Source organism: Hyaena hyaena, unplaced genomic scaffold (assembly GCF_003009895.1).
Source record: "Hyaena hyaena isolate Hyena2069 unplaced genomic scaffold, ASM300989v1 scaffold_373, whole genome shotgun sequence".
Classification (NCBI taxonomy): Eukaryota; Metazoa; Chordata; class Mammalia; order Carnivora; family Hyaenidae; genus Hyaena; species Hyaena hyaena.
The window spans coordinates 1,001,678-1,073,766 of record NW_024081005.1 but is presented as its reverse complement, the minus strand read 5'-3'; positions in this window follow the sequence as shown (position 1 = coordinate 1,073,766).

The following is a 72,089-nucleotide window of genomic DNA, read 5'->3' as shown; positions in this document are numbered from 1 at the left end:
TGTTGCAAAAATGAAAAGACAAGCCACAGACTAGGAGAGAGAAAATATATATTTTAGGGAAGGGCAGAGAGAGAGGGAGAAAGAGGGAATCCCAAGCAGGCTCTGCACTGTCAGCCCAGACCTTGAAGTGGGGGCTTATCTCAGACCACAAGATCATGACCTGAGCTGAAACCAGTGATTCTATATATGAATTAAATGCTCTTATATTTGCAATTAAAAAGGCATTGTCCAATATAAAGATGAATGGTGAAATTTGGGTTAAATAAATGTTAAATTTCCTTTCCTTAGAAAAATATTAAACAGCATATAAGAAAAGCACCATGACCAAAAAAAAAAAAAAAGAAAAAAAAAGAAAGAAAGAAAAAAGAAAAAACCATCACGACAAGTCAACAAGTAAAAAAGAGAGACTGAGGAAGGGAAAAAAAAAAAACACTTTCTATTCTAGTTTTTTATTTTTTAGTAGGCTTTATGCCAGCATGAAGCCTAACATGGGACTTGAACTCATGACTCTGAGATCACAGACCTGAGCTGAGATCACTGAGCCACCCTGGCACTTCCCTATTTTAGTATTTTAATTACATTTTTCCTGCTTTTTGAACAAGAGGCCTGACACATTAGAAGCTGACCTTGTATAAATTAATTATACACTTAAATTGTAATTTACCATGTGACCAAGACATCAGTTGTTGAGCTCTAATGTAGCGTTACGAGGAGATATCCACCAGATATGCCAGAATGCTCTGGAGCCTTCTGGGAGCTAAGTTGGAGAACAGGTTAATTCTCATCATTTAGGAGATAGATTTTTAATTTAATTCACTTGTTTTTAGTTTGGCACTCTAGCGCTTATCTTGCTTAGTGACCTCAAGTCTAGAGTCCCTGCGTTTTAAAATCTTTGGAAAGTAAACCTCCAGTCTTCCTTTGAGTCCACCTTGATTCCTGTGGTTGTCAAGAGCTGGGGGATTGAGTAGTCTGTGTCTCATTCAGACTTGTAACCAGGCTTCCTGTCAGTAGCTCTGCTGACACTCACCTTTTAGAGGTACTAGGTGCCTCCAGTTCCTGAGGTTTTCCAAGGTTTTATGTAATGAATCCATTTGCCTCTTGACTTTCTAAGCTACAAGCATGTACCTTTCAGCCTCTCCTCTGCTAAGAAGTTAGTGACTATTTACTTGATCATATGTTTTGCAGCTGTCAATTTACTTTTGACAGTTCTCTCTGCAGTTTTCTCCCCAGTTTTCCTTTTTCATCAGTGTTTTATATCTTTAAAAAACCCTTTTCTGTCATCATTTTTGTGATGTTTTATGAGGCAGGAGACATAAGCATATAGATGTGTTCTACTCATTATCTGTTACTGGAAATATATATTTAGAATTTGGATGTTGCTGCAAAGACTTTTACTGTTTTTTAAAATTTATCTTATTTTCTATGGATTTCTTTCACTAAAAAATTAAATATTTTACTCTTTTATATAAAACAATGCAACTTGAAGAAATGAACAGTGAGTATGCCAAAGGCAGGTCAGGCTCACAGTGATATATAACAAGGATCCATGTCCATAGGAGGGATAGAGATTATGGTGTCTTCGCAGTAGGATTTCCTACACGTGCTCACATAGCTCTTCCAGATCTTGCTAAAACACCATCGGGCAACTGGTTATAATTGGAATTGAGTCTATGGTTTGGGTACAGAATGAAAAGTCATCAACACCTGGAACTAATCATATCTAATCCCATCTGGATATTTGCTTATCTGAGGACCTGAACCGCCCATGGATGTCTAAAGTTTTCCCACCATCACCCTTGGTGACCCCTCTGCCCATCCCTCTTGTTTTGTTTATTCCTACTTAGCTTTCCAGACTCAGTCCAATGCCATCTACTCCCAGAAGTCTATTGAAATCATTATGCAACGATGATTTAGGTGCTCCTCCCCAATATTTTCATCATTACTTGAATTCTTAGGTTATATTTTCTATCATTGTATTTACCACATTATAGTATAATTATGTTTAATTATTTCAGGGGTTAGCGCACTTTTTCTGTAAAGTTTACAGTTAGTAAATATTTTAGATTTTGCAGGCCAAGAGACAAAATCAAGGATATTATGTAGGTACTTATATAATTAGAGAAAATAAATTTTAATGATTTTTATTGACAAAATTAAAAGTAAAATAAGTACAAATTTCTTTGTAATACTGATACATTTATTGAAGAATGGAATTCTTTTGGAGAGGATATCATTTCTCTTACTTGTAGTTTAAATTTAGTGTTTCCATTCATCAAACTGATTGCAAATGCTTATCTGTAAAAATCATTCTTAGCTCACAAGCCTTACAAAAACAGGCAGTGAATTCTCCTGACCTCTGTTCTATTTGTTTAATTCTTTGTCTTTACTATATTTTGAGATCTGGGGCCTGTCCTTGGCCTTATTTATTTTTGATTTCCCAGGCGACACACTACTTAGCACATTATAAGTGCTTAGTAACTTAGAAAAACATTTTTTTTTTCAAGCAATGAAGAGATGTGAGTCTTGGTTCTCTTACACTTTTACTTAATGAGTAATACCTTGACTTGATTTATTACCTTTCCTATAAGGATTTTCAGATCTATTATGTCATATCTATTATCTAATATGCAGTAAGAATAGATATTGTTATTCCCATTTAACTGATAGGAAAGTGATACAGTTGTAGAGCCAAGATTAGAATTAAGAAATTATGATTCTTAGCTATAGAGAGTTTTCAAAGAATCATGGCACATATTCTTGGGTATGTATGTTCTTGTCCATTTCAAGAATTATGAGTTATCAGGAAACTCAGAGGTATAAGCAAACCAGCATGGACTAGCATAAATAAGGAAATTACTATACACCTAGGGAGAAAAACACTAACAATTAGACTGCAACTTTTAAAAAATTCCTGGAAATAATTTTCTGTGTTAAGTTTTCAAATGTGAGACACCATACTTTTACATACTATTTAAATATATAATGTGGAATATAAGTAATTTAAAAATGCAGTCTTAAGGAGCACCTTGGTGGCTCAGTCAGTTAAGCATCCGACTTCAGCTCAGGTTATGATCTCGTGGTTTGTGAGTTTCAGCCCTGCATCGGGCTCTGTGCTGACAGCTCAGAGCCTGGATCCTGGTTCAGATTCTGTGTCTCCCTCTCTCCCTGCCCTCCACCACTCAAGCTCTGTCTCTGTCTCTGTCAAAAATAAATAAAACATTATTTTTTTTTAAAATGCAGTCTTAAAATATGTACATCAAAATGAATGCAGTTACCATAAAGAAACAAAGAAATTGCTGATTGTCATTGAAAACATGGTATAAGTTACTTTTATATCTATCTGGCAAACTTAGGAAAGGAATAGGGTGTTTTCAGTGAGATAAACTTGTGTTTTTTGTAGCTAGTTATTTCCTAAGAGATTCTACCCTAGTCTTTGTTTTTTATGGGTCCATTGGCATCACATCAACATTACTGTCAGCAACAGTATTTATTGAGTACTTTTTAGTTCTGGTTTCTGGGGATAAAAATAGACAGTAGACCTGATCCTTGACCTTGGGAAGAGGAATAAATATATGTAGTATAATAATGGATGGTATAACATGAAGTAAAGACCATCTAGTAGTTCAGACAATACTTGCTAGATGAGCACAGGGAAGCGGGTGTTCTATAAAGTATGACTATGTGTGGATCTGTTGGTGGATAAGAGGTAGCACTTAAACTTTAAAAAAGGTAAGGGAGGGGTGCCTGGGTGGCTCAGTTGGTTAAGTGTCCAACTTTGGCTCCAGTCATGATCTCACAGTTCGTGGGTTTGAGCCCCGCATTGGGCTCTCTGCTGACAGCATAGAGCTTTGGTTCCTCTGTCTCCCCCTCTCTCTACCCCTACCCCACTAGCACTCACTCTCAAAAATAAACATTAAAAAAAATAGTTAAAAAAAAAGAAAGAAAGGTAATGGAGAAGTGATAAAAACAGTTGGGAAGAGTTTGAGCAAAACCATGAAGGTAGAAAGAATGTGAATGATGAATTCAGGAAATAATACATAGACCAGTTTATCTTGAGCAGGAGTTTCACGTATGTAAAGAAGTAGTTAGAGACACATTTGAAGTGTTGGAGAGTAATGTGAGGAGAAAGGCCAAGTAAAGGAACTTGGAAGTTGAATGTAGGAAATGGTGAGCTGTCAAAGAAATTTAAACAGGAAGGTAGGGATGGAATAGTCAGCAAGCATTGTAAAAAAAAAAAAAAAAAAGCTGAACTTATCTATTCCTAGGCTAAAGGTTTGAACACTGGATTATATTTGCTACATAAATATGTGCTACATAAGAAAATGCTACATCCATCTACTTGTTTTTTCATTGTGGTTTATGTCTCTTAGAGTTGGTTTACAAAATAAATACAATTTCACTTCTAATGATTCAGAAAGAGCTTGAAGATCTTTCAGTGCCTCAGTTGTGTGTCTTACTTTTTGATCAATTATAATATTGTACATGAGCTGAATCGCTTGCTGTCTTTCAGAGAAAATTTGTGTGTTTGAGAGCATCTTTATAGTCGACTGTAGTATTAGGAAATATTTATGTAATGTCTTCTACATTTAATATTTGTATTCTGTCTAGTCTTTAAATATCACTACAAAGTAATAAAAATTCTGGGAATTAAAACTTTTAGTTCATTTTAATATGGATTTATTCTTCTGAGCAAAGTAGGAAATGGGTATATGTGTAATTTAAAAATATACTCTGAAAAACCAAACAAATAAAAATAAATAAAAATACACTCTGTAATTCATCAATAAAAATGTATTGCTTTGAGCTAGTGAAAAAACAAAGTTGTCCATAGGTGAGTTTGATTTGACTAATGTGTTGTCAGTGTACAGTAGGAGGCTGACACATCTTCTCTTCTGCCCCCACCTTCTCATATTCTGATTGAATTGGGGAGCCATCTGGCCACCACATGTGCAACCAGCTGTGTTCTCAAGTGGGAGTAGGAAATGTAAGAAGAATTCTCACAGAAGCACATTTGTGGCATTAGACTTCCTCCTGCTAGTCTGGATAAGTTCTCAGGATGCCAAACCATTAAGCACACTTTCCAGTGTGGGAGGCCCTTGAACCTCCCCCACCATCTCTGGCTTGAATACATGTAGATTGTTCCGCAAGCCTAGGCAAATACTCTATTGTGTTATTCTCTAGAGTAGTTTGACCTTGTATACTTGAAGAATTCCTCCCCAAGACTATCTTGCCCTACCGGAAATTTACCCCTTTCAAGAGCTTTGAGGCCTAAATACAGCCTAAAGAACATTTGCTCATTCCATCCATCTCCTTAAAGTGTGGAGGAAGAGGGAAAAGGATCTCTCCCCATGGCCCCATACCCGAGTAGGATCACACAGACTTCTCTGCATTGCCAAACGGGGAGTGGGAGAACAGGATTCATTTGGTGATATCTCTGCATCTCTTCATCCATGGGCAAATAAATGCCTTACACAACTGTTTCTTATCTTCTTTCTGTGGTCAGCTAGGATTCCTTTTGAATCAAGTACTAAATCTTAACGGAGGGAGGAAAGAAAGACTGTGCTGGAGAAACAGGCAAGAGTCTCTGAGACCAGCTGCTTTGTAGGGAGGCAGCTCCTGTACTACTTCTGACAATTGCAGTCTCTTTACTCTACTCTCCTTGTGTTTCTTTTTCAAAGCACCACACATCCAGTATTTTTTAGTGGTCAGGAGATAGTTCACCTCAAAGCTACATAAACCAGAAAGAAATAGGTTATGTGTATTAAGTAATCAGAAAAGTTATTCCAATCCCAGATGGGCCTACCTACTGACGATACCATAAACATAGAAGACAAAAGTTAAATAGATATTTCAGCACTTAAAATCTGGACATTTACTTGTCGGGGTGCAAATAATGCCACTGTTTTGAATAAATTCTCTTTTAGATATTCTGAATTTTTTCTGTCTCCTGGAATTTTCAAAATGGCCTCAACATTTTGGGCCTCAACACCTTTTTGTACCTCCTTCATATTTTATAAATGAATGAAATGTCTGTATGAGAAATTAGAAGTTTCTTGTAAGGAAACTATAAATCAAGATACAATTATGAATAAAATTCCTTTCTTCAATATTAAATTTAAGTTCCACTTCTTTTACAAACCTTTACATGACATTTTCCTCTACCTCTGAATTTGCCCTCATCTCAGCACACTTGCTTGTTCCTCTCAATGTTTTCATTCAGCATCCCACAAATATTTACTGAGTGCTCACTATATATGACACATGCTAAGAGTTATGTGGGGTAGGGGGGGCGGTTATAGGCTTGTAAGGAAGAAAGAAAGAAATCTAACAATACAAGGTAGTATTTGACTGGTGCCATAAGACTGAAACCAAGAAAGAATTTGGAGCATTTAAATGAGACACACAAGGACAGAGACAGAGACACACATAGAGATCTGTCAGTTTCGGCTGGAGGAATTGTGGGTAGTCTTTACAGAAGAAGTAGCATATGAGCTTGACCTTAAATGGGTAGGATTCCAACAGAGGGAACTCTAAACACAGGGAACAGTGTAATCCATGGTAGAAAAATGGGAAAGTGTGTGCCATATATAGGGAATGATTTGCCAGAGTTTCACTTATATGGGGGATATTGTAGCAGAGAAAGTTGATGAGTAGATGGGCATCTGATTTTTTATAAGCATTGAGGCTGAGGCTAGGCCAAGAAATTAACTTTATTCCAAAGGTATTAGTTCTTGAACTTTTGGAACAGAATTATACAATCTTGTGTGAATACAATCTAAATGAAAGTTAGAATGAATAGTTAATCCAGGAAGGATCAAGTGGGAGGGTTTACCAGAGGCTAATGATTTTAGCCTCTTTTTAGAGGATACCACTGTAGTAATCTAAGCAGGAAGTGGTAAATGCCCAAACTAGGGTGCTAAAAATTAGAATGGGAGGAAAGTGAATGATTTGTCATAAATTGCAAAGGAAGAAACAGTTTTTATTTCTTCTAACTAAATTGTCAGTTTTCTGAGAACAAGGGTTCTGTCTGTGTCTTGTTTCCTTCTTTGGGTTATCTTTATCTACTTTATCTGTTTTCATATTGTATGCTTTTAAATAATTATGCCTTGGTTAGCTGCTAATTAATATTGTATGTCACTCTGTCTCTATCTACCTATCTATCTATCTATCTATCTATCTATCTATCTATCTATCTATCTTTTATAACATCTCCAGCACAACTAGTTTTACATAAAAAGCAGACCTCAATAATGTCAGAGCAGTTTTTTATTCACTGTAAGTCAACAAGATAAGCAACAATGAAGAGTTGATTCTGGAAAAGAGAGGGGAATTTTGTGAATTGCTCTCAGTGAAAAATGAAAAAAGCTTTTGAAACTGAGCTGAAATATGCCTGGAGCACATGAGAGTCTGGTTTATTAAGGCATGACTGAATGATTATTAGAAATACTACCATTACTACTACTACTATTACTATGCAGTATATTATTCACACATCTCATAAAAAGTCCTGATACACAGCAACTGACAGAGTCATTGAGGATATTGAGCAGGCTCCTACCACGTTGTGAGAAGAATTCAATATGAACTCTTTAAGAGCAAAAGGTTTTATTTATTCTTTGCACAGGTCATTAAATATAATCCATTGTGTCCTAGTGCCCAGCAGGAAAGAATCCATTGACTGACTGTGTGAAAATGATTTCAAGGCTCCTTATTTTGAATGTAAATAGTTTACCAAGCTTTCTGCCCCCAAATCAGTAAGGATTTATGTACAGTTTTTTTTTTCTTTCTGTTTTGCAATGCTAAGTTTATAGCTTGCTATATCAGTTAAAAAGGGGAATGCCAACATATTACTACTTAACTACTTCAGATTAGCTATTAGAGAGATAAGGGTGATGAATGGTGTTTAGCTCCAAATGGTGAAATTGACCTAGTTCTAAGCTACCAGATAGAGCAGGCAGGTTTATCAACTACTTTCTAAAATAAATATTTGCGAGTGTAAGACAAACAAACATAACTGATTCTATCCAAACCTTAGAATAAGAATTCCATTATAAGTTGCAATAAATATTGAAAGATGCGTCCTTATTTTGAAAGCTGTCATTTAATGAAAATGCAACGTATTTATATTTTAAGAAGAAAAGATTATTTTGTAACATGCTCATGTCCAAGCTATATGGGCACACATTCTCCAAGCTGTATGGCACACTATATGGACTTAGGAAAATAGTTAAAATATCCAGCAATTGAGATTTACTCAATCTGTCCCTGAGACGTAGACTAAATTATCCTTTCATATTGAAAAGTCTTGCTATTTTCCCTATTATATCGGAACATATATACACACACACATATAATGAACTTTAAATTTACTATGATTTAATTGAGTATAGAAGAATTTTTAAACAAATTGTTTAATCTTGAGATCATATGACTAGTAATATCCTAAATTTAAAAAGTGATGATTTTATATTAAGGAGGATGAGTGGGCATGAGGGTCCAGTACAGCATAAAATATTCGGATAGTATAATTCCAAAAGTTTCAAAATTAAAATGGTGTGTTTTTGCCCTTCCTCTCTCCACCTTTTCCTCAAAGGTGATCATTGTATTGTATTTTATAAAAATTATCCAAAATAGAGCAGGGGAAGGAAGACTTTATTGTGAAAAGAGAGGCCATTTTCTGGTAGTGTGATCTGATAGAATTTAATGGGCTAGTAGGACTCTTGTTTTTTTTATTTTTTTATTTTTTGAGTAGTAAGACATTAAAAAAAGACTCAGAAAGCATAAGTAAACCAAACATGAACTAAATCTAATAATGGAGATATCTCCTAACAAGCATTTCCATCTAAACAAGGTAATTTTAAACATAGTTTTTCAAATCCTGTGATTTTTATTTACTTTTTAAAAGTATTGAAGTACAGTTGGCATACAATGTTACATTTTATATGTTTATTTTATAACTGGAAGTTCATACCTTTTAATCCCTTTTGCCTATTTCACCCATAAGATAAAGAAAAATCCTGTGATTTTTAATATTCTTTTGAAAGATGGGCATTATCTCTTTTAATAAGAGTCGTTAGTTGTGTGAAGGACAGAAAAAACAAAGCCACTGGATTTCGTTAAGTCTGAAGGTGAACTTTTTGGGATGTCTCAATAAAAAAATAAGTGATGAGAAAGTATCAGTTTTCTTTTCTCATTTCAGTTGCAAACATTTGCTGTTGAATTCTAAATGAAAAATAGATATGCAGATTTACTTTCAGAGTGAATGTGAGGCATAATGCAATAGCAGAGAAACTAGTTGTAACTGGGTTTATGCAGATTCCTCAGTTCACAAAGAGCACAAGCCTGAACAAGCCAGCATGAGTCACTGTGTGAGGTTATATCATAATAATATTACCATAAAGATTTTTAGGCAAATGGCCTCTGTGGGCTCTAAAATGTCCTTACAAGTGATCTGATACTGTATGCTAGAATTTCCTGAATGTTTTATATCTAATTGTAAGTAATGCATACTCTAATTTCTCCAAAGTACCAAGTTGTGCATTTAGTTGCAAGATGTCAAAAATCTATTCTGTAGCAAAGGGAAAGCCATGAAATAAATCTTCCAAGAAGCAATGTAAATTTTACAGAGTGAGAAAGTAATTCAACTTAGCTATGTTGCTAAATGAGAAACTTTTTCTGCTGATGGGAAGGAGAAATGAAGAGGCCAACGGCATGGTTATGTATGAGGAGTATTGTAGCTTACACTGAATGAGTCCCTGATAGTCTATGTCACTGGGCAAATCTCATACTAATCTCTTTTTGTCTTCATTTTCTCAACTATAAAATGGGGATGATAATACCAACCTGTTTCAGAGAGGTGTGGTAAAGCTCATAAAGGGTTTTAAACACCAAACTAAGTTCAAGGACTCATCATTACCCCTGAAGTAAATAGAATATAAAAAACTGTTTATTGGTAGAGAAATTCTGAAACATCAAATAAGCATACACTTTCCTGTATTTATGTGACTTAAATTTATGAATTGGTTCATAAATGTGTTTTGTTTAGGTGTTCTATATTTAAATTTTCAATCTGGGCTAATCAGAGATTGAAGACAATACTAGTTTGAAAGTAGAAATTATAACCAGTTGGGGGGCGCCTGGGTGGCTTAGTCGGTTAAGCGTCCGACTTTCGCTTAGGTCATGATCTCGCGGTTTGTGGGTTCGAACCCCGCCTCGGGCTCTGTGCTGACTGCCAGCTCAGAGCCTGGAGCCTGTTTCAGTCTGTGACTCCCTCTCTCTCTGACCCTCCCCTGCTCACGCTGTCTCTCTCTCTCTCTCCTAGAAATAAATAAAATATTAAAAAAAAATTATAACCAGTTGGAATTAAAAATATGTACTTCAGTTATTTTTGTTTTACCTCTTTGTGTTATCAATAAACTAATCAGGTTTTTATTTTTATTTTTTAAAATGTTTACTTATTTTGAGAGAGAGAGTGTGTATGAGTGTGGGAGGGACAGAAAGAGAGGGAGAGAGAATCCGAAGCAGGCTCCATCCACACTGTCAGTGCAGAGCCCAATGTGGGTCTTGATCCCACAAACTATGAGATCATGACCTGAGACTAAATCAAGAGTTGGATGTTTAACTGACTGAACCACCAGGTGCTCTCAGGTATTTACTTTTAAAAAATTACTGATTCTAGAATTGCTTCTTAGGGAGTAGATGAAAGAATGAAACATTAAACTTGTTGCCACTATTTAGCATCAAGGTAACAATGATTCTGCTTAGGATAAAGATGTTATTAGATACTACCTGAGTCAGGACATTTAATCAAGAGAAATGTGTTTCTCTAAATACCTGAATTTAAGAGCCAATAGAAAGAGTATAGGAAAATAACAATTTTATTTCCAGAAATATGATTCCTATTGCATCCTCCTCTCCACTGCCTATGACTAATGACTTCCTTGAATGCCAAATAACTAATATGAAAACAAAACAAAACAAAACAAAACATTGTGATGAATCAGTCATCTCTATGTTCTTTAAGAAGAAAAAATATTTGTCACCTACTTTTGGATGAAACTAAACAGCATTTTTTAATTTCATTAAATTTCAATAGCTAGTATTGAGTAAATGAGCAATTTTACCCTTTGAAATATCACTCAGTTTATCAGAAGTTTGCAAATGATTACAACTAGAGCCAACAAGATTCTTGAGATATTATTTCCTAATTAAATAAATGCTCAGTTGGATGCAGTCTTGGGTGGCATAAATAAGCACTGAAACTGTCATACTTCAGAGTTCTACCTTCCTTAGGCTTCTAAAATGTCCTAGTTTTTTTTTTTTTGTCTGTTTGGTTTTTTTTTTTTTAGTGACAATCTTTCCTTAGATTGGTTCATGGGAGCAATTCATTACTGGTGTTTATTTTGCTTTGGGTTGGGCTGTAAAACTACTCTACAATAACATAACTTAGGAGGTTGTTATTTTAGAATTATTATATCTTATACTGGTTGTGGTCAAGAAAGACTGGAAAACAAGAAGTAATAACATCTTTAAAACATTTACTATTGCCATTAAAAAAAAGATTTGGTTACAGTCCAGTTAGAATTTCATTAATGGAACACTTCATATTTCTTTTGTTAAAAACTCATTTATCCTTTACCCCAAATTTTGAATGTAAACATTTGCTGTCAGGGTTGATAGCCTTGCAGTTAACCAGCTTAATTTTGGTTAGAAGATGAATGATTCACTGCTTTTTTTGTATCTGATGAGTAGGCAGAGCACTGTATTTAAAATGGCTCTGACCCAGAGGGCGAACCTTACTAGTTTCACTGCCCATCCCACTGAGAAAAAAATAAAAGACCTAGACGTTACAGCTCAGCACAGACTGAGCATGCAATTGTAAGAGCATCTTACAACTTGACTCTCTCGACAATGTTATAAAAATGTTCTTCATTTTTTACATTGTTAAATTTTTAAAAAATTAAGGATTTTCAGATTTTAGAAGAGATTTCACAACTTATCTTGTGGTTTAGTTTTTCTTTTTGTACCTCAGACTTTAAAAGTTTCCATATTAAATAAACATCGTATTTTTGCTTTGCTCAGTATCTAATTCTTTTTGCAATCACAATTCTGTTTTCTGAAATGAAAATATTTCTCCTTTCCCTAGGGTTTGTTTTATGTACTATTCTTTTAGTTAACAGAAGTAGATTATTTTCACCTCCAGTGACAACATCAGCAATTACTTTGCAGGTTCCTCTGGCCCAGGATTGTCTAAAAATACTTCTCTATTTCTGCTAAATGTTACATGAGAGTTAAAGCAAGTCTTTTTTTTTTTTTATGTAGATGTGTTATATTTTATTATATCAGATAATAGATTAATATACTTTATTAGAATATCATCTAGAACTTTGTAAAAAAATAGTAAGGCATTCCATTCAAGATAATTCAGTAATGATGTATTTAGAATGTTTTAAGTATAGAGGAGGAGAGATGAATAAAAGCTCTTTATACTCTGCAGCAAAAGCAGTTTCTTAAGAGGGAAATTTATGGCACTCCAGGCCTACTTCAAGAAACAAGAAAAATCTCGTATAAACAATCTAACCTTACATCTAAAGGAACTAGCAAAAGAGAAAAAAGAAGCTAAAGTTAGTAGAAAGAAGGAAATAATAAAGATTAAAGCAGAAATACATGAGAGACTTAAAATATATTTAAAAAATCAATGAAACCAAGAGCTGATTCTTTGAAAAGATCAACAAAATTGATAAACTTTTACCTGACTCATCAAGAAAAGGGGGAGAGAACCCAAATAAATAAATTCAGAAATGAAAGAGAAGTAACAGCCAATACCACAGAAATGCAAAGGATTATAAGAGACTACGATGAAGTTACATGGTAACAAATTGGACAACCTAGAAGAAATGGATAAATTCTTGGAAACATATCATCTTCCAAAACTGAATCAGGAAGAAATAGAAAATCTGAAAGACCAATTACTAGTAACAAAATTAAATTGGTAATAAAAAAAAAACTCCCAACTAATAAATGTCCAGTACCAGATGGCTTCACAGCTGAATTCTACCAAAAGAAGAGTGAATACCTATTCTCCTCAAACAGTTCCAAAAAATAGATGAGGAAGGAAACTTCCAAATACATTCTATGAGGTCAAGCATGAGCCTGATACTAAAACCAGACAGACACTACAAAAGAAGAAAACTACAGGCTAATATTCCTGATGAACACAAGTGCAAAAATCGTCAACAAAAATTAGCAAACCACATTCAACAACACGTTAGAAAGAGCATTCACCACAATCAAGTGGGATTTATTTTGGGGATGCAAAGATGGTTCAATATTTGCAAATCAATCAATGTAACATACCATATTAACGAAATGACGGATGAAAATTATATAATTGCCTCAGTAGATGCAGAAAAAAATACTTGACAAAATTCAACGTCTGTTCATGATAGAAACTCTCAACAAAATTGGTTTAGAGGAAATATACCTCAACATAATAAAGGCCATGTATGAAAAGCCCACAGTTAAAATCATACTCAATGGTGAGAGACTAAGAGCTTTTTCTCTAAGATCAGGAACATGACAAGGATATCCACTGTTATCATTTTTATTTCAAAACAGTACTGGAAGTCCTAGCCACAGCAGTCAGACAAGAAAAAGAAATAAAAGGCATCCAACTTGGTAAGGAAGAAATTAAATAATCACTATTTGCAGATGACAAAATACTATACATTAAAAACCCTACAGACTTCACCAAAAAACCATTATAGTAATAAACGAATTCACTAAAGTTACAGGATACAAAACTAGTATCCAGAAACTGATTGCATTTCTATACACTAATAGTCAATTACCAGAAAAAGAAATTAAGATGGCAATTAAATTACTATTGTACCAAAATAATAAAATATCTAGGAATAAACTTAGCCAAGGAGGTGAAAGACCTGCACTCTGAAAACTATAAAACATTGAAGAAAGAAATTAAAGATGACACAAGTGAAAAGATATTCCATGCTCATGGATCAGAAAGGTTAATATTGCTAAAATGTTTATACTTCCCAAAGAAACCTACAGATTCAATGCAATCTCTATTAAAATACCAATAGCATTTTTTTTTTATAGAACTAGAAATAATAATGTTAAAATTTGTTGCGACCACAATAGCCAAAGCAATCTTGAGAAAACAAAGCTGGACGTATTGCAATCCCAGATTTCAAGATACACTATAAAGCTGTAGTAATCAGAATAGTATGGTAGTGGCACAAAAATAGATACATAGCTTAATGGACAGCATACAGAGCCTAGAAATATACTCATACTTATATGATGAATTAATTAGTGTATCTAGGTGGAGGGTATAAATTCCTGTATGCTTTAACATTTTTCAAAAAAAAAAAAAAGTTGAAAATAAAAAGGAAACAAAACAAAACAACTCTTTGTCCTTAAGAAACTTGTAATTTTCCAAGGTCTTGGATGTAGAGAACTCAGAGTTCTTCAATTTTCATCATCCTATGGACACAGACCAGGGTACATTAAATATAGAAACATATGTTGCCTTAACTTTCCCATTCCTCTTCATGAATTGTGTCTTGCCCCTCATCTCCTCATCTGTTACTAACATAGGAGGTGTTAGATCAGTTTGATAAAACAACTAGATAAAAAGCAGTGGACTGTGAATGCTATGACTCAAACCAATGAAATCCACACTCTGAACAAAATATAATCTTAGTAACCAGACTAATCTTTTATTATCTTTGAATTAATCTCTTTTATTTTATAAATGGATTTTTTGATATTATAAGGCATGATGTAATTAGTAATATATTCATATCTAGTCAAATAGTCACAGTCTTGATTTTTTATGACCCAAAGAGAGGCAAGGATAATTCAAAAGTGCTCCTCACCCTTAATTTAGCTAATAGTTTCTGTATTTTCCCTTACAAAACCTCTTAAACTTTTAATAAGGAGCAAAATGTAAATGTTTTTTCCCCTCATGTGATGTTCATTTTGTTCATTTAAATAACCAAATGGAGATAGTCAAGGAACAAAAGATTCACAGATTAAAATTTATATAATATAGAATATGGAAATTTGTTAAATACCAGCATTTGGTTGCTCAAGAAGTGATTCCAGGCTAAGGCTTTCATTGGATTCTGATTTGACATAAGGAATTAAGTCATTAAACCAATTAAACATTTGTTTAGCCATATTAAGACATTCTGCTTAGGCATCCAGGACTCAAAAAATGCAAAACCTTGAGATAATCTTTACTCTTTCAGAAGTCAGTTTAGTGGAAGAAGGAAAACACATGAAGAAATAAATTGAATAAACAAATAAATGCTGTGGTAGATGCTAGGAATGTCAGGGATCACTTGACTAAGGAGGTGAACTCTGGACAGTTTTGAGGACAGAATGGGAATTTGCTATGGAAAGAAGAGGAGAAAAAGGGCATTTCAGGCAAAGAGAACAAAATGTGCAAAGCCATAGAGTTTTGAAAAGATATGTGAGACGCTCATTGCGGTTTGGAGCTTAGGGTTGTGGTGGGGAGTGGAAGGAAATGAAATTGGAACAGTGTATTGGGGTTACATCAGGAAGGGCATTGTACCCAGACAAAAGAGCTTGGCTTTTATAGGGTAACTAGTGGGAAATCAGGAGAAATTGTTAAAGGGAAGGATGTAATCATATTTGTTTGCTAAGAATATAATTATGGCAGAAGTGTAAAAATGGATTGCAAGAGAAACTGATGGGGGAGAGACCAGATAGAGCACTATGTCATTAGTCTAGGATAGAGATTGTAAGTCTAAACTGAAATAGTGGCAGTAGAAATGGGGAAAATGGCCATATTTTGGATATATTTCTGAAAGAAAATGGGTAGGATTTGGGTATAAGTAAAAGTAAAGAAGGAATGGCCACTAAGGATGAAACTGTGGAAAACATCAACACTTAAGATGCATAAGAAAGTGCCCCTCATTCATTTTCAACTCATGCCTCCTTTTGAAAATACAAAATCTCAGCTTACCTCTACTCATGGCAATTTAGATATTTCCCCTCAAAGTCCTTTTGTAGCACCTAATTTCTTCACTCTCCTGCCCTCTATTTCTTTAAGAATTTCTAATTGAAGGGGTGCTTGGGTAGCTCAGGTGGTTTAACATCTGACTCTTGATTTCAGCTCAGGTCATTATCTCCCAGTTTGTGAGTTCAAGCCCCATGTTGCACTCTGCATTGACAGCACAGAGCCTGCTTAGGATTCTCTGTCCCCCTCTTTCTCTGTCCCTCCCCCACTCGTGGTATCTCCCTCTCTCTCAAAATAAATAAATAAATTTAAAAAATAAACAATAGCAACCAAAAAAAAGCTAAAAAAAAAAAGAATTTCTAATTGAAGAAGTGATCTGGGGTGAAGGAACCATTGCAGAAAACTGAAGGGCTCTTAGAGAAGTAGAAGGATAATAGGGGTGGATGACATTATAGAAGACAAAATCATAATAACGTTACATCCCTACTGCAAACCCTTGCCCAACCCAAGTATTGCACACCCTGAAAACCCAAATATAAATAGAATCTGAGCACTGCCTTTAATCATAGAATTAGGTAGTTGACTTGGGTGTCTGTGTCCAACAGAGCCATAGAGGTTTGAGTCCTTCTCTTCCCTTAAGCTCCTCAGCATAAAGACCTCAACCCCACCTCCAATTATTATTCTTTTGAAAGCACCTGAGGTAAGAGTAGAAGGGATGAAAGGAGGAATCTAGGGGTGTGTATGAAGAGAGTGAGTGGCTCCATGCCACTAAGCAAAGCACATTTGCTTTCCATTTTTTTTTTAATCTTTTTATTTATTTCTAGGAGAGAGAGAGACAGCGTGAGCAGGGGAGGGTTAGAGAGAGAGGGAGACACAGACTCCGAAGCAGGCTCCAGGCTCTGAGCTGGCAGTCAGCACAGAGCCCGACGCGGGGCTCGAACCCACGAACCACGAGATCATGACCTAAGCAAAAGTCGGACGCTCAACCGACTAAGCCACCCAGGCACCCCACATTTGCTTTCCATTTTGATTGACCAGGTGGCTACTCATGACTCAACCAAAACTAGTTTTGATGTTTCCAGACCACCCAAAGTCCTTTATCAGCTTTGGGGATTCCTTGACCCTTTCTTTTCCCTCTCAGAAATGAGTGAGCAACAGTTAAACCACCATTTAGGTAATTTGTTTCAATACTGCTTCTTGCCACTTAGACTCTAAACAGGAATAGGTAGGGCAGTAGGAATTTCCTCCCTCACCTCCCATCACCCCTTATCTACTGTTTGGGTAAGGACATCACTACTCACTGGGTCCTGGGGAGTCTTCTCATAAGCCTTAACTCAGTCCTTAGGATCTCTTGTCTTTTGTCTTCCAGTAAGCCAAGTCTGTCACTATCTCATTCTTGTCACCAAAAGTTTTTAAGTTAGAACTTGCCACAGTTTTGTGTATGCTGGCAAAAGACATGACACCCTAGGTCAGAAAAAAAGGACTTATTACTCATAGCACATCAGGCAGCATGAGCTTCATGTTCACGTCATTTGTGTCCCTGAAAATGTTATGGAGGTGATATGTAGTGGCCTAGGTGAGTGCTGCACGAGCAGTGAGTTTGTATCACAGTTGAGGGACCCTGAGTTTAGGAAACTCCAATCAATTATAAGGGGGCTGCAAGATAAACTGCCCAACCTTTGGCCTTGAGGGAAACATTATCTTAATTATACTGTGCAGCAAACAACCCTGCCCTCTGCTTTAAAGAGATATGCTCTTTCTATCTTCAAGGTTGTTCTATTCACAAACATCCCTGAAAAAGTAATCCAGGGGAATAAAAAGAGTCAGTTCCTCTGCTTGCATGTTGCGTAGAGATGTGAGACCCATGGAGAATGGTTTCCCAGCTAGTAGGTTCTGAGTATTCTTTTCTTTCTCCCTCTCTTAAACTCTTCCTGTGTTTCTTATTTAAATTAAAAAAAAAATGTTTATTTTTGAGAGAGAGAGACAGTGAGATAGACAGAAAGACAGACAGAAAGAGAGAATGGGAGAGAGGCAGATACAGAATTCAAAGCAGGCTCCAGGCTCTGAGCTGTCAGCACAGAGCCCAGTGCAGGATTCAGACACATGAACCATGAGATCATGACTTGAGCTGAAGACGGATACTGAACCAACTGGACACTCAGGTGCCCCTGTGTTTCTTATTCTTTTTTCCCCTTGTTTTTAAGATACAATTTAATCCACTAAAATTATCTTTTGATAATAGATACCTCTAATGTCAAAACCCAGCAGAAATAAAAATCTGTCTTTAAACTTTTGAAAATAAAATTCAGGCCCAAACTGTTATGGCAGCAAAGAGTTGCAAGAAAATATATCCGAAAAAGAAAACTCATGCTGTTTTGGAAGTAGATACCTTACCTAATCTTTAATGAAAATTCAAAATCAGGAATGAACTTTTTGACAAAATTTCACTCACTGTTTATGTTTCACTCACAAGCTTAATTACAGCTACTCATTGAATAAAGACAATTCCTAAAATTATAAATAAATTCTTTTATCTGGTTTTGCTTAGTTAGAAAATTCATAGGCAAAAACAAAACAAAATAAAAAAATCGACATTACTGCATTTAGCATATAAATTTCCTTAAATTTCTTTTTTTTTTTAATTCTTTTTTAATGTTTTATTTATTTCTAGGAGAGAGACAGAGAGAGAGAGAGACAGTGTGAGCAGGGGAGGGTCAGAGAGAGAGGGAGTCACAGACTGAAACAGGCTCCAGGCTCTGAGCCGGCAGTCAGCACAGAGCCCGACGCGGGGCTCGAACCCACGAACCGCGAGATCATGACCTAAGCAAAAGTCGGATGCTTAACCGACTAAGCCACCCAGGCGCCCCTAAATTTCCTTAAATTTCTATAACAATGAAGTATGTTTATTTGATGGACTAACACATATACATATGCCATTTTTACTCTAAACATTATAAGATGGAGGTCAGACTAACTATACAAACTGCCACAAATCTGGATGACCATAATGTGCTATGGATAGTATTGTTGCTGCTCACTTAGTTCTTCTTTTTCTCTATGTTAAAGAAACAAGAGAATTGTACTTAACTGCCTCCCTGACGCGAGGTGTAGCCATTGGCTAGCTTTGACCTATGAAATGTGTGTAGAAGTGATATACATCAGTTTCAGGAGGAAAATGTATTACCAATGTTTTGGAAACATGAGCTGATAGGCAAGTGACATTATACGAAAGCAGCATAGAAAGTGGACTGACACACAAAGAAAAGCACGCTTCAGAGGACTTCATGTGATCAAGAATTAAACACTAATTCTGTTAAACCTCTGACATTTGGAAGTTTCCTTTTTTTTAATTCATTAACTGAAGGTCTTCTCTGTAGTGATGCTACTGCATTTTTTCTTTTTTCAATTCTGATACATATTGAATGCCATATCAGCCTTGTAGATCTAACACAACAAAATACAACACAAACCTGTCTATTTTTATACTTCAATTAACATTAGATCTTTTTGTGAGATCCTGACTCAGTGGGTATGGGTGTGTATATACTTTTGAGCCCTAAATGTACTCGTTCACATTGGGTAAATCTCAGAATGTTTGTGAGAAAGATGTCTCTTAGGAAACATTCACATGAAGAAGGTTTTTTTGTTTTTTTTTTTTTTTTTTTTTGCCCTTGAAGCAGATGGTAAATCTACACAGTAGGCAGTTATAGTGACTTGAAAGCTGTTCTTGAATGGTACTGATTATAATACATAATAAATTATAGATCGCTTGTGAGATGAATTTGTTTATTCTCTGCCCTGAAAAGTTCTGAGAGGCCTGACTTTTAGGATATAATATGTCTTATATCTTTTTAAGTGTATTCTTCTTTGATGGGAGTATAGTTTTTGAGGATAGTATTTTATTTAGATAAACTTAAATGAACTTTGATTGCCATGTTTAATGCTACTCATCATTTTTGTATCCCAAATACTTAAAATAGGATTCTTATAAATGGAATTAATAGGTAAAATTTATTAATTCTTTCAACCAATATTTACTGAGCACCTATTTTCACCAAAAACTGTGCTAAGCACTAGAAGGGGATACAATTGAGGGGCACCTGGGTGGCTCAGTCTGTTAAGTGTCCGACTTCAGCTCAGGTCATGATCTCACGGTTCGTGGGTTCAAGTCCCACGTCCGGCTCTGTGCTGATAGCCAGCTCAGAGTCTGGAGCCTGTTTCAGATTCTGTATCTCCCTCTCTCTCTGACTCTCCCCTGCTCATGCTGTCTCTCGCTCTCTCTCAGAAATAAATAAAACATTAAAACAAAAGGTTTAAAAAAAAAGGGGATACAATTGAGAACACACACATTTCCAATTTTCATGGATTGTAACATAAATACAAATAAATAAATAAATAAATAAATAAATAAAATGAATATATAATTATAAATTGAGATTATTGTTTAGGAGAGAGAAATAAAATTCTGTGTTGGGGGCAGAAGCCTTGGCTTTATAAATCTTGGGAAACTATCAGATTCTCTCCTTTGATTGCAGGCTGTAGGCAGAGTAGGTCTCTCTCAGCAGAGCTGAAGTCCTTCCCACCTTTGCTTGATGTCTGGCTACCTCTAGCTCAAGCTTATAAAAATTTCATGCAGCCAACAAGTACCAGTATTCTGATTTTTTCCTAATCATTTACCAAGTACTATATTCTTAATTAGCAAGTTGTCTGCCTCCCAGATTATTATAGGTGACAGTTTTATTGAATGTTTTGCTAAGACATAGGAGGGGCTGGTACCATTCCAGCTCTTAGGAAGGTATTTATTCCCAAATACTCTCATGGAGCTGGTGCCACATTATTTCAGGATCGGTTTTGGAAGCAGCCTATTTTGTACACCAAATTTCACATTAGTTAGTATTAGATTTGACTCTGAGTGGCAGAACATACCAAATAATAGTGGCCTAAAATAGTTTTTCCTCTTTTGTAAATGTCACGAAGGAGTTAATATAAGAGCAGTTTGGCACTCCACTGTGTCAGGGGTCCAGGGTCCTCTGTCTTATTCCATTGTGGGTGAACCTTCATTTCCAAGGTACCTCATAGCCTGAGCTGGTTGCTGTCGAAGAATGAAAAATGAGTCGATGGATGAAGAGTTGTTTACACTATGCTCTTTGGAATACTGTGTCTATCTTAAAATTTATTATTTTCTCCTTGATCTGAATTTCATCACAATAATTGCAACCTCAGGCTTTTGATACTGTAGCACATCTCCACTTTTCTCAAGGATAACGTTGAAAGACTCAAAAGAAACCTAACTCTTGTGTATATGTGAGGGGTTAGACTACAAAAGTAAATGAAGCCAATGATGACAAAGCTGACATTTGGTAACCTGCTACTTTCCTATACAGTGATATTTGTGATCTCTTACATATTGGTATTTTTGTTCATGTATTGTCATTGCATATTGTAATATCATTTACTTTATCTGAATCATTTGTGACAAGATCGATGACCCCAAAATTCAATTTATGCAGAAATATAACTCTACTGCAGACAGGTTTATATGTATGTGGGTCTCAATAGGTAATCATATTGTGGTGGTGGAAAGATTCTATTGAAAAATTAATTTTCACTCTAGTTCAAAGATTTTCTGTACAGGTGGAATATAAAATAATACTTAAAATTTTTTTAAATGTTTTATTTATTTCTGAGAGAGAGAGAGAGACAGAATGAGCAGGAGAGGGTCAGAGAGAGAGGGAGACAGAATCTGAAGCAGACTCCAGGCTCTGAGCTAGCTGTCAGCACAGAGCCCAACACGGGGCTCGAACCCACGAACCATGAGATCATGACCTGAGCCGAAGTCAGACGCTTAACCGACTGAGCCACCCAGGTGCCCCTAAAATAATATTTTTGAAAGTGATATGATTAACTCTGGGAATCTTCATTTATTCATGATAAAATTAAAGAAAATGAAAATGAGCTTAAAAAACCAGTGAACCTATATAATCATAATCAATCAAAACTTTGTAGTCCCTGAAAAAAAAACTGTCCTAAAGTTTATCTCAAAGTTATCAAATAATAAATATAATTATTTGAAAGTGAAGGGCCAGAGGAAATTCTTTGGCGTTGGCGCATGTTATTATTTTTCACCATTTTCCAACTAATATTTAGTCAGAATATTTTTCACAGAAGATGGAAAAAATTGTACAAAATTTTGCTCAAGAATCAATCACAACATAATGAGTGTCTTTATTTTTATACTGCCTTTAATTAAAAGTGGATTACTTCACTTCTGATTTTTCATGGTTCATTCAGTTATCTTAACTTGAACATGGTGTTCAATATACTTAAAATATTTTTAATAATTTCCCTTATGAAGGATTTTTATCACACCCATAATAAATGAATAATATATATATATATACATTTTTATTATTTGGTGCTTTGTAATATCTTTACACAATTTTATATTTTAAATCTGTTGAATATTTAGTTTGACTGATATTTAAACTTTAGAATAAAATACTAGCATTTATACTGATATTTTATTTTTTATTTTGGAGAGAGAACATGCAAGTGTGGGGGAGGGGCAGGGAGAGAGAGAAACAGAGAGAGAGAGAGAGAGAGAGAGAGAGAGAGAGAGAGAGAGAGAATCTTAAGCAGTCTTCACCCTCAACCTGGAGCCCCATGTGGGGTTCATTCTCATGATTGTGAGATCATGACCCCAGCTGAAATCAAGAGTCAGACACTTAACTGATTGAGCCACCCAGGTGCCCTGCTAGAATTTATACTGGTGTTTTAGCATTATATGAAATAAATAGTGAACTACCAGTAGTATTTTCACTTTGCTCTAGAACTGAAATCACTAAACAGTAAAAACATCAATTTAGTTGGGCCTCATGGTATTATAAGACTATAAAAGTATTTTAAAAGAACCAAAACTATCCAGGATATGTTTTTAGCCATTTCCATTTCTGAGAGCTTGTTGTTCACAGTGAGCAGATTGTGGTCTAGTGGAAGAGTAAAAATACAGGTAGGATAGGAAGTACCATTGAAAATGTCTAGACCTACTACTGCTCATAGAAAATCCAAGATAAGGGGCGCCTGGGTGGCTTAGTCGGTTAAGCGTCCGACTTTCGCTTAGGTCATGATCTCACGGTTCGTGGGTTCAAGCCCCGCATCGGGCTCTGTGCTGACTGCCAGCTCAGAGCCTGGAGCCTGTTTCGGAGTCTGTGTCTCCCTCTCTCTCTGACCCTCCCCTGCTCACGCTGTCTCTCTCTCTCTCCTAGAAATAAATAAAAAATATTAAAAAAAAAAAAAAAAAGAAAATCCAAGATAAGTGATCTTTTTTTTTTTTTTGGTAATGTTTATTTATTTTTGAGAGACAGAGAGAAGAGCAGAGAGAGGATCAGAAGTGGGCTTTCTGCTGACAGGAGACAGCCCTATGTGGGGCTCGAACTCCCAAACCTTAAGATCATGACCTGAGTGGAAGTTGGCTGCTTAACTTACTGAGCCACCCAACTATTCCGATAAGTGGTCTTCTGACTTCCATTATCAAGTTCTCCCTCTTGAACTTTTAGAGTGGGAATTTACATCTCGGATTTTTTTTTTTTCTCAGAATGCTTTATTGAACCCATCCAAATCTGCTTTTAATTGTGGGGCTGGGCTGACTTCATGGGTGTATATCCAGTGCAGTCACATAGAACCTGCACTTAGCAGCACCCCTTGACAATGCTCTGTTGTTGCCCTTTTGAAATTCTTAGTAAGTTTTGAGTACCACATTTTCATTTTGCAGTGGACCTTGCAAATTATGTAACCAGTTCTGTTGCAGTGGTTTGCTTTTATTTTCGAAGGTAGAATGATACAGATACTCCCTAATGTATGTCTGACTAATTTTTTAAAATGTGAAATTAGTCCTTATTCTATTTGGATGTATTCAGGATTAAGGCAAGCTGTCCCTGGTCAGAGTGTGTGTGGAACAAGTGTTTGAAGTGCTAACCTGTATTCCTTCTTCCCATCAACACATCTCTTCTTCTTCCTGTACATCAGGGCCTTTATGCTCCCCCTAGACTTTCCTGCAGGCCTTCTCCTTGATGTCCGGACATGGAAAATGCAACAGCCATACATGTATTTCATTTAGAGGCATTCCAATCAAGACATATTTGATTTCTCTTCCATTACCATGGAGACCTACACTGTACCATAGGAAAGCAACCTCAGGTGATATTTTAGTAATTCTTCTGAGGTCTTTTCATCATGACCTTAACCACCATGGGAAAAGTGTCTGTTTTGGAGACGTTGCTCTGGGGACAGCACACCTGCCTTTTTTCTGTCTTATCATGATCCCCTCAACACTGAGGACGAGGGGAGAGAAATTAAGGACATGAGGGAGAGAGTATCTTATTTCTTCATGCACTTATTCATGAGATTCAACCTTTTAACCTGCTACATCCATCCTATTCCTTAAAAAGTTTTCAGGTGAACAAATGCTTGCACACATTTCAAAACCCTGTATCTTTGTTTGTGTATGCTCTGCCCTATTTTCTTAGCCTTATGATGATATTTACATGGACCTTGTGATATTTTTTGCCTCCTTTATTGTCCCAACATCTTAAGATTTTGTAATAGAAAACAAAAAACAACACTCAAAAATATGGCCATGACACTTTTTTCTTCCTTGTGTGCCTCCTTTCTTCTTCCTTTCTTCCCCTCACTCATTTCTCCCTTCTTTTCTTCTTTTTAAAACTCTTCCTTAGGAAGCAATTTGGAAGATTTTGTTTCTTCTTGAAATAGTGAAATTTTAAAAAAAGGAGAAAATGAATAATTTTCAATGTTGAAAGACAAAATTTGTGGACTTGTGTCTGTAACCATGAAGTTGCTATGTCAGCAAAAGCCCTTTGTTCACCACAGGAAGCAATCTGGTCATAGTGACTTCCTTTGTAGCAGTTCAATAGATCTATTGTTTCTGAAGCTTGCCAGATAGACCACTACCAGAAATCCCCAATGTCAACAAAATAGAAGTGATCTTTTTTTTTTAATAATCACCGAACTGTACTTAAAGTGGCTACATCTTATTTTATTTATATTTTCTCTATTAAATTAGTTTGCGTTTCTCGCTAATTTCAGTGGTAGATTTAGAATTGGTGAATGTAAGCAGGTGATGCTTTGATTCACTAAATTAAAACTACACTGTGACTTGAAGCAGCTTAGGAGAGTGACAAGGGCCTATTGAGATGTTTGCTACTTCCTACCCTGCTGTATTTTCAGTAAGAATGGTTGGTAGGTAGTTAACTATGATGCAGTCTATTAGGTCAGCCTTGTCTGCAGAATCAGCAGTTTTTCAGGGGGCGGCATTTAAACCTTAGGTCATTTAAATGCCTTCTTGTTTTTAATTTGAGGGATCTTTATCCTTACTATGTTACCTTCTGCTCCTGGACTTCATATTAGAAAATGATTTTTTTGCTCAGGGATTAAACTAGTAAGCACCAGAGAGGCAATGCATGACCTCTTGGGTTATTTCAGAATAATGACTTAATCTCTTATGGAAAAAACCCTTCTCAGGCATTCTTTGGGGGAGATAACCTTCTTATTGGAATTCCTCAATTCCTCCCACATTCTCCATTCTCTTTCCTCCCCATCAGCATCACTGACTTTGGCAAAGAGACAAATCACCATTTCTCCCTGCTTGCTCTTCTTCAGTCTGAGTTTAATGACATTTCTACCATTTTTTTCTTCATTTCTACCCTTTAAAGTTCCTTACTGCTAGTTTGGGGGTTCCTTTCACTGGAATGACTGTCTTCTGGTGTTTTCTGTTCTCCTTTCCTTCTTAGTGACTCACTCCATCTCTTTAGATCTCATCTTGAAACATTCCTGGGCCTGTTTTCTTTGGACTGAGCCTGACTCCCACGCAGCCCTATTCCCTTTACACTCCCCTTCATGTACTTGCCAAGGTGCTTAATTGTATCTTTTCTGCATTCAAATTTTAGTTCTTCTTTTAGTACTTTAAAAATTTCAAGTTTTTCTTGGAAAAGATTACCTAGTCCATTTACATTTTATTTTTTCCCCTTAGGTTAGAAATTAAGACGAACAGGAAAAAAAAGGCAGTAGATTTTTACTATACAGAATTAAAGGGTTTGGGACTTATATGTTGCTTAGAGCCCTGCAAGTTAGAGGTCTCCTGAGACATGATGGAGAGAATCTCAGGTCATGCATTACTCTGGTGCAGGGGTAGTTTGTCCTCAGCAAGCCAAAGAGGACTTTTAGACATTATACATAAAAAGGGGAAGAAAATTCCCAGAGGAAGTTGCAAGACATGGATATAATGGAAGAAGGGAAAAAAAAAAAATAGCTGAGAGATTAGTTTGATGAGGTCATGGTTAGTTTACAATAGATATAAAAGTTGCAAGTATGTTCTTTGTTATTTCTACAGCTCTACTCAAACCGTACCCTTTTTTGTGTACCTACTTCATCTGGACTTCATCTATGTCCCCTCCTGAAGACAGACCCCCACTAATGGGCGATGTCGTATGAAATATTGTACCACACCCCTTTGAGCTTCCTTGGCTTTGTGATTTCCTGGATTGAAACAGCAGTGGTAGCAAATGTGCCTTTCACTAGATCCTTCTGTAACCCCTTCCCTGCTTCCTGTGGCTCTGATGACCAACTGCATGATGAGGCAACGTGCTATGGGTAGGAAGAGATATGGCACAACCCTGTATGGTGGTGTTTGGGGTTTTAGGCTGATCTGGGACTGACATCGGGGTCAAGCACTAACTGCACTCTCATTCTGGTAACAGGCAATCCTGGGTTGTAAAGTGTCCCTTCTGACAGAGATAGCTTGAAAACAAGATGGAAAACATCAAAGTGATATTGTTAGGTTTCTAGCTCACAAGAAAACAAAAAGAGTTCCCTTGAGAGTGTTCTGAAAGTTAAAACTTTGACTGGCATAACCAGGACATTTTATCCTGTCACACATATATCCCAGAAATGTTGAGAGTTGGAACCTGAGCTCAGGTCTGGTTGACAGGTCTGTGACCTCTGTGATCTTATAGGGAGTTTAACCCTTCATTTCACAGATGAAGAAAGTTGTGGCCCAGGGGGTTGTGAGATTAATGAAGCTAACAGATGACAGAGTTAGAGCTATACTCAGGTCTCTAGAGCCATCATCTCTTGCTCTTCTCACTGCACCACCCTGCCAACTGTTCTTATGCTTGCTGCTTCTGCCTGGTCCTGGATGCCAAGAGACAAAGACTATGACACGTCTTGTTAATGTAACTGGGCTTCCTAATGTTATTTCCCTGGACACTATGGATAATACTTCTATCTTTCCATATTCTGAATAAAAATACAGTGCATACTCATTATGGAGAATAAAAAATTTAGAAATGAAGCGAGAAGAAAAGAACCTTGTTTGTAATCCTATTACCCAGAGTGATCACTATTAACATTTTGTTTATTTCCTTTTAATCTTTTCCACATGTAGATGTGTGTGTGTGCCAGCATGCTCTTGTGCATTTACAAAATTAGGATTATGTATTTCATATCAGCTGGCATTCTTTAGTTGCAAATAATAGAAACTGACCTAGTTTCAAATTTAAGGAAGGAAAGGAATTTTTTGGCTGGCTGCAGAAATCAGAGAAACTCCCAGGCCTTGAAAAAAATAGGACCCAGGAAACGAAACAGCTTTTATCAGAAGAGAGAACGAGTACTGAATAGGTCAAAATAGCTTTGTATATAGATGTCCTAGTTTTGTAGTAAAGAATTTTGAGTAAAAAATAACTTTAAATTTCTCTTGAACTAAAGTCAATTTGTTGCCAGTTCAGACTCCTCCCTCTCAGGAATTCTCCTTCTCACTCCACCATCCTTCCCTCCTCCCAGCGATGGCCTCTAAGAACAGAGGAAGTTCATGCCAGCAGGATGGGTCTTTGTGTTACCATCCAGTCCTTTCTGACTCTGGCCTTGCCTTGTTTGGATTTGCCTGTGGATGCCTAGCCCCACTGATCTGCTGCTAATGTAGCACATCCTCTGTGTTCTGGCCATGGGCGCTGCAGTGTGGTGCAATTGCTGCCAGGAGTATTGTCATCTTTTCCTGCTGTTGCTGAGAGCCCATCTTCCCTGGCTTTAGTGTGGGGCCTCCTTATCCTCTGCTGTGGTCATCCCCCACCCCCACCCACCCACAAGCTGGCTGTCTCATTGTTCTTAGCTCCCTTCCATTTCCCTCTGCAGGAACCATGGGGATTGTGGAGGCGGGTGGCTCTCACAGACCCCTTCTGTCTCTAGGCCTGACCTGCTGCCATTCATAGTCTTCTGTAGCCACCCTATGTTGTCAGTGGGCATTCCAAAAGTGGCTCTTCTCTGATTTCATGAAGGAAGTGGAACAAAAGTACTTTCTTTTCTCAGATGCTGGAACCTCCTTGGGAGCACAAGTATCCATCGTGAATTTTTTTTAAATGTTTATTTATTTTTGAGAGAGAAAGAGTGTAAGCTGAGGAGGGGCACAGAGAGAGGGAGACACAGAATCTGAAGGTGGCTCCAGGCTCTGAGCTGTTAGCACAGAGCCTGACATGGGGCTTAAATCCACCAACTGTGAGATCATGACCTGAGCCAAAGTCGGATGCTTAACCGACTGAGCCATCCAGGCGCCCCTCCATCTTGAATTTCATTCCAGGAAGGGGACAGTCCTCTCAGGGATTCTTTTTACATTTGACTTTCTTCTCTACTTTCCCTCTTTTCTAGTCTTTTCTCTGCTGCCTAGGAGGGGGTTTTTCTTCTTCCTTCCACCAGGCAGGAAATTTACTTTATGTTAAATACTGCATTATTTTTATTCTGTGACTAATTTTTATCATCTTTATATGCAAGTCTTCTAGATTCTGCCTCAGTATTACAATCATGACCTTTTTGTTAATTCCAAAAAAACCTGATTCTCTCACAGTGACTTAGCTCTTATGTATCAATATTTTGTCTCAGAGTGGTGAGCATGCTTTGAGTTAAAAATGCATTCAAGCTGGCCAATGGATTTTTCTTCTCCTAAGGCATTGGTTGATCCAGTAGGTGGAGATCCACAAGGCAAAAGAAGTAATTTGACAAAAGGAAAATCCCTCAGTTAAAAATTTCCAACATAGGTTTATGTTTCTACATTCAATTTGACACCTCATGTTTTACTATCAACAGTTTTTTCTAATACAGGGTTGCATAGTATTTAATCATCTACCCATTTATTTAGTTGTCCCATTACTCATTTAACCTTCCTCCTGTGAAAATATTATAGGGAAACTTCAATAAAATGGAGCCATGAGGTTTGTCAGGGGGAGTTTTCATTTCCTACCACTCATCTTCAATTGCAGACATAGTAGGAATTGAGGAACCTTGCACATGAATTCTACCTTACCATCAGAGCAAGAGGAAGAAAGGCTTACCTCCTCCCCCTGGCAACAGTCCAGCCAATGATGGACAGTCACAACTCAGCCAATGAGAAGCCACTATACTTCCAGCTCCTACTTTACTCCTTTCCAAAGGAGCCTTTCCAAATTCCCCTTTTCCTCAATAAAAGAGTGGTTCTCTCCTTTGTTCTCCTAACTTGCCTATGTTTTTTACTGTAGCTTGTTTGTCCTGGGTTGCAATTCTCTGCTTTTTTCAAATACACTCATTTTTGCTGATAAAATAACCAGAATTTTATTTTTTAAGGTTAATACTCCTATGATTCATTATTTAATAGATCATTTTGGGATTTTATTATTGTAACTGTACTACAATAATTGTCCTAGGACACATATTTATTTATGTCTCTTTACTTATGTTACTGGACGAGATTTTTAGTGGGACAATTTTAGGATCAACATTTAAAATTTTAAAAATAATCTTGATATATTTTACAAAATGGTCTCCCCAAAAATTTGTCTCAATTCTACTCTTACCAGCATTATTTGAAGGCATGTGGTTTGTACATTTACTGATAGCGAATAATAATTTAACCTTAGCTTTTTCCAGCTCTCACTAGTTTATTAACTTACAGAAACAGAAGGAGGCCATATTAAAAACTAAAAAGTTCAATATTGTTTTTTTTTTCCTCCTTGCTGGCCGATGTGGGGCCTCTAGTGCTTTTGGAAATTCTCCCTAAGCCCTGCGATCAAGCTTTTCTAAAAGTGCCTAGGGCTTCACTTTTGTGCTCACACACCAGCCTCCTTTCGATTGGCTTTGCCTCAGCCCAGTAGCTGAGGTTTGGAGCTTTAGAAAGTTCTGTGCAAAGTGCAGGAGGGTGCCTTCTCTCCCAGTGTGTTACTCTAAAAGGCCCCAAACTGTGCTGGTATGCTCCAGTGCTTCAAAAATAATGAAATTGCTCTTTTAGATTTGTTTTCTTTTCTTTTTTTTCCCTTTCTTTTAGTCTTTCCTTTTCTTTTCCTTTTCCTGCCCCCTCCCTGTATGGCCTCTCTCCTTTCCTCTGTAGGGGTTCAATCGGGGAACTGAACTAGAAGACATATCTGAAAGACAGATCAGATTATACCAAGGAAAATTGCTGTTTTACTGGCTGAAACTCATTATTTCTAATTTCTTCCTTCCAAAGTGTTCTTTTCCAAGAGGCTCTTCAGTTTGCAGACAAAGTGGTTTTTAGCAAGCCCACCCCATGACTTTAATCCTGATGAGAACTGATTTTCATTTAGACTAAAGCTGATGTGACCATTAATAACATCTTAAAACATAATTTTAATTTGATAGGTGAAATAGCATCTTGTGGGTATTTAAATTTGTATTTCTTTACTATTAATTAGGCCAGGCATTTTCCCATATACTTATTTCTAATTTGTGTTTCTTCTTTATGAATTATATGGTCAAGTCTTTTCTCATTATTCCATGGTATTTTGGTTTGAAATTTAAAAATATTATACATATAAACCTTTGAACTATCATGTTGGTTAGAACTAGTTCCCTCTTTTTTTTGTCTTTCGTTATTATTTTTATATGTACAAAAGTTTAATACTTTTATGAAGTACCATATTCATGGGTAGGAAAAATGAATATGGTAAAGACATATCTTGTTAATTTGGTTTATGGGTGCAATGCAGTTCCAACTAAAATCTTAAAAGGTTGGAGTAAAACCTTACAACTTTAAAGTTTATATAGAGTACAAAAGGGTTAAAATCATCCAAAACATACTTAAAGACCCAAAACAAGGATATTTGCCTTACTAGGTATTAAGATTTATTATAAGGTTTTAGCAGTATGGTGTGATGTTGGGATAGAGTATTCAGGTGGGAAAAGGAGTGACTCTTCCTTTATATAGTAAATAGTGCTGGGATAATTGGTTAGCCATATGCAAAAAAAAATCAAAAAACAAAAAAAAAATTGCATCTCTACATTCCTCCATGTGTAAACAAAGACTCCTTGTGGATTTAATACCGAATTGTGAAAGGTAAAACTTTTAAATTTTTAGAAAACAGTTTAGGACACTATCTTTAAGAATGCGGTGTTGGAAAAACTTATAAAACAAAGCCCACAGGGATGTCCAACTCTGGTCTTGGTTCAGGGCATGATTTCACAATTCATGAATTTGAGCCCCAAGTCAGGCTCTGTGCTGACAGCACAGGGCCTACTTGGAATCCCCTCTCTCCCTCTCTTCTGCCCCTCCTGTGCTTGGATTCTCTGTCTCTCAAAATAAATTTAAAAATTTAAAAATAAAACAAGGCTCACAAATCACAAACCATAAAGAAAAAAAATTGGTAAGTTCAACTACAGTTAAATTAATAATGGTGGTTTATCAAAAGATGGTGACCAGATAAACCATGAATGAGAAGACATCTTCTACACATATAACCTAGAAAAGATTGGTACAGGATAGGTAAAGAATCTTGAAAAGCAGTATGATGAAGACACAAATAACCTGATAGAAAATTAGGCAAAAGATAGGCACTTTAAATATTTCTTAGAGAAGCTTTGAGTCTTGAGTCCCAGTAAGCTGGCTTCTCAGTCCTTTTGGCATGCCACCCATCATTTTTTGAACACTGCCTTATTAATGCCACAATAAGGTGTTCCAAGCTGATTTGCACTTTCTTTTTCTCAGCCTTTGAATGAGTAATTTCTTTATAAAAACAGCTTTTAATGTTTGTTTATTTTTGAGAGAGAGACAGAGTGTGAGCAGAGAAGGGGCTTATTTAATCAATTCCTTTACACGCACCAATCTCCTTTTGCCATTGCCATCACCTCCCTTACAACAACTTCTTTACCACATTTGGCCTGTAGGATTGCTACTGCAGACATAACCGTGTGGGTTCCTTCTTCCTCTTACCCAGTCTCACATACTATAAGTTGGGCCACCTTCATGCATGAGTAACCTCCTCACTCTGCACAGTGTCAGTACCCCTGCTTAGCCCTTCCTTCTATACAGATGCTCTTCTGACCTCTCTCTGGGCTACCATGACTTTCCCTATCCTGTTGAAAATGCTTCTCCTGCTTGTCTTTTACCTAATGGCTTTATGAGTGAGTTGTTCTGGAAAAGAAAGGAAGAAGAGGAAAAAAAGAGCTATCTTTAGATCTTTACAGTTTCATTTTTTATAATTACCTCTTTATGGGAATATGGGATGTCTTAAAGATAGTTTTACTTGTATCGAACCATTGTTTACTAAATAATTCTTTATATTTTTATAGAAATATCTTTTTGGTTAATATAGTATAAATATTGAAATACTGAAAATTTTTATTTTTGAAGAAAGTGATAGAAAGGCAACCCTAGGAGCAAGAAAGCTAATTTTTTTTGAGATTTTTTCCTACAACTGAAAGAAGAAAAATGAAGTTGAAGTTTAACAAGGCTGAAAATTTCTTTTAAGAAGACAATATGTAAAGTCCAACTCTGGAAAGTTTTAAAGTTAAAATTAAATAGAGAAAGCTATTCACTAGAATGTGAAACCTCAGGATGAATAAATGCAAGAGTGTCTGGGCTTTGTGATGGCAGCACATTAGTTGCTCATGGGGGATTGTTCTCTAATACACATCTGTTTCCATCTAGAAAAATAAACAAAAAAGCCCTTTCTTAGCCCTGGCTCCACTTCTTTGAATTATGTCAAGTAAAATTAAACATGAAAAACCAAAAACTGTCCAAAAAAAGCACGGATTTATGTAAGCATATTTACTATTTTAAGTATTATGTAAACGGACTGCCTGCTGAGTGTTGGAGAGATTTTTAGTGAGGCTTATGCTCTCCCTCTATATCACTAAATTCTTTAGTAGATACTCTTATTGCCTCGATCTTGCCTTGAGGCAGACTATCTCCTCTAGTTTTCCTGTATCAATCTTCAATGACTAGAACCTCATAGTTATCAGTCTCTGGGGACATGGGAAATAAAATGTCCCCATTACACATTTCTCTCTTATTACACTGCAATAAATTCACTGTGAATTTTGAGGATACATCTTCTAATTTTCTTGGGGCTACTCTGTTCCCCTAAAACACAATGGCCTTAGATTTGATAGAAATTTTCTGGTATTATTTGTATTACATTTTGTAAAACATTTTGAAGTATCCTGTACTATATCATAACAACAGCAAATATTTCGACGTTTCAGCTCTGGGAATTTGCTGGATCAAATTTTTTTAGTTTAGCTTGTTTTGCATTTTTCCTTTTGAGAATTGTTTACTACCATAGTAGTCTAAAGAGTTTATCTCATAAGATAAAATATACACACATTTAAATGTGTTATTGGATTAATTAAGTATATTGTTGATAGAAAGGAATATAATTAACCTAGGTTGTATGTTCGTGTGATTCTTGGGTTTTTCATTTTGAGGAAATTGTTACAACTATTTAGGCAATAATAGTTAGAATTATTTTCTAGCACAATTTTCAGAATTTTATAAACCTATTCTGGAATTTTCTGGCTTTGGCAGAAAAATCTCAGATACTCACTTCACAGATATGAAGTTTAAGGGAAACGTTTCTTTATTGTCATCAAGAAAACTCAGAATGAAAACAAGGATGCAAAAAGCCAGTTATGAGAAAATAGAGAAAAAGTATTAAGCCATGTACACAAATGGACATGAATCCATTGTATTGTTTTTTTATTTCCCAGGATAGAACAGGGACCTTCCCCATGAGCAAGATCAGGTACATTTCCATTTGCTTTTAAAGATGACTGGAGAAAGCGTTAATGGATTTTTTTAAAATTAGCTTTTTCTATTGGAATAATTTAGATTCACCAGAATTTGCAAAGATAGTATAGAGCTTCTGTATACTCGTCGTCAGTTTCCCTTAATAATATCTTACAATATCATCATATATTTGTCACAACTAAGAAGCCAGCATTGGTACATTGCTATTTATTAAACTTCATACTTTGTTTGGATTTCACTAGTTTTTCCACTAATGTCCTTTTTCTGTTCCAGGATCCAATCCGGGATGCCACATTACATTTAGACATCATATGTCCTTAATCTCCTTTAGTCTGTGACAGTTTCTCAGTCTTTCCTTGTTTCTCATGGCCTGTATAGTTTCATGGTACACTGGTCAGGTATTTTGTAGAATATACTTTAGTTTTGATTTGTCTGATATTTTTCTCATGATTATGATTGAGATTACAAGTTTTTGGAAAGAATAGCACAGGAGTGAAGCACCCTTCACATCACATCATATCAGAACCACATGCCATCAACATGACTAATCCTAGTGATGTTAACCACATCAGTTGATGCCAGGTTTCTCCATTTAAGTTACTATTTTTCTATTTCTAAACTCTATTCTTTGGATGCAAGTCACTAAATCTCACTTACACTTACAGAGTATGTGTGGAAATAATCACTACTTCCAAGAATCAGGAGTTTCTACATATGTTATTTGGAAGTCATCTGTAGAGAAAAATACCTCTCTTCCCCCTCCCCCCATTTATTTATTTATTTATTCATTCATTCCTTTATATCAGTATGGACTTTTTGTATTTATTTTATACTTTGGATTGTAACCCAGTGCCATGTTATTTTGTTGCTTCAGTTGTTCCAGCTTTGGCCATGGGGAACTCTTTCAGGTCGGCTGTTCTGTACCTATGATACACCCCCATCCTTTTGTGTTTTGAGCTTTCTGGCACTACAGATGCTCTGGGCTCATCTTGTTTTTGTCCTACCCAAGCCCTAGAATCAACATTTCTCTGAGAAGCCCGGTTCCTTCATTGGAGAATGATATTTGGATGAAATTTCATGAATGGATGATAGCATAGGTATACTTAGACACATAGAGGTTAAGACAGTTTTCACAACAGTTATCAATGGCATGATCCAAAGTCCAGGAATTTTATTAGAAACCACCCTACTGAAGAATTTTATGACAATTCCACCAAAGACATTTAAGTGAATTATAGGATTGAGGAAGAGTATTAATACCACATTGTCATGGAAATTTTTATTCAGATGAGCAGGACTTGTCAAACTGACAGCATATTAAGTTCTCTGTGATTCATACCTGAGGAGTGTTGCAGTGGAATTTAGTGAATTCTGAGAACAGCTTGCATGGACTTTGTTGGAATTTAGGTAAACAGGAGTAAAATCTAAAAGTAATAAATAGGTTCACACTTAAAAAATTGGCTAATTTAAAAACTATTTTTATATATTGTTCATTATTTCATGATTCTTGAAAACGTCTAAGCGGCATTCTGTTATATTTCAAAAAAAAATGTGGCATGCATAATCAAAGGCACTGAGGAGGGCAGAAAGATGTATCAGACACTGCCTCTTCCTTCCAGAGGGTGGGTGATATAAGGAAACATTATGTGGTGGGAAAGACAAGTATTAATGAAGAGCTTTGGGAGTATAAGGTAAATAAATTTAGTGGCTGTGGCAACAGGATCCCTGAAGAGGCAGTAGAGGGCTGTATCTTTAAAGGAACCCAGGGCCCAGGATTCTAAGTAGAAGTGGTAGTGCCTCTGTGAAATGGGGAGGGAAACTGAGACAGTAAAGGAGATTGCTTCTTCTCTCTATCATGGGAGAAGCATACTCACTAGTCAGGGAGTAAATGAGATTGGACCCATGCGACGTGAAATCCACAGAGGGTGGGAAAATCAAGCAGTAGAACCAAGAGCAGGAAGCAATACCTTGGTGAAATTTATTTGTTCAGTAACCCTTGGCTCTGAACTGCTTATACGCTTTATTTTAAAGCTCATTATTCAGAGTCAGGCCACGAAGTGGCCTAGAAGAAACCGGAGCCCAAAACTGGAAAGAACAAAGGTACATCCAGAGCAAATATTCAGTCTTGTGAAATCTTAGCAGGGGATATATTTAGCCAGCTAGTTAAGAATCTTGAAAGAATGGGACTCCTGGGTGGCTCAGTTGGCTTAGCCACCCACTCTTGGTTTTCTGCTCAGGTCATGATCTCAGAGTTTGTGAGTTTGAGCCCCACATGGGGCTCTGCACTGACAGAATGGAGCCTGATTGGGATTCTCTCTCCCCCTTTCTCTGCCCCTACCCTGCTCTCTTTCTCTCTTGAAAAATAAATGAACGAGCTTTAAAAAAAAATCTTCAAAGAATGAGTTTAATGGAGATCTCTATTTTGATTTTCTATCAAACTCTTTGGTGCTGTTCTTTTTTCCCTCATGTTGTGAATGGTTCTTTTAAAAAATTACTTATTTATTTTATTGTGGTAAAATACACGTAACAAAATTTACCATTTTAATCATTTTTCAGTCTACAGTTTGGTTGCATTAAGTACATTCCTGTTATTGTGCAACCATCACCACTGTTCATATGTAGAACTCATTCTTCATTCCATACTGAAACTCTGTACCCATTAAACAATTACTTTCCATTCCCCTTTTCCTCTACTCCTGGGTAACCACTCTTCTGCTTTCTGTGTCTGTGTATCTGACTACTTTACGTACCTCATATAAGCAGAATCATATAATATCTCCCCTTTAGTTTATGGCTTATTTCACTTAGCATGATTTCTTTCACGTTTCATCCTCTGTTGTACTAAGTACTCACAGTCAAATTATGCTAAATTGTTGCTTTTCTTGTGAGTCCATTTCATAGGCTGAAGTAAATAGGAGGATACATGAAGCACACATTAGAGGACAAGAATGTGCAGCATCAATAGGAGGGGTAGAATATTAAGGTCCCAGACCCCTTAGCTACTGGAGGCAGAGCTGGAGATTGAGGACTGAACATAGTACCAAGGATATGGGCAATGAAGGGCCAGGTAACAGGCTGAAGCTAATGGTGTGAGGGTAGAATGGTGGACTAGGGTAGAGATATCAGGCAGGAAGGACCTGGAATTCTGTGAGTTCCAGAGTCATAGTGTATATAGAGCTAACTGCAGATTCAGAAAGGTGGAGGGAAAGTTTCTAGGGAGTGAGTCAGATGTGAGGAAGAGAGGGTATCCTGACTGGTTTCTGCCAGAAGGTTTTTATAGAAAAGGCGGTGTATAAAGTGGGTAGAATTAGGACAGGAAGGGAAGACTGGAGGGATGATTTTCTCAGGGCAAGTGGCATTAGGAGAGAGAGGGAGATGAAAACTGCAAGATGCTTTTGGAGCTGAATAGACCAACTGGCTGAGTCTACAGAGGGTTTGTGGAATGCAGAAGGAGATAGGAGTAGGTTGATGATGCCAGTTTATAAAGCACGCTTATTGTGAAATGATTGTGATTATTTTGTAAATAATGAACATTATCAGAAAAATGAACCAGCTTTATCTTTTCCTTTGCCTCAACTCCTATAGCTTTAATTTAGACCTTAATTAGAATAGCTAGCATACTTTACCTTTTGGTAGGTTAGGAAATATCTGTGTCTCCTCTGGGAATATAAACTGCCTGAAGGCAGAGCTGTTTTATTCAAGTTCATGTTTCTCAGAGTGTTAACCACAATTGCCTTGACTTCTTAGTTCCTCACTGAGCATTCTTTGAATGGAATGGTGTTAGATTCAGGAATTTGATGGCAGAATGGGGTACATGGTCAAGGCTATAATTTAGGAAGATTAATATGATAAGAATGTGTAGCAAAAATGGAGGCAGTTTGACTGTCATGAAGCGGTGAGGAAACTGAAGGTATTTCTCCATCAGTCCTGATCAAGAAGGAAAGGATTTGAAAAGAAATCTGATACCATGTACCCACTCCTTATATGCCAGTAGCTTTTTATTGGCAGCTGAAAACAAAAGTTAGGAATGAAGAAAGAAAAACCGAGAAATGAATCATCTGTCTGCATTTTTTTCTCCTGTGGAATCCTGAACAAGTTACATAACACAGGCCAACAAATATAATTTCTTTTTCTCAGAAATCACAGAAGGTGGTGCTTCTATAGAAAATGTTGTCTATATAAGTGAGAAAGTAAAAATGATGTAGCTGTTTTCATTTTCTGTTTGGACTTGTCCAAACTAGTTGGGCTAGTTGGTGGTCTTGTGGGTTTTTGTATATAAGTGTTTCCTACTCTCTGTGAACAGTAGAAAATAACATTATATTTGAACAGATTTTTGTTGGCACATGGAAGCGCAGTGAAGTTTTTCCTAGTTATATAGGAATATATAATCGCTAAGCCTATAAAATTTACCCACAAGCTGTGGATTAGCCACCTGTATAACTAAACCATGAGAGATTGCCTGTAAGTCTGGGTCTAAAGAGTTTGGACAGACTTTAGGGGATACAGATTTCTCTGCAATGCTTTGGCATGAGAAAAATCACAGTACTTCATTTTCTAAATCAAATGAAATCTGGCTCTAAGCTCCTATTCCTGGTGGGGCTGGTGGTGAGATGCCAAATGTCAATCATTATTGAGGGCTCATTCTTTTTCCTAAGGGCTTATCTTTGGTAGCTGCTCAGAAGCTTGTTGTCTAAGCCCCTGGTATTTACAAGGAGGATGAGTGGCTCTTTTCCCTCTTTCCTGGTAGTTGGTGGGATCTTTTGCTGTGGCTTCCTGGTGTGGTGTCTGGCTTCCTTCTCCTGTCATGCAGTTCCAGCCTGGGTGCTTTGTGCCAGAAGAGACCATGACTTGCTGACTTGCCATCTCTTACAACTCCAAATCCTGTCCCATTCTATGTTGAAGAATCTCCCTTTTCTTCCTCTAGTGGCAGCTTCTACCTTCTTACCACATACCACCTCTGCTGGGGAATTAGCTGAATCTCCTCTAGTCTACCTCAAACACAAAAGCTGATTACCTTTATTTTGGTGAGGGAAGTGATGAGCTCAACCTTTACAAACCAGTGCTTCCTCTTTCCTGTTGTGGGGTGGGGAAAAGAGAGTCTTTATACTTCTTTGGTGAGTCTGTAGCAATAATAATAATATCAATGAAATAGTAAAATAACCCATAACAACAACAACCACCAGCTCAAATCAATCCCAAGGTATCAGGTTTTTTTCTTTATTAACTCATCTAATTGTACACTATATACTCTAATCAAGGGGATCTGAGTGTATTGTCTGAGTGAGGGGTCTTAAACATGATTTTAATGTAATAGGTTCAAACAGAATCAATTATTTTATTACTTGCTTAGGCAAAGACTGGTTAACCTTAGAGTTTGATAAACAGAAGGAAATCTGGAGAAAAGGTAACCAGGGAGGGAGAATTTTTTAGCAAATCTCTAGTACTCTTTAAATGGTTTGGTCATGTTGGTAGGTATATTGCGGTGGAAAAGCATGCATCAAGTGATCATTGGCTTGGCAATCTTGGCGATCATCCAACTTTGTTCTAATTTCTTCCCTCCTGATCAGTTCTAGATTCTGCATGGTCAGGATCTCATCATGGTGGTGAGGCAGGCCTGAGAAGTCTTACTCAAGTGGCCAGTCATCCTAAGTAGTATTTCTCATCTAATCTAATTAATTTTGTTCAAATTCAAAAAAGATCTATTTGTTTATATTATGATGACTATAGAAAAAGTACAACTACTTTAGTAGATTCTTGTTTTCCTACTATTTGCTGTGGCATAGGTTGGTGAGATGGTATGTTGTTTTGCCCACGAAATGTAAATGTTCAACTGATCCACTTATTTAAGCAGGTAATATATATGTTATATGTATTCTATATGCTGTGTATATATATGCATAAATATATATACAATATGTAACATTTATGGAATACATTATATAAAAAATATATAGTATGCTAGGTCCTGTTCTAAGTATTGGAACTACAAAAATAGATTTGTCCATGAAGCATTTATATTAACCCAAGATTCCTGACTTTTCATTGAAAAATCTTATTTTTCCTTCTTTTTTGGAATTCTCATACAGAGGGTCCTAAATGTCAGGCCATTTGTATTTGAAACAATTGCAGATACCCTGGACCTAACCCTGGATATTCTGATCAAGCAAATCTGGGATAGAGTTAGAAACTCTGTTCTTTAAAAAAATAAAACAAAACAAAAACTTCCCCTGACAATCCTCCTAGATAGTTTTTTTAAAATTTTACAATTGTATTTTAATAGATGATAGAATTTTTTTGTTTTATTTGTGTTTTTTTTTAATAGTTTATTGTCAAGTTGGTTTCTATATAACACCCAGTGCTCATTCCCACAAGTGCCCTCCTCCACGCCCATCACCCCCTTCCCCTCCTCTCAACCCCCATCAGCCCTCAGTTTGTTCTCAGCATTCAAGAATCTCTCATGGTTTGCCTCCCTCCCTCTCCCCAACTATTTTTCCCCTTCTTCTCCCCCACGGTCCTCCGTTAAGTTCCTCCTAATTCTCATATACGTACAAACATAGAGTATCTGTCCTTCTCTGCCTGACTTATTTCACTCAGCATAACACCCTCAAGTTCCATCCACGTTGCTACACATGGCTAGATTTCATTCTTTCTCATTGCCATGTAGTATTCCATTGTATAGATAAACCACATCTTCTTGATCCATCGTCCGTTGATGGACACTTAGACTCTTTCCATGTTTTAGCTATTGTTGAGAGTGCTGCTATGAACATTGGGGTCCGTGTGCCCCTATGCATCAGCACTCCTGTATCCCTTGGGTAAATTCCTAGGAGTACTATTGCTGGGTCCTAGGGGAGTTCTATTGTATATATTTTGAGGAACCTCCACACTGTTTTCCAGAGGGGCTGCACCAGTTTGCATTCCCGCCAACAGTGTAAGAGGGTGCCCGTTTCTTCACATCCTCGCCAGCATCTAGAGTCCTCTGATTTGCTCATTTTGGCCACTCTGACTGGCGTGAGGTGGTATCTCAGTGTGGTTTTGATTTGTATTTCCCTGATGAGGAGGGGTGCTGAGCATCGTTTCATGTGTCTGGTGGCCATCTGGATGTCCTCTTTGGAGAAGTGTCTGTTCATATCTTCTGCCCATTTCTTCACTGGATTGTTTGTTTTCCAGATGTGGAGTTTGGGGAGTTCTTTATAGATTTTGGATACTAGCCCTTTATCTGATATGTCATTTGCAACTATCTTTTCCCATTCATCAGTTGCCTATTAGTTTTATGGATTGTTTCCTTTGCCGTGCAGAAGCTTTTTATCTTCATAAGGTCCCAGTCGTTTATTTTTGCTCTTGATTCCCTTGCCTTTGGGGCTGTGTCAAGTAAGAAACTGCTGCGGTTGAGGTCAAGGACAAACCTCCTAGATAGTTTGACGTGCAGCTTGGTTTGAGAATCATTACCAGGAGCACCTGGCTGGCTTATTTGGAAGAACATGCGACTCTTGATCTCAGGATCATGAGTTCCTTTTTTTTTTTTTTTTAATGTTTTATTTATTTCTGAGAGAGAGAGAGAGAGACAATGTCAGCAGGGGAGGGTCAGACAGAGAGGGAGACACAGAATCTGAAGCAAGCTCCAGTCTCTGAGCTAGCTGTCAGCACAGAGCCTGACGCGGGGCTTGAACCCACAAATCATGAGATCATGACCTGAACTGAAGTCGGTCGCCCAACCGACTGAGCCACCTAGGTACCCCAGTATCATGAGTTCCAACCCCACATTGGGTGTAGAGATTACTAAAATAAATAATAATAATAAATAGTACTTGAAAAAAAGAGAGGGAGAATTATTATTACCAAAAACATTCTAATCATCAAGAACTGAAATTATAATGGTGTCTGAACTCTATATGGATGATGGGAACCAAGTGCACAGAGAAGCTTTACAGGATGTCAGGTAGGAATTTGCGTTTTGCCTCTTAATTACTGTTTCAACCCAAACGGAAGACAAAAGGCACAGTGTGTTCCATATTTTAAATTTATAAAGTCACCGGCAGTTGGGGTTAGCAACCCTCCATCAGGTCTCTCTCAAAGGCCCATAGTTAGAGAACTAGTCCAACCACTCAACATAGCCCCACCTCTTAAGGGAGGTTAGGAGAGGCAAAGACAGTGTTTTGGGGAGTGAATGTATAATCTATTCCTTCTCTCAAGAGAGGTATGTGAGGGAGGGAAACTCAAGTAAATTTCTTAAAAAGAAAAGTAAACATTTTGTAGACATTTTGTTCCCTGCATGTATGACCTTCTTGAGTAGCAGATTTGCTGATGTGACTTCTGTGCTCCTGGAATGTAGGAAGAGCACTTAGTGGAGATTGTGTGAGTAGAGTGCAAGTTGATGGAGAGGGGGCCTGCCTCTGCCTTCAGAGTTGAGATGAGGAAGTCCTCACGTGGCTTGACTCTGAGAGTTAGCTCTGAAAATATATGAGATTGGGAGCCATGGTTGTCCCATGATTGATGCAGTGTGAGGGGTGAAGAGGGTCCTCATGTGGGGGTGGACCGCCAGGGGAGGGTCTGCCAAAGGAAATAGCCAAATCTCTCATCAGAGCACAGTCTTGGAGCCACTATCGTCTTCATGGAGTGCATAGACGGTAGTCCAGGCTAGTAGTTATAATCAACCCAGGAGAGGGTGACAATTTTCCCAGTCACATGAGGAGATGCTCATGTTTCTTTTCTCCTTCCTTTCTGCCTCAATCCCACAGCAGCTCACATCTAGTAGAAGAAAGGAGTGGAAGTAACAAAGAGCCAGAACTCATTCTCCCAGCCCCAACCCCCACATCTGCCAACCTTAAGCTTTTAGTCTGAGACTGAAAACCTAACCTCTTCTGGATCATGCGACAAGTAGAGTTTTGATTCAATATACAATTGGAGTGTGTATATGAGCAGGACTGAGTCTGACATAGCTAAATGGGATCGTTGTAATAACAATATTTGGTTGAAAAGCACATAAGTGGCAAGATGTATTTGGGGATTTGCTATTCAGCATGAAAGTGGTATTTGAGAAACTTAAAGAATATGAAACAATTACATGTCCACAATGAGTTGATATTCCTTAATAGACTAAGCTTTTTAAAAAATTTTTTTTGAATAATTATATATGCACATGGTACAGAATTCACAAGAAAGAAAATGGTAAAAGTAAAATATAAGATTTTCCCTTTTCCTTTCCCCCAACCATGCAGCTGTTATATTTCTTTCTAGAAATATCACAGAATTGCTTTGTATTTAGGCTTCCAAAAATAGTCATATAATTCTCTATCAATTCTGTAGCACTAATGAATATATATGAGAAATATATGGGCTAGATACACTTCCACCCCTTAGGGTTGTTTTTCAGAAGTTGTTGCTAGACATCTTGTCCTCATTATTTCTTTTTGACATAGTGACTCTCATTGTTTGAAATCCCCAAAACCAAATGTTTAGAATATCCTCTGTTTTTTTTTTAAATCTCAAATCGTTCAAACAGCTATTTCTATATTAACTATATTTTATGAATTGCTTATATCACTCCTTATATTTTGCTTATTCAAGTAAAATTGCTTTATTCATCAAAGGCTTTAAGTCCTGTTTAGCAATGAGTTTAGTTTCAGAAAGAGTACTGATGATGTTGGACTCCACTCCTGTCTCCTTGAATCATTTAGGATTCTGTATAAGTTATGCAACCTTTATGCTGTGAAACTGAATAAAGACCATTTGCTTTCTTTTTCTTTATACACTGGGGGAAAAGTGTTATTAACCAGGACTGCCTTCACCACAGGCCAAAGACAGATGTTGAGAAGTTGACTTGTTTCAGTGAGTTACTGATCTTTAGGACCAGGGTGTGGGTGTGGTTAAAAAAAGTTTTCATTGGCTTAAGGCCAAATTAAAATCTAGGTCACATGATTCTAAGCCTGGGAACCTCCTCATCCTCGAAATTGGGTTTTACCATTCTATGATAGCTTGTGTGTTATTTTTATGTCAATGATCATTCCTTAGCTTATCAGCTCCTTAAGGACAGAGACTACTATTTATTTTGCACATTTCACAACACAAATCAGAATATGGTGTACATAGCAGGTGGCGATGAGTGTTTGTTGAATGATGGACGAAGGAGTTTAGCCTTAATTCAGTAATGGTTAGGACACAACAACAAGCAACAACAACAAAAAACCGAAAGCCAAAAGCCAAAAAAAACAACCCAGTAATAGAAAGGGAGGAGAATTTAAATAGGAGCATTGCCTGACCAGAAATATGTTTATATAAAGATGAGTGTGGTGCAAGATTGCCAGACTTAGTGAACAACAATACGGTATGCCCTGTATTTTATCTGGCACTCCTAGTTTGGTGTTAATATAGCCTATACAGATGACGTAGGGAGAGAGTGGGAATAGCTGGAAGATTATTGAAATTACTGCAAGAGAATGGTTTCTGACAGTGATATCCAGGGACTGGATTTGGGGCACTCTGTGGACATAGAATGGGCAGGGATGCTGACTGACAAGATGTGGGAGGTGAGGGAGAAGTGAAGTCTAAAGTAATTTCTGCAAGGTTTTAAATTTAGATTACTGAGTGGATGACTATAGAAAAATGATCTCCAGAAAGCTGGGACCCCAGTTTTGTGTAGGAGAGGAAAGGGAGCAGGAAAGAAAATAAGTTCAATATAAGCCTTGTCAATTTACACGTGGGAATGACCCACAGATATTTAGAGATATAAGTTTGGAGCCTGGGAGAGGCTTGGTAGGGATAGATACAGGAATGTTTTGGGAAGGACCAGGAAGCAGGGAGTAGAAAGATTTTACTGGACTATATCTGCTTGTTGATCCAGGGTGAAGCTGTGTCTCCTGATGCTGAATTTGGATCAAGAAAGGAGCCAAATGTATATATATGTTTCCTTAAACAGTTGTGTTTATATTGTTAGTGTAACTATTTTCAAAACCGTGATGTAAGCCTAACAGAGCAATTGTGAAGCAAGCAACTTTTCTTTTTTCATGCAGAATTTAACCAGTAAGTATGGAATCTTACCAGAGTCACTGACAGTTTTGTCTTCAGTGTAAGAAACAAAGGGTAAGGAACAATCTTAATAGGTGATCACTCCTTCTGCTTGAGTCAGTTCTGGCTTTCTCGAGTTGAGTATTCCTGAATTGTGTATTCAGATCTGAATCTGATTTGAGGATTCAGAGTACAGGTGTGTGTGTGTGTGTGTGTGTGTGTGTGTGTGTATGTGTGTGTGTGTTTCCCATCAATCTATAACCCTTCTGCAATTCTGCAGCTGTGGTCAATAAATATTTATTGGGAAAAGGATGTAAAAATTAATTTTAAATAAATAGAGATAGTTGTATCAGTAATATCAGCATAAATGTAATAGAACAGATGTTATAGAAAGAAAATTCATTATTTCCAATGAGTCTTTAAAGGTCTCAAGGAAGAATTCTGTGGGTAAGAAATTTTTGTTAGAAAAACACAGAACTGGAGAACAGTCCAACATATATATTCCAGGCCTGCCATTTTTTTTTTTTTTCAGTGTACACGTTCCTTGGCTGCACATAGTGACAAAGTCCATGTGTAGCAGGTTGGAATTTTCCCTCCCATGAGAACAGAATGGGATCAGCACCTGTTTACAGTGGGCTTTTCCATTGTGAGGAGGAAGGAACAAAGTAGGAATAGCTGGACAAAGGTGTTATGAACTACTGTGTGAAACGAAGTCCCAGAAGTAGGAAAATCAGACGGAAGCTTGTAGCTTCCCCTATAGGTTATTCTGTCCCTCTAAAATCAGCAATGGGAGTTTGATAATCTGCGAACTAAATAAAAATGGAAGAGTTTAAATGGGTAAGGGGAAAAAAACAGAATTAAAGAAACAAAACTATAACCTCTACCAAGACTCGAGTGAAACAGGAAACAAGAAAAAAAAATCTGTTTAAATGTTTGGAGCTCCATCTTCTGGTCATCAAACAGGATAGAACTGAAATGTGGTATTAATCATAAATGCTAAAATATGTTTATAGGAACTGTATTAAATATATTACCTCAATTAATTTATCTTGTTCTACCAAGTAAACTAGAAACTCTTGAGCTCAGAAATTAAGGCTCTTCATGACCTGGCTTAACCCTCTTGCTTCATCCGCATCCTTTCATCCATTTTAACAAGCATGTACTCAGGCTTAACAGGTAAATAGTACTGAGCAGAGCTCTGTGGGAAGTGCAAACTCACGAGCCTTGGCACCTGTTTTCAAGGATCCACTCTTGAATTCACATGCCATCAAAAGCCACGTTGGTTATTTTAGCATCAGCTACACAGATGGCATGTGAATAATTCTTCTCTCCACAAATGGAAGCTTAACAGAAATGACTAAATTTTCCCTTGACTGGCACCCCAGTCACCATCCTCTCTTCTTTCTAGAGAAGAGAGGTTTGTGGACCTTTCTGGATAGCTTAAGCTGTGAGATACACGAACATGTACACACAGAAGTTTTTTGGTACTTCTTGTAAACTCGAGTAGGGGTTTATGTAAGCATGAATATGTTCTCCACAAGTAGTAAAATATTGTACCAATGTATGCAATTGCTTTTTACCCTTAGGAGTACATCTTAGGGGTACCTGGGTGGCTCAGTAGGTTGAGCGTCTGACTTCAGCTCAAGTCGTGATCTCACAGTTTGCGGGTTTGAGCCTGAGTCGGACTCTGTGCTGGCAGCTAGCTTAGAGCCTGGAGCCTGTTTCAGATTCTGTGTCTCCCTCTCTCTCTGACCTTCCCTTGCTCATGCTCTCTCTCTCAGAAATTAAAAAAAAAATATTTTTAAAAAAAGAATGCATCTTAGGAATTTATATATGATATTATTATACATATACCTAGTTTATATTTTAAAGAGTGACATAGTATTCCATAACATTTAGCCTGTCTCCTTTTTAGGCTTGTTGCAGAATTACAAGCAATGCTGCCATAAATATTCTTATGCACATGGGTATTTTTCTAGGAGAGATATGGAGAAGTGGGATTGTTGGCCACAAGGTATATGCAGTTTTGGGTTGATAGTTAAGCTGTTTCCCTCTGAAGCAGCAATTATAATCAAAGAGCTCTTTCTCCATATTTCTTTGTCTGCACATCTGCCAGCATTTGATATCGTCAAACTTTAACAAATTTTTGGTCAATTTGATAGCTAAGAACTGATATTTTATTATTATTTTTACTTTTATTTTCCTGGTTGTGCATTAACTGACCATTTCATCTTCTGGGAACTGCTTTTTATTCTTTCCATGTTTATAGTATTTATCCATTTTTATTGGGTTATTTTGTTTATATGTTTGATATGTGGGAATTCAGGATAATAGTTTGTTATATATATGGAAAATATTTTTTCTTTCTTGATTATTTCTCCTTTTAAAACACTGCCAAGGGTATTATTTATAATATATGTTTTAGTTTGTCAATCTAATTTATCAATCTTTTCTTGATATGTGTTCCTTATATATTCTCATCTATATATATGCTTATACTTTTATGTATATTGTAGTGGTCAGATGTGGTCAGGTCCTCACCCATATCCCCTTGGGCCTTACAGCTGTGTATAGCTATCTCAATTGTATCTGCAAACACACATACACACACACACACACACACACACACACTTTTTTTTCTCTTACTCTGTTCATACTTTAAAGCTTTGCCTATGTTATTGTTATCTTTGTCATAGAAAAACTTTTAGTGGAACAAGGGGTTCACAGCATATTTTTCAGTGTCTCTTTTGTATCTAGTAGTAAAGGCATTATGATAAATGGCAGGAGACCTATAAGAGAAAAGAAATGTATGAGGTACTTACATCTTATGCAGGATTTCACATTTAAGAGAGAAAATGAAAAAAAAAAACATTTATAAAACAAGTTATCAGAAGATTTATTTGAAAAATTGTTTATGAAATTGCTAAATGCTGTGAAGGAATAGTAAGAATGTGGTGTTTGTTAACCAGGTAAATTTCTAGAAAGAGGTGAAAGTTGAATCATAATGATGTGAGGATGATATTTGGCAGAGAACAGTAAGCAGAGGACTTTGGTATGAAAAAATAGTGCAACGTCAATGTGAGAAGTAAGGGAGATGTTTCATTTTCAGAAATACCAAATAAAAGCTGTGCTGTGCAGTTAACAGCAAGTTTATAATGTATTGCAAATATGTATGAACCCCCTCCCGCCCTGTGGCATCCCAAACTGTGGACACTTCACATCTTGGTTCTTCTTCCCCTCTCTGTTTCCAGGGTTTATTTTCTTAGGCTTTTCAACAAGCATGCGCCAGAGAACAAAGGGAGGAGAAAGTGAAAATCTCTGCCTCACCTCAGGGAATGTACATTTGTTCCAGTCAGACTACTTTTTGCCTTACCTGAGCATTTGTGACATCTGGGTCAGTCTGTAACCTCTGCAGCACTCAGCCAATGAGGAACCAGGGGAGGGACTTGCATGCTAGAAAATAAATTCTCTGCTGTAACTAACTGCCCAGAGTGTGCATGTCTGTCAGACACCTGCTCTTGCAAGAATGTTGATTAAAGCCTGGCTTCGTTGTGCTCTGAGTCTCCATCCCTCCTTTGATTGAGTTGGTGGGCTTATTTCTCACAGTTAAGAATTAACACCTTGTATTCATGAGGGATGCAGAGTGGATTGGCTTTGCTGGTGGGAAGGCTCTGTTGGGGAAATTTAACAGGGGTGCTGTAGCCAAACTGGAAGGCAGGTGAAGTTGAATTTGGGAGCTCTACTGGACTAGTCTTTTGGCAACTCTTTTCCCACTCCTGGTACTTCCTTCAGACCCATCCCTCCCCCAGGGCAGTCATCCTGTGTCTCATTGCCAGCTCTCACTTATGTACATGCTCATTCAGGTGTAGATGACAATGATTTAAGATTTAGAAAGGCAAAGCAATTGGAGGGTGGGCTTGGCAGAGAAGGAAGAAAGGTTTTTCTACCTAAAACCTAAATGTGAGCAAGGGGACAGGTGTGAAAGTTGATGCATAATGAGGAGAAATGACAGTTGTTTCATTTAGCTAGTGTGGTAGGGTTCCTAATGTTTTTGTGAGGATCTCTTATATATATAAAAAAATCAATATAAGCCTCTACGTAATAGTATATCTATATGTACACACTATATATATGTATATATATGTACACATAGTATATACATACAATATGTATATATTTGTATATACAATATGTATATATAATATGTGTATACATAATACTAGAAGTGTTTTAGTTTACAGACAATGATTGGAATTGTGTGGATTCACAGTCCCTTTACGTTACTTCAATATCTCCCAGGTTCTTAGCCACAGGTTGAGTTCTACTGGGATAGCTTAGGGTTTCTATAAGGAGGGTCATTTTGTAAGAGATTTGTTCATTCATTCAACAGGTATTTATTGAACTAAGGGCAAGGTGCTCTATTAGATTCTGGGAATACAGCTGTGAAAGAAAAAAAATATCCTGTCAGGGAGCTTATATTCTAGTGAGAAGAGAAAGGCAAAAAATAATACACACACAACTGTAATGTTTCAAATGGTGTTAAGTGCTATGGAGAATAGGAGGGTCTAGATAGGCTGAGAAGACTGTTACCCAAATTGAATGGAGAGAGAGGCTCTCTGGTGTGGTCATGTTTGAATAGACATTTGAGTTAGGTAGAGCCATGCAGCTCAGGGGAAGAGTGCTCAGGTCAGGAGAACTGCTAGTGGAAAGCTTCTGAGGTGGGAATACGTTCCTGATTCTTGAGTAACAATAAGAAGATAGGCTAGTGCGGGTTTAGAGAGATGGAGGATTGTGGTAGAAGATAAGGTTGGAAAGGCAGTGGGTAGCCAGACATCATATAGGGTCTTGCAGGCCCTTGTAAGTGCCTTGAATTTCATCCTGTGTGAGATAGAAAGAAGCAATTGGAGAACTTTAATTAGAATAGTGACTAGTCTGACTTCTGTTTTAAAGGTATCACCATGACTGTTTATGAAGTAATTATTAGGTAAAGGTGGAAGCAGGAGACTAGCTGTCGAAATCCAGGCTAGAAATTAATAGTCAAATGTTTCTGACTGGTTGAATAGAATTAAGACTGAGAACTTACCTTTGGATTTGGCAATGTAAAGGTTACTAAAGAGTGTGTACTCAGTTTGGTAAGGAATAAAGAGCCTTTGAAGATTTTATAGGGAGGTGATATCATCAGCATTGTGCTTTATAAAAATCTGTTTATTGGTAGCAGTAGATGGGAAGGGTTAGATTAAATGGGGAAAAAATCTGAGGATAGAGAGGCATTTTAGGTGCCCATTTTATTAAAAGAGTATGGGGTAGCAAAGGTGGGAATGGAAAGTTTGTTTCAGAGTCTGAATTGAAAGAATTAGACAATTGAAGGATTATAGAATAAGACAAAGACAGAATAATCAAAGCCAAAATTTTAAAATTATGTGACTAGGAAAATTGTAGTTCCATTAATAAATATGGTCAGGAACAGAAGATTATATTTTCATTTTTTTAAAGTTTATTTATTTATTTATTTTTAAAATTTTTTAATGTTTTATTTATTTCTGAGAGAGAGAGAGAGAGAGAGAGACAGAGAGAGAGAGAGCAGGGGAGAGTCAGAGAGAGAGGGAGACACAGAATCCGAAGCAGGCTCCAGGCTCTGAGTTAGCTGTCAGCACAGAGCCCGATGTGGGGCTCGAACCCACGAACTGCAAGATCATGACCCGAGCCGAAGTCGGACACCCAACCGACTGAGCCACCCAGGCACCCCTTAAAGTTTATTTATTAATCAGCAAAATTAAAAGGCAACTGATAGAATGGGAGAAGATATTTGCAAGTGACATATCAGATAAAAGGGTTAGTATCCAAAATCTATAAAGAACTTATCAAACTCAACACCCAAAACTCAAATAATCCAGTGAAGAAATGGGCAAAAGACATGAATAGACACTTTCCCAAAGAAGATATCCAGATGACTAACAGACACATGAAAAGAATGGCTAAAATGAACAACTCAGGCAACAACAGATGTTGGCGTGGATGCGGAGAAAGAGGAACCCGTTTGCACTGCTAGGGGTGATGCAAACTGGTTCAACCACTCTGGAAAACAGTATGGTGTTCCCCCCAACATTAAAAATAGAACTACCTTATGATTAAGCAATTTCACTATTTATCCAAAGGATACAGGAGTGTTGATTTGAACGGACACATGTACCGCAATGTTTATAGCAGCACTGTGGAAAGAACCCAAATGTCACCAACTAATGAATGGATAAAGAAGATGTGGTATATATGTATAATGGAATACTACTTGGCAATAGAAAAGAATGAAATCTTGCCATTTGCAACAACATGGATGGAACTGGAGTGTATTATGCTACGCAAAATAAGCCAGTTACATAAAGAAAAAGATCAGGGCACCTAGGTGGATCAGTCAGTTAAGCATTCGACCCTGGACTTCAGGTCAGGTCATGCATGATCTCACGGTCTGTGAGTTCAAGCCTGAGATGGGGCTCTGTGCTGATAGTGTGGAGCCTGCTTGGGATTCTGTCTCATTCTCTCTCTTCCAGTCGTCCACTTGTGCTCTCTCTCTCTCTCTCAAAATAAGTAAGAATGGGAGAAAGAAAGAAAGAAAGAAAGAAAGAAAGAAAGAAAGAAAGAAAGAAAGAAATCATCTGATTTCACTCATGTGGAATTTAAGAAACAAAACAGATGAACGTAAGGGAAAGAAAGAAAACAGAGAGGGAGACAAACTGTAAGAGACTCTTAAATACAGAGAACAAACTGGAAGTTGCTGGCAGGGTGTTGGGGGAAGGAATGGGCCAAATGAGTGAGGGGCATTAAGGATGGCACTTGTTGGGATGAGCACTGGGTGTTATATGTAAAGTGATGAGTCACTAAATTCTCTTCCTGAAATCATTATTACACTATATGTGAACTAACTTAGACTTAAATTTAAAAAGAAAGTTTATTTATTTATTTTGAGAGAGAGAGTCTGTGCAGCCAATGTAGAGCCTGATGTGGGGCTCAGTCTCACAAACTGTGAGATCATGACCTGAGCTGAAATCAAGAATGGGACACTTAACCAACTAAACCACCCAGGTGCCCCCTGCACCAATTTTAAAAATTAATGTTCCTTCTATATAGAATTCTTCCAGCATCTATAATTAATATTTTTTCTTTTTACATTCTTTCCCTTGCAATTCTTATCCAGTTTGATAGAATATGGCTCTCATATTTCAATCTTCAACTTTTATCACCCTTCTATACTCTGGACTTACATTTCCGTTCTGAAAGTCACCTTCACCAAAACTTACCATGGACAACTCAAAGTTGGCACATAAAGGAAATAAGGAATTTTTTGTGAGGTGGTTATTCTCTGTACATCATCAATATAGACTACACAGCAAACTAACAAAAGTTTATTTTGTGAAGAACTGTGGGATCCATTTGCCAAGACCTCCAAAAATATGAATGACTTTCTGCCAGTCAGAAGATCATGACTCACCAGATGCCTGCAGCGTCTCAAAGGAGGCACAGTAATAGAATGTTGTGAAAGAAGCAGATAATTATGTGATGTGATAGAGGTCTTAGCTACTGTTATGATGATCATATTGCAATATATGAATTTATAAAATCAACATGGTATATACCTCAAACTTACATAATGTTATATGTCAATTACAACTCAAATTAAGAAAAAGGAAAGTAAACAAACAAAAGGTATCAAGAAAATTCCTCAAAGAGAGCATTTTTGTTTAGTCAGTTGTCTTGATGGTCCACATTGTTGTGGAAAATATAACTCAGAGCATGCTGAGAGTGGTCTAGTGGTAATGTAAAGCAAATAAACAAGAAGGTTTATGAGGTTTGAAAGAACAGACTGGACAAAGAATGTGAGAAAGTCCAGGGCCTGGGAAACTTTGGGAGATAGGAAGAAATAGGAGGGGATGAAGTGGGTGTTGGAGTGGGAATGGGATGAGAGCTAGGACCTCGATGATCTGTGGAAAGTTTCTGATTGTGAGTGTGGCTTTGGACTTTTAATCACACCTCCTTGATTTTAAGATACCATGGATAATGTAATATACTGTCAATTTAATAAAAGTTTTTAAGGCAAAATATAACAAGATACTAAATATACACAGATTGCTTGTAAGAAATATCAAACTTCAAAATACATTAAAATAGGAAAGATGTATCTTTGAACAGAAGTAATTCTATTTGAAATCTTCTGCTATGCTGGGTTGTGATATAGTATATATACCCTCTTACCTCATGTTGTCACTGAAACTTCAGTAAAGATGTATGATCACAGTTATAGTGTGATTAGTTTTTATGAGATTAAGTGTTTTAGGGAAATTAGTGTTTTGGGAAGTATTCTTTGTTGAATCAATATAGAGTAAAGCTAAAGAAACATTCGCAAGAGATGACATTTGAGAATTCAGCAGATGCAAGAAATCTGAGGCAGTGACTCAGAATAAAGCACCCTTAGACTTTATGAAAATATTAGTGTGTGATGGGAGATACTTGTTTTCCACAATATGGTAAGATAAAGGATTTTTTTCATTTTAATTAATTAATTAGTATTTATTTAAAAAATCTTTAATGTTTATTAAAAATTTGTTTACATTTATTATTATTATTTTTTTGAGAGACAGAGCACAAGTGGGGAGGGGGCTGAGAAAGAAAGAGACACAGAATCTGAAGCAAGCTCCAGGCTGCTGGCTGTCAGCACAGAGCCCAATGCAGGGCCGGAGCTAAAAAACCATGAGATCATCATCTGAGCTGAAGTTGGACGCTTCAGCATGCCACCCAGGCACCCCTAAATGCTTGTTTATTTTTGAGAGAGAGACAGAAGCAGAGAGAGAGGGAGACATAGAGTTGAAACAGGCTCCATGCTATCAGAGCAAAGCCTGATATGGGTCTCAAACTCACAAACTGAAATCATGACCTGAGCTGAGGTCAGACACTCAACTGACTGAGCCACCCAGGCACCCCCAATTCATATAATATATTTTAAGAATATAATAGAATGGAAGGAGGTGGTGACCATTTTGGGGACATCTATCTTGTGAATATATGCGTCATGACACATTTGAGGAAGAAAAGAAGATATGGAGATGAGAAAAGTGGCCATTATAGAGGTAGAAGAAAATAATTTCAGATTATTTCCAACACTTGTATGACTTTCTATCTGGACTAGTTAAGATGTCATTGAATCCGTTGACCTTTAAAAGTCTCTCGAGTCCTGTAATGCAATGACCTACTAATTTTTTTTTTGGGGGGGGTAAAGAGTTAATTATTCCAAAAACAGTCTTTACTTTCAATTCGGGAGAATGTTAACTTTATGCTTTTTGGGAGTGGAATGGATGCAAGTCTCCTTTACCAGGTATACATGTAAACCTGTCCAGATCAAAAATTTCCAGTTGACCAAATAGTTAGGGAATTTGGCAGAAAAGTCCAACCATGTACTTTCTAAGTGAAGGACAGTCATCATTTCATTCTCTGACACAATATAGTGATGAACCCTGTTTGTCTCTCCAACCTGTTGTGGAATCTGTTTTTTGCACAGTGATATATGTGTGTGTGCATGTGTATTTGCGTGTGTGTATTGTGTGTATGTGTGTGTTGTGTTTTTCCTCTTAAGAGTATTAATTTTCTTTAAAACCATACATGCAGGGTAAGCTATAGATGGATGGTATGGATTTACCCCAACTGATTGTAAGAGAATTTTCATCATCGGGTACTTTGTATTTCCTAATTCTCTTTTTGCTACACAAGCAAGTAGAAATTAAGATATAGAACTTGAAAAGAGCTTGAAAAAGAGCCCCATGTAGCACAGTAAATGATATTTTAGTTTTATATGCCAAAACAATGTATATATTATAAATAATACCTTGGTTCAGATATAAATAAACTATAAATATGTACTTATTATTATATAAATATAGCTGTATACTTAGTTAAAACTGTTGAGAACTGTACATGAAATAGCACATACCTCAACATAGTTCACATTTGAATTCAAGAAACATCAGTTATACTAAATTCCCAACTAAACTGTCAATTTATTGTTTAAAACTCCTGTGAAATTCAGGTTACCATTGCTAGTTTCAATCATGAAGAATCAGATAAATTTTCTGTTTTTCAAGTTGTCTGGCTTCAGATCACTGCAGAATCAATTTTTATCTTCATATTAAAATATAAAGACAGGATATTTATCAGAGATATCATGTTTTTATTATTACCTTAACTTTCTAATCATTTTATATTCTTATAAGTTAAGGGGTTTTAAGCAATTATTACAGAAAAAAAAGCATATTGCTCTGATAATACAGATCTTCCTATATTTGCTTTGTACATGAAGTATATAGATTTAAGTTGTGCTGGGATTACATTTGACTTAATGCATATTCATAACTATTAGTTGTAGCAACATGGCTTTCATTTTGCACACCTAATAAGGGTAACTGATGAGTCAGACTAATGATATGACTTTCTGCTTCTCAAGCATCTTTCATCTGCAGGTTACTAAATACTTTGTAAACATTAATTAAACATCACAACACACCTGGGAAGAAAGGTAAGTATTATTATCCTTTTATGGGGAAACTGATACAGAGGTGAGGCAAATTTTAAATATACAGGAATGAGATCCCTAGGGATAAGGAGCCAATAATGCTTCTTCCCGGGTACAGAAGGAAGCACAGATGTAATTACCACAAAATAACCAATGTTTAAGGGGGAATGTAAATTTCAAGAGGCCCAGAACTCTTTGTGAAATTAATTTTGGAGATTAGGTATTAAAGGGAAGCTCCTGATTAGTATAGTGTGTATCATCACCTACTCAAATTTATCTTTTTCCTGATGAAGTGGAAAATCAGGTTAGAATTACTGGTACGTGCTTGAACTTAATAACTCTAATAGAATCACATGATCTGGGTGTTCTAGCACAACCCTGATTTCAAATGAGCTGATGTGCTTCTCCCATAAGTGGATTCAAATTGTTTTTATTGTGTGACCTGATTTTTGGTTTGAGAATTGGATCACCATAACTATTATGGCTAGTTTTTTGTTTTTTAATTAAAAAAAATTATTTTTGAGAGAGAAAGAGACAGAGTGCAAGTGGAGAGGGGCAGAGGAGGGAGACAGAATCTGAAGTAGGCTCCAGGCTCTGAACTGTCAGCACAGAGCCTGACGTGGGGTTTGAACTCGTGAATCTGGAGACCATGATCTGAGCTGAAGTTGGACGCTCAACCAAATGAGCCACCCAGGTACCCCTATTATGGCTAGTGTGAAAGCTTTGTTTCTTATCTCAAAATGAAATGTGTATTGAGCAATTATTCGGTAATTTGGATAACTGGCTTATCAATTGTAAATTTCTCTTAACTGCTAGTAACAGGAATTCAACAAGATGGAATTTTATTTTTCTTTCATAAAGGAAAGATACTTCAAACTTGTACGGGGTCTCTAAAGTGGCATCAAGGACCCAAGATCTTTCTCTTTTTTCTCTACTGTCCCTAATATGTGGTTTCTATCCCTGAGGTTATCTTAGGGTCTGAGATGGTTCCTGGGGTTCCAGACATCACATACATGTTCCAGGCAAGAAGTAGGAAGGACAAAAAGGCATACTCTAGCTGTCTGTTTTAAGGAGTATTCTCTAAAGGCTCAGTTAGTATTTATGAATAATTCTTAATTTCAGGAGAAGTTACTAAGTACAGTCATTTAGTTGGACATACCACTACTTGGAATAAATTCAAAGTTCTATTATTAAAGAAAAGAAGGGAAAAATTGTTGAATAGTTTGGACAGTGGTCTTGGCTATAGCAAGACATCGTAAATCACGAATTAAAGCAAAACAAATCCTCTTTGGGCTGTGAATTATATAGGTGGCCTTTTGTCTTGTTGATATTGACAGAACAGCTGACACATTTTCAACACATTTCATGATCTATAGTTACCCCCAGTGGGTGTGTGTGTATGTGTATGTGTATGTGTATTTCCTGGCCAGAAAATAACCAAACCAACAAGGATATCAGCAGAATTGCCTGGAACTATTCTTGCTGCATCCCTTCCCCACATGAGGTCTGTTTCTGGTGTGCTTATAACTCAGGTGCTGCTGATCACATTTAGGCAGAGCAAGGACAGCATAAATCTCCTTTTGTTTTTTTTTTTACAAAATCTTTTTAATGTTTATTTGTTTTTGAAAGAGAGAAGGAGGGAGAGAATGAGAGAGGGGGACCATGATTGGGGGAGAGGCAGAGAGAGAGGGAAGCACAGAATCCAAAGCAGGCTCCAAAGATGTGGGGCTCGAACTCACAAAGAGTGAGATCATGACCTGAGCTGAAGTTGGACACTTAACCGACTGAGCCACCCGGGGCCCCCCTAAATCTCCTTTTCAATGTTTGCTTATATCAATGGAATACAAGAGCCACTTTGCTTTTGTGCAATTTTCTATACTGTGCTTTCCATAAATATATGTCTACCTGTGTATTATCCTGGGGTCTATCACTGTCATTAAATACTAATTAGGAGGAGTTTGAAAATATAGGGAGTGGCTAACATGCTTGAAAGGAATATTTCACTTTACAAAATTCTAATTAAAAAAGGATGTGGAGAGGTAACAGTAATTATTTAAAACATTTTTTAAAATTTTGTAAGAATGCTTAAGATCTATTTAATCTTAGCCAATTTCAATTACACAATACAATATTATCAACTATAGTTACGATGTTAGATATTAGATCCTTAGAAATTATTTATTTGTAACTGGAAGTTTTAACTCTTTTATCAACTTCTATTTTCCCCACCCTCCCCCAGCCCCTGGTAACCACTATTCTACTCTTTGTTTCTAGAGTTTGACTTACAAAAAAAAAAAAAAAAAGATTTCAGGGGTGCCTCGGTGGCTCATTCGATTAGGCCGTTAAGCAGTTAAGTGTCCGACATCAGCCTGGATCATGATCTAACCATTCATGAGTTTGAGCCCTGTGTCAGGCTCTGTGCTGACAGCTCAGAGCCTGGAGCCTGCTTTGGATTCTGTGTCTCCTTCTCTCTCTAACCCTCCCCAGCTCATACTTTATTTCTCTCTGTCTCTCAAAAATGAATAAATGTTAAAAGAAATAATAATAAACTAAAATTTAAAAAAGATTCCACATATAATTGATACCATTCTGTCTGGCTTACTTCACTTTGTCTTTCTCTGTCTGGTTTATTTTACTTAGCATAATACCCTCAAAGTCTATCCATTTTAGAGCAAATGGGAGGATTTCCTTTTTTTTCTTAAAATAATGAAAAGAATTTTATTGTGTGTGTGTTTATGTGGATACCACATTTTCTTTCTTTTTCTCATGATACATATATTTTTAATTTTTACTTTTATTTGAAGTGTAGTTGACACACAATATTGTGTTAGTTTCAGGTATGCAGTATAGTGATTCAACAACTCTATATGTTATGCTATGTTCACCACAGTGTAATTTCCATCTATTGCTATACAAAGTTATTACAATGTTGTTATTATTATTTTATTTAAATTCAAGTTAGTTAACATACAGTGTAGTTTTGGCTTCAGGAGTAGAACCCAGCGATTCATCTATTTTGTATGACACCCAGTGCTCATCTCAAAAAGCGTATTACAAATTATTTTTAAAAAATTTTTAAGGTTTTATTTATTTTTGAGAGAGACAGAGAGACAGAGTATGAGCAGGGGAGGGGCAGAGAGAGAGTGAGATACAGAATTTGAAGAAGGCTCCAAGCTCTGAGCTGTCAGCACAGAGCCTAACGCAGGGCTGGAACTTAACAATCGGGAGATTGTGACCTGAGCCAAAGTTGGACGCTTAACCGACTGAGCCACCGAGGTGTCCCTATATTACAATATTGTTGACTATATTTCCTATACTGTATTTTTCATCCCTGTGACTTATTTATTTTGTAACTGTAAGTTTGTACCTCTTACTCCCCTATTTTGCCTGTCCCCCAACCATCCTCCCCCCTGACAACTACTAGTTTGTTCTCCATATTTGTGAGTCTGTTTCTGTTTTTTGTTTATTTGTTCATATGTTTTGTTTTTCATATTTCAGATATAAGTAAAATAGTAACTTATTTGTCTTTTTCAGTCTGACTTATTTAACTTAGCATAGTACTCTTTGATCCATCCATGTTGTCATGAATGGCAAGATTTCATTCTATTTTATGGCTGAATAATATTCCATTGTGTATATATTGTGTGTGTCTGTATATATATATATATATTTTTTTTTTTCCTTATCCATTCATCTATAGATGGACCCTTAAGTTGTTTTCATATCTTGGCTATCATCTTTCCAAATAAGTGTTTTCATTTTCTTCAGGTAAATCCCCAGAAGTGGAATACCTATATTGAATGGTATTTCTATTTTTAATTTTTTGAGGAAACTCCATGTTGTTTTCCATAGTGGCTGCACCAATTTACATTCCCACCAATAGTAACAGCAAGGGTTCCTTCTTTTCCACATCCTTTCAACACTTGTTATTTCTTGTCTTTTTTTTTCTTCTTTTTTTTTTTTTTTTTTGAGAGTTTGGGAGGAGTAGAGGGAGAAAGATAATCTTTTTTTATTTTTAAGTTTTTTAATTTGTTTTGAGAGAGAGAGACAAAGAGAGAGTGAGCAACTGGGGGTAGGAGCAGAGAGAGAGAGAATCTGAAGCAAGCTTGGCACTGTCAGCACAGAGCCCGATGCAGGGCTCAAACTCACAAACCATGAGATCATGACCTGAGCCAAAGTAAAATGCCCAACTGACTATGCCACCCAGGTGTCCTGAGAGAGGATCTTCAGCAGGCTCCAGGGTCAGCATGGAGCCTGATGTAGGGCTCCATCTCATAACCTTGAGATCAAGACCTCAGGTGAAATCAAGAGTCAGACGCTTAATCAATTGAGCCACCCAGGCACCCATATTTCATGTCTTTTTGATACTAACCATGCTGTCTGATATGAAAAGATATCTCATTGTGGTTTCTATTTGCATTTCCCTTATTATTTGTAATGTTGAGTAACTTTTCATGTGTCTGTGGCTATCTGTATATTTCTTTGGAAAAATGTCTACTCAGGTCCTCTGCTCATTTTTAAATTAGATTATTATTATTGTTATTATTATTTTTTTTGATGTTGAGTTGTAAATGTTCTTGCTATAATTTGGATATTTGCCTCTCATTGGATATATCACTGACAAATATCTTCTCTCATTCAGTAGGTTGCCTTTTCATTTTGTTGATGGTTTCCTTTGCTGTTCAGAAGACTTTTAGTTTGATGTAGTCCCACTTGTTTATTTTTGCTTTTGTAGCATTTGCTTTGGTGTCAAATCCAAAAATCAATTGCCAAGACCATGTTGTGGAGCTTACATCTAAATTTTCTTATAGTAGTTTCAGGTCTTAAATCTAGGTCTTTAATCCATTTGGGTTGATTTTTGTGTAAGGTGTAAAAAAGTAGTCCAGCTGCGCCTGGGTGGCTCAGTCGGCTAAGCGTCTGACTTAGGCTCAGGTCATGATCTCACAGTTTGTGGGTTCAAGCCCCACGTCGGGCTCTGTGCTAGCTAGCTCAGAGCCTGGAGCCTGTTTCAGATTCTGTGTCTCCCTCTCTCTCTGACCCTCCCCTTCTCACGCTGTCTCTCTTTCTCTCTCTCAGAAAAAAAAAAAAACAAAACATTAAAAAAGTGGTCCAGTTTCATTCTTTTGCATGTGGTTATGCAGTTTTCCCAACACCATTTATTAAAGAGACTATCTCTTCCCGTTGTATGTTCTTGTATCCTTTGTTATAGATAAATTGACCATATATGCATGGATTAATTTCTGGGTTATTTTGTTCCACTGATCTATGTATCTGTTTTCATGCTAATACCATACAGTTATGATTACCATAGCTTTGTAATATAGTTTGAAATCACTAAGTGTGATGCCTTCAGCGTTTTTCTTCTTTTTCTAGACTGTTTGGCTATTTGTGATATTTTGTGGTCCATACAGATTTTAGGATTATTTTCTCTGTTTTTGAAAAATACTATTGGAATTTTGATAGGGGTTGCATTAAATCTGTAAATTGCTTTGGATAGTATGGACATTTTAACAGTATTCTTCCAATCTGTGAGCACAGATTTGCATCTCTTTTTATTTCTTTCATCAATACCTTACCGATTTCAGTGCACAGATCTTTCACATTCTTGATTAGGTTTATTCCTAAGTTTTTTGCCCTTTTTGATACAATTGTAAACAGGGCTTAAAAAAATTTCTCTTTTTGATATTTCATTATTGGTGTAGTGAAATTCAGCTGATATTTGTATGCTGTAACTTTACTGAATTTATTTACTAGTTCTAACAGTATTGTAGACATCCTAACAGGTATGAGGTGATATCTCATTATGGTTTTGATTTGCACTTCCCCAATGAGTAGTAAGGTTGAGCTCTTTTTCATGTACCTGTTGGCCAGTTTTATGTCTTCTTCGGAAAAATGTTTAATTCAAGTCCTTGTCCATTTTATATATTGAGTTATTTATTTATTTATTTTTGGTTTTGAGTGTATGAGCCAGTTGTGAGTCTTTGTAACTGGATGTGATCTTTAAAAAGTAAAAGGCCCAATTCCATATTTGGTGTAAACATATGGCCAGGTGCACTTTGATTCTTAATAAGAAGGTAGTTTGAGACATTTTCTGAAATAATGCATAATTAAGTGTTTCACAAATATCAAGAACTTTGTTATTTTACTCTGAGTGTCACTTGGGTGTTCTACAACTTTATCTATAGGGAAACACAGATAAGGGGCTAAAGAAAGTTTGAAGTTTATTTATAGGGCAAAAAAGAGGTTAATGTTGGATAAGAATGATAGTTGGAGCTCATAGGTACTTCTAATGGTAGCTAGCCTAAATATGCTTAGACAATACCTATTTGTGGTGGTGACTTATAGCTTAGAAAGTTACCCCTGTTTTATTATAAACTTTTAATGTGGTAGGGTTTTTGATGGGTCAGCTCTCACTAGAACTTTATCTTTTGTTTGCTGAATATAGATTTGGGATCTTGTGAGTCCTCATTTGAATGAAACTCATCTCCATTGTATCCATGCCTATAGACTTCCATGTTCTCTCTCTTTCTCTTTTTTTAACATTTATTTATTTTTGAGAAGGACAGACAGAGTGCTAGTTGGAGAAAGGGCAGAGAGAGAGGGAGACACAGAATCTGAAGCAGGACCCAGGCTCTGAGCTGTCAGCACAGGGCCTGATGTGGGGGTTAGAACTCACAAACCATAAGATCATGACCTGAGCTGAAGTGGAATGCTTAACCTGACTGAGCCAGTCAGGCGGCCACTCTCTCTTTTTTTAATACTTAAAATTTATTTATTTTGAGAGAGAAAGAGAGAGAGAGAGAGAGAGAGAGAGAACAAATGGGGGAGGGGCAGAGAGAGGGGAAGAGAGAATCCTCAGCAGACTTAGCGCTGTCCAGTGCAGAGCCCAAAGTGGGGCTCGATCTCACAAATCATGAGATCCTGCCTGTCCTGAGCCAAAATCAAGAGTTGGATGCTTAACTGACTAAGCCACCCAGGCACCCACATTCTTTTTGTTCAGAAACTACAACCAGTCCATATTCAGAGCACTCAGTTTGTTGTAGTTTTTAGGATATCCAAAAATAATTCCTCTGTTGTTACTTCCTTGGTTTGGAACATAATTAGAGCTAGATAATAGGGTCAAGCAGATGAAATAAAAATGGGACTTAATTTTGTGGTAACAGTGGTTTTCCTAGGACTGCACCCAGAAATAGGCAGCCCTTCATCTGGCAGCCTGTGGGCTTTGCTCTGCAGGGGCAGTCTCTTTTGCCTAAGGTGACATAACTTATTGTCCAAACCAATACACTTTTGAGAGTTAAAGGGGGAGCTTGTAGGGTGAAATGTCAGAACTGGTCAAGGCAGATTGTAACATGAGATCACTGACTTAACTAATGGCAGCAGTCAAAGAAGAAAGTACACCCCCTTCAGGCAGCCTGACCTGAGAGGAATGTGAATTCCTTCTTCCTAACACACTAATCACATAAATCAGTGGGATGCCCAGGAAGCCAGCTGTGCTCACGGAAAATCCATTCTCAAAGACTCCATAGAGAAAAGTAGAGATTTCCCATTAGCCCTGCCCCTAATAGGGGGGCTCTAAGCATAGGGCCAGAGGAGTGGTGTGTAAGAGCTGATTGTTAGCACTGCTTCTCAACTTCACATGCAGAGATACTTGGTAGATTGAAACTCTCCAAGATGGGAGTATGTATATCATGGTATGATTTGGCAAACTACAAATCATAGTCTTTTTTCTTCTCCTCTGGTGAAGCTAGTTGTTAAAGATCCATCAGCATACCACTTAGCTCTGGACTGGATTTTTTTTCTTCTGGGTTTGTGGTTAATACCATTCCCTGCCCCCATATTCTAGCAGAGATGTTCATGGTCAGCGATCATAGACACACTTTTAATTATCATGAAAAGGACTTCCAGCCTCTGCACATCTGTATGCCTCTCAGGGATGTACTCCTTTGGGCTTGCTCCCTGTTTTCTAAACAACTGCAGTGATGTCTGTGCTCTGAGTCCTTGGTCCTAGAAGAATCAAGGAACCCAAGGATGGATCTTTCATTTGGTCCTGAGGCTGGCCATTCACTGCAGACCTTTCTAGTTCCTTGCAAAGTCTACTGAGATGAAAAGCATAAGCATCATTTTGATGCTTTTGAAGTCTTCCAGGTGTTGGCAATGAGAAACCAGCTTGTTCATGGGGCACCTGAAATTTGTACTGGTGGTATTATCAGTAAAGGTGTAAAGTACCTGAGTTTTAGAAGTTCAGTACTTCTGTTTGCGAGTTCTGTTTATGCAGATTAGAACTGTGGAACTTTGCAAAATATATTTCACTGCTTGGAGTATTCTTCTAAAGTAAGAGCAGTATTCTCCATTTATAAAATTTTGAGAGTAAATAGCATGTGAAAATGAATTGTAAAACTGAAAGAGCTACATTAAAATTAAGTATAAGCATTATAAGGAAAGCATATATTTTGCAGCGAAAGGAGATATAAGTTATTTCTGACATTTTATTATTTATTATTTATTTTAAAAATGTTTTTATTATTTATTTTTGAGAGAGAGAGACAGAACACAAGCCAGGGAGGGGGAGACAGAGAGAGGGAGACACAGAGTCTAAACAAGCTCCAGACTCTGAGCTGTCAGCACAGAGCCCCACAAGGGGCTCAAACTCAGAAACTGTGAGATCATGACCTGAGCTGAAGTCAGATGCTCAGCTGACTGAGCCACTCAGATGTTCCTATTTCTGACATTTTAGTTTATTGTTTATAGGACGAAATCGCTTGGTTATCCACAAGTCTGATAAAGCCTGTGTGTTGTCCTCGAGCAAAGGAGTATTTACTTTTTAGAGGAAAGAATTTGCTGTCTTCCCCGATTCCCTCAAATAAACTAATGATTGGAAAAGTAGGAGTTTGTTGGATATCTTTATGCTTATTTTACAATTAAATTTTTTTAAATGTTTATTTTTGAAAGAGAGAGAGACAGAGTGCAAGTAGGGGAAGGGAAGAGAGAGAGACACACACAGAATCTGAAGCAGCTTCAGGCTCTGAGCTGTCAGCACAGATCCCAGCATGGGGTTCGAACGTATGGATCCTCAGATCATGACCTGAGCTGAAGTCAGATGCTTAATCTACTAAGCCACCCAGGCTCCCCTTATTTTACAGTTTAATTTTTTAGAATTATAAGTTGAAAGGGATTTGGGTATTGCATGTAAAAAGTTACTTAGGGGATCCTGGGTGGCTCAGTAGTTTAAGCTTCCCACTCTTTATTTCAGCTCAGGTCATGATCTCACAGTTTGTGGGATCAAGCCTCATGTTAGGCTCCTCACTGACTGTGGGGAGCCTGCTTGGGGATTCTCTCCCTTTCTCTCTGCCTCTTCCCCACTCTCGTACACATGTTCTCTCTCTCTCCCCCCCCTCAAAAATAAATAAACCTAAAAAATTATTTAGAATTTCTAAAAAAATTAATCCAACCATTGAAATTATTTCTACATGGTTCTTGCACCTTTTGATGTATTAAAAAGGACTGGGATAAAGGAAGTCTTCAGAGGCACATTTTGTGTCATGAACTTTGTATAAAGCACACAAAGGCTATGTTTTTTTCCTCCACATTGCAGGCAGGTCCTAGATATAAAATTATTTTAGTATGGTGTTCCCTTGTAAAATACAAAATAAATCATTTAAAATTTTTAATTGGAATTATGTCTGATTTTTTTAAAACTATGTAAGGAAAAATTAAATCTTTCAGTTTTGAGACTTTAAGTGTGGGGTTTTCAGATGTATCTTGGCCTCCCTCTAGTGGTTGCTGAGGCAAGCTGAATTAAAGCCTGGGGCACGGAGCTCATTTCTTTGAATCAAAAATAGGATTTTGAACACATGAACCTCAATTTAAATGACTGCAAAACATTTAATGAATCTCAGACTTTGGTATTTCTTTGATACTCAGGTTAATTTGCATTTGTTGTTCCTATCATTTATTGTTGTTGGTATTGAACTTTTCTTGTGTTAGTTTTGGTGGTAGGGGTGTGTGTGTGTGCATGTATGTGTTTGTGCATGTGTGTGTGGGTGTGTATTCTCTCTCACAAAAAACAGAGCCCTATGTTCAGTTATAAATTTTAAGTTTTTGATGTTTCATCTAATATCTTCTGGTAAAAATTCTAGGAAAAAATATTTTATTAGTAAATTTTTGGCCAAAACTGAGTTTAGTGGGTTTTTTTTTTTTTTGGTAGAAATTATACATTATATTATTTTTTTTAAAAAAATCTGAATCTGATAAAACCTCTAGATCCAACTACCAGTTTCCTCCAAGGAATCCAGAGGACAGGTGAACATGTTAGAGTATACTCAGGAGGAAGAAGAACTTGGTAAGACAGCAGAGTAGGAAGACCCTAAGCTCACCCTGTCCCATGTTTTCAATTACATATCATCCACATCCAGGTTAATAAACCAGAGGGCCATTCGAAGGCTGGCAGAGCAAATTCCACAACTAAATATATAGGAGAAGCTATATCTGAAAGGTTAGGAAGGTCAGAAAGTTGGAGGGAGGCTGCCTACAGGAGGAAGGGAGCTACATGTGCAAAGAGGGCAGAGAAACAGCCCCTCACACCAGAGAGCTCCTGTGGGAAGAGTAATCCTCATAGCCTTGTCTTTAAAAACCAGAGGGGCTGAATTCTGTGAATTTGTAAAACCAGTAGAGCTTGAAACTTGGAGCTTTGGAGGTCACCTGACTTTGCACTGGGCAAGCCTGGAGGGCAAGTGATAGCTGGGTCTCTGCCCTTAAAGAGATAGCAGCCTATGTGGAGAGGCAAGGTAAAAACAGCAGTTTATACAATGCAGGAGACAAGTGGGAGACAGATGTGTTTATACTGATTTCTGAGCATGCTGGGGAACTTCTCCAAAAACAATGGAACTGGCAGGTGCCATATTCTTTCCTGTTCTCCAGCATGAGCACAGACTGCTGGAAGTGGAGCTGCATGCACACTTGCAGCCTAACCTGCTAGTAGTACACCATGCCCATGAGTTCTCCTGAAGACTTGCCCACTCCAAGCCTGCTGTCCTCAGTCCTGGGCTCAGGGAAAATTTTCTTAAAGCTGAGTGGGCATTAAGTCAACAAGTGCACAGCTGCCACTGAGTGCTGTGAACATTTGCCCTGCCACAGTTAGCTGTGCACTCCCAGCCACCTTTGTGTGTCTCCTCCAGCCCTGCCCTCCTGAGGCACAGCTATTATGTACATAGCTGCAACTGTTCTGTGCCCTGCTGCAGCACTGGCCAAAACCACCACACACTCCCAGCCATACACCGCCAGCCACCAATGCATGCTGTGCGCAGATTTGTGCCCCTGGTTGCTGGTGTGCAGCCCCCAGCCACTTGAGCACTTAAGGAGATCTGGAATAGGATTAGTGGCCCAGTGCAAATTTTGCTAACACTGCAGCCATGCTCTCAAGTTCTCCAACGGGCATACCCTTCGCAGAGCTGGCCTGTCTGGGTCCTACTAATATCACAGAAACAGGCAGAGTCAGTGCAGATGACTGCGTGGAAAGGAAAAGTGACTCAATAACAGCAGGGCATAAGCAACACATATAGCATATTCTGCTGAAGTGCCAGGTTCTGGTGAACAGAGGATAACTGCACTATAGGGCACTCCAGGACCTCCTCTTCACAGTTACTATTTCCAAGAGCAGAAGACACAGCTAGTTTCTTAACATACAGAAATAGACACAGAGAAGCAGACAAAATGATGAAATAGAGAAATTTCTCCCAAACAAAACAACAGGACAAGGCCACAGCCAGATACAAGTAACAGATTTAAGTAACATGGCTAATAAAGAATTTAAAGCAATGATAATAAGGATGCTCACTGGACTTGAGAAAAGAGTGGAAGACATGAGTGAGACCCTTAACACAGAGAAAGAATAACATAGTATGGGGTACCTAGGTGGTTTAGTCAGTTAGGCATCTGACTTTGGCTCAGGTCATGATTTAGCATTTCAGGACTTCGAGGCTCTGACCCATGTCAGGCTCTGTGCTGACAGCTTGGAGACTGGAGCTTGCCTTGTATACCTTGCCTCCTTCTCTCTCTGGCCCTCCCCAACTCATGCTCTGTCTCTTTCTCAAAAGTATATAAACATTAAAAAAAATTGTTTAAGAAAAAGAATAACATAGCAGAGATAAAGGATACAATAATTAAAAAAAGAAATACATTGATAGAATAATAAGATGGAAGAAGCAGAGGAATGAATTAGCGGCTTAGAAGACAGAATAATGGAAAGTAATCAAGCTGAACAAAAGAGAGAACAAAGAATTGTGCAAAATGAGAATAGATTTAGGGAATTCAGTGACTCCATGAAACATAATAACATTTGTATTATAGGAATCCTAGAAGAACAAGAAAGAGAAAAGGGGGAAGAAAATTTATTTGAAGAAATAATAGCTGAAAACTTCCCTAATCTGGGGAAGGAAACAGATATTCAGATCTAGGAGGCACAGATAACATCCAACAGAATCATCAAAAGTAGACCAACACCAAGACATACTGTAATTAAATTGGCAAAATATATTGATAAAGAAAAAAGAAATAAAAGCAGCAAGACAAAAGAAGCCATAAACTCAGAAGGGAAAACCCATAAGGCTAGCAGATTTTTCAGTGATACTTTCTCAGCCAAAATGAAGTAGCATGATATATTCAAAGTGCTGAATAAGAAAAATCTGTACCTAAGAATACTCTATCCATCAAGGGTATCATTCAGAACAGAAGGAGAGATAAAGAGTTTTCCAGACAAACAAAAACTAAAGGACTTCATGATCACTAAACCAGACCTGTGAAAAAATATTAAAGGGGACTCTTTGAATGGAAAGACCAAAAGTGACACTTTAAAGCAGGAAACACTGAAGCACTAAAAATGAATATTTCTGTAAAAAAATCAGTCAAGGAACTCACCAAAAATTGATATAAAATATAATAACATACTTAAAATGTTGAAAGAAGAGGAGACGGGAAGGGGTTCAAACTTAAATGACCATCAACTTAATATAGACCTAATGGTAACCATATATCAAAAACCACTAATAATTATGTAAAGAATAAAGAGAAGTTGAAATATATCACTAAAGAAAGTCAGCAAAATATGAAAGAGAGAAAGACAAGGACAAATCAGAGAAGATCAGAAACAACAACAAAACAAGTAATAAAATGGCAATAAATAGATATATGTCAACAAATACTTTTCATGTAAATGGACTAAACACTTGAATCAAAAGACATAGGGTGGCAGAATGTATTAAAAACAAAACAAAACAAAACAAAAAAACCAAGACCCATGCTATATGCTGGCTATAAGAGACTCCTTTTAGACCTAAAGACACCTGTGGGCACCTGGGTGGCACAGTTGGCTGGGCGGCTGACTTCGGCTCTGGTCATGATCTTGCGGTTCGTGGGTTCGAGCCCCGCATTAGGCTCTGTGCTGACAGCCAGCTCAGTGCCTGGAGCCTGTTTCAGGTTCTGTATCTCCATCTCTCTCTCACCCTCCCCTGTTCATGCTGTCTCTCTCTCAGAAAAAAAAAAAAAAGTTAAAAAATTAAAAAAAAAAAAAAAGACCTACAGACACCTGTAGATTAGAAGTAACAGGATGGGGGTGCCTGGGTGGTTTGGACATTTAGCATCCACCTCTTAATTTGGGCTCAGGTCATGATCTTACGGTTTGTGGGATCTATTCCCACATTGGGCTTCACACTGACAGCACAGAGCCTGCTTAGGATTCTTCCTCTCCTTCTCTCTCTGTCCCTCCCTATTTACACTCTCTGTCTCTCTCTCAAAATAAATAAATAAATGTTAAAATAAAAAGAAAGTGAGAGGATGGAAAAACATCTATCATACAAATGGATGTCAAAAGTAAATTGGAGTAGCAATACTTATAATGGGCAACATATACTTTAATTATTTTTATTATTATTATGTTTAAAATTTACATCCCAGTTAGTTAACATATAGTGTAATAATGATTTAGGAATAGAATTTAGTGATTCGTCACTTACATATAATACCCAGTACTCATCCCAACAAGGGATAAAGTACACTTTAAAACAAAGCCTGTAACAAGAGACAAAGGATGTTTTATAATCATAAAGGGGAAAATCCAACAAGAAGATACAATAATTTAAAATATTTATGCATCTAATGTGAAGCATCTAAATACATAAAACAGTTAATAACAAACATAAAGGAAATAATTGATAAAGTACAATAATAGTAGGAGACTTTAACATCTCATTTACATCAGTGGACAGATCATCTAAACAGAATATCAACAAGGAAACAATGGCTTTGAATTACACACCAGACCAGATGGATTTAACAGATATATTCAGAACATTTCAATCTAAAACAGCAGAATACACATTCTTTTCAAGTACACACAGAACGGTATCCAGAATAGATTACTTATTAGCCCACAAAACAAGCCTCAACAAATTCAAGAATAGTGAAATCAAACCATACATATTTTCTTATCACAATGCTATGAGACAAAAGTCAGCCATCAGAAAAAAATCTGTGAAGACCACAAATACATGGAGGTTAAATAACATGGTACTAAACAATGAATGGGTCAACTAGGAAATAAAAAAGCACATGAATACAAATGAAAATGAAAACACAATAAATATATATATATAAATAAAAATAATCCAGATTGGTATGGAAGAAGTAAAGCTTTCAGTATTTGCAGATGACATGATACTATATATAGAAAATGCTAAAGACTCCACCAAAAAACTTCTAGAGCTGATAAATGAATTCAGTAAAGTTGCAGGATACAAAATCAATGTAAAGAAATCTGTTGCATTTCTACACACTAATAATGAAGCAGCAGAAAGAGAAATTAAGAAAACAATCCCATCTGCAATTGCACCAAAAATAAGATACCTAGGCATAAACCTAACTAAAGAGGTGAAAGACCTGTACTCTGAAAACTATAAAAAAAGCTAATAAAAGAAATTGAAGATGACACAATGAAATGGAAAGATATTTCATGCTTATGGGTTGGGAAGAACAAATATTGTTAAAATGTCTATCCTTCCCAAAGCCATCTACAGATTTAATGCAATTCTTATCAAAATACCAACAGCATTTTTCATGGAACTAGAACAAACAATCCTAAAATTTGATTGGAACCACAAAAGATCCTGAATAGCCAAAGCAATTTTGAAACCGAAAATCAAAGCTGGAGGCATCACAATTCTGGACTTAAGTTATGTTCTAAAGCTGTAGTGATCAAAACAGTATGGTACTGGCACAAAAAAAGACACATAGATCAATAGAACAGAATAGAAAAATCCAGAAATAAACCCACAATTATATGGTGAATTGATTTTTGACAAAGCAAGAAAGAATATCCAAAGGGAAAAAGACAGTCTCTTCAACAAATGGTGTTGGAAAAACTGGACAGCAACGTGCAAAAGAATGTAACTGGATCACTTTCTTACACCATCTACCAAAATGAATTCAAAATGGACTAAAGACCTAAATATAAGACCTGAAGCCATAAAAATTCTCAAAGAGAACACAGCCAGTAAACTCTTTGACATTGGTTGTAGCCAATTTTTTTCTACATATGTCTCTGGAGGCAAGGGAAGCAAAGGGAAAGATAAACTGTTGGGATTACATCAAAATAGAAAGCTTCTGCATAGGGAAGGTAATAGTCAACAAAACTAAAAGGCACCCTATGGAATGGGAAAATATTTGCAAATGACCTATCTGATAAAGGGCTAGTATCCAAAATATATAAAGAATTTATACAGCTCAACACTCAAAAAATAAATAACCCAATTAAAAAATGGACAGAAGACACAAACATTTTTCAAAAGAAGGCATCCTGATGGCCAACAGACACTTGAAAAGATGTTCATCATCACTTATCATCAGGGGAATGCAAACCAAAACTATAATGAGATATCACCACATATTTGTCAGAATGGCTAAAATAAAAACATAAGAAACAATATGTATTGGCAAAGATGTGGACAAAGGGGAACCCTCTTGTGCTGTTGGTAGGAATGCAAACTGGTACAGCCAACCATTGTAGAAAACAGTATGGAGAGTCTTCAAAAAGTTAAAAGCAGAACTACTTTACGATCCAGCAATCACATTATTGGTTAATTACCCAAGGAATACAGAAATACTAGTTTGAAGGGACATATGTACCCCTATTTAAAGTAGCAATATTTACAGTAGCCAAGATATGTAAGCAGTCCAAGTGTCCATCAGCTGATGAATGGATAAAGAACATGTGGTATATATATAATGGAGTATTATTCACCCACAAGAATAAAATCTTGCCATTTGCAACGACATGGTTGGAGGTAGAGAGTATAATGCTAAGCAAAATAAGTCAGTCAGAGAAAGACAAATAGCATATGTTACCACTCATGTGGAATTTAAGAAACAAACAAACAAAGGAAAAAAAAGAGAGGCTTTGAGAG